Below are 72,089 nucleotides of genomic sequence, written 5' to 3'. Positions count from 1 at the left end.
CGCAGAACTGCGGGTGCGCGGCGGGGTTGTGTTGCAGCAGGTTTGGATTCTGCGGCAACGGCGAAGATTTCTGTGGGACTGGATGCAGAGAAGGGCCGTGCAATATTCCCCCACTTACTCCTAGTGTGAACGACGTGGTTGTGGCGGATTTTGTGACGGAGGAATTTTTCAACGGCATTATTAACCAGGCGGACGCCGGTTGCGCCGGCCGGGGATTCTACAGCAGAGCTACTTTCCTTGAAGCCCTCCGATCGTTTGACCGATTTGGAAGAATTGGATCCGTTGACGATTCCAAAAGAGAAATCGCTGCCTTCTTTGGCCATGTCACTCACGAGACTGGACGTAAGCATTTAATTCTTTCCTTCCTCTCTTAAATTTATTTGCTCTCATTTAGTCTCTGAATTTTAAAACATATCTAATGAAATACAATTAAATGGTTAAGATTCATTGGATAACTATTTGATTTTATATTTTTAATTTATGAAAATTAAGCATATCAACATTCTTTCTAACTATTTAATTTTTAATTTCTGAAAGTTTTAAAAAAACCAAATCAAGTTTTATTATTATTTTTTTTAAAAAAAATTGTGTCTGTTTTTGGAATTTCATTAAGTGAGTTTAGTTAAGAAAGATGAAACAGTAAGAAAACAAACATAATTTTTATTAAAAACTTAAAATTAAGAATTAAATAGTTATCAACTGCAATCTAAATTATTATAACTTTAATTCATTATTATAACTTTAATTCATAAACTTTGAAATGTGTATATTTAATCACTTTAAATTTTTAAAAGTTAACTTTCAATTTTGTACCTATTAAGTACTTTACTATTCAATTTTTTAAAAAAAAAACTAATTGATCTATTAGATATAGATTAAACTTATCTCAAATGAAATCCTAAACTTTCAAATTCCGTGAATATTAAAAAATTAAAAAACTTAAATACTAAAATGACACTTTTGAAAAGTTAAACAACCAAATAAACACAAATTCCAAGAAATTCCAAGGTTTATAGACTCTATTAATTGTAATGTAACCCAATCAAATTCTATACCTACATTAAGATTTTAATTCAGTATTTATGAATTTACATATTAGAGAATATTAGAGAAGCAAAAAGATTGTAACTTAGAATTGTATTGTACAACAGATTTGTGCTTCATAGAAGAAATAGATGGAGCAACAAAGGACTATTGCGACGAAGAAAACACTCAATATCCATGCAACCCAAGCAAAGGGTATTTCGGGAGAGGGCCAATCCAACTTTCTTGGAACTTCAACTATGGCCCGGCCGGGGAAAACATTGGCTTCGACGGCCTAAACAACCCTGAAATCGTGGCCACCGACCCGGTGGTGTCGTTCAAGACGGCGCTGTGGTACTGGATGAACTTTGTGAGGCCGGTCATTAACCAGGGCTTCGGCGCCACCATTCGAGCCATCAATGGCGCCCTCGAATGTGATGGTGCTAACAATGCCACCGTTCAACGACGAGTCCAGTTCTATACTCAGTATTGTGATCAACTCGGCGTTGCTCCGGGAAATAATTTGACTTGTTAGATTTTCTTCATTTTAATTTCACTTTCCTTGTCTGTTTTCTTGTCTTCTTTTTTAAGCTTTCGACCAATAAAATTTCCCATCATCCATACATATAATTCATATCTGTTTTCTCTTTTTGTAATTTCTTCCGCATATATATGAACAAGTTATTACTTCATTTACTTATGCCTCCTTTTGTTAGAATACTTCATATATATATATGTGAGAGAGACGAAATTGACAATTAAGGAATACAGAGTTTATAGAGTATACTTCTCTAAACTCTAGAGTCATAATTGTAAATAATCATAAATAAATAAATATGCTAAATACAAATTCAACGAGACCCCTTATTGAGTTGTTCAAAGCGCCCATTAACAGATTCAAGGCATTCTATATATATATATATATATATCGAATCTTCGATCTCAACCGGAATACATGTTAACTGGTTTCTCTCGTCACATGAATAGTTTTTAGTTGAGCCTAGACCTAGAGAAGATGTGCATTGATGTAGTAAGGTGACCAACATACTCTGATGCCTAACTCAACAAAGACAAATGTTGAATAGGGTTGCAACTCCAATTCCTTGCATACTACTACAGGTAATAGAGTATACTTATTTATATGACCCTTCGTATTGTCATTTGCTTGGGTTTGTATACTCATATCAATATCGGAGATGGATAGTGTTGAGGTAGGCCATTGAGATGTAAGGCCCAAGCCCATTTAACAAGAGGTTGGTAGCTAATTTGTTTAGATTATCAGGTTGATTCTTCTGATTTATTGATTGTCAAATATTGTGTTTGTATTCCGTTCCAGATATCTCGATGGATTTCCCTTGTGTGCGTGAGTTTGTTGTGAGAGTTTTCTCCCTTGGCCTTACATATATATATATGGTTGTTTGAGGTTCATAAATATATATAAAATCAAAGGGTTTCTCTCGCATTTTTCCCCTAATGAGTTTATCAATTTATTTCAACCTTTGAGAGATATGTCGAGGTAATCGAGGACAACTCGCTTGAAAATTATTAGCCTTCGTGTAAAGAGTTTGATTCAGTACATTTGACCATATCTCACCCGCCTACTTTCATAAATACAAGTAGAGATGTCCATAGGACGGGGACCCACCCCCCTAAACCATTTCCTGTTTCCGCGAATTTCTCTATGGAGAATGGGGCGGGGATTGGGTTTATCGCGGGAAAAATTCCCCCCTTTGTTTGTTTGTTTTTTTTTTTTTTTTAAATTTTATTTTAATCAAATATATACTTTTCCAATGTAATTTTAATTGAAACAAAACATTTCTTAGTGCAAATTTCAATAGAATATTATTAATTTTTCTATTAAAAACATCAATCCATAATCTATCAATTATTCTCATTAAAATTCAACTTAAACTTAAATAATAAAAACATCCATCCATAATTTTAAAGAAAAGTTACAACATGACAAAGCCAAACGTGTCGTAATTTTTTCTGAACAAAATGTTTTTTTTTTAAGATACAACAACATGACAATAACATAGTCGAACCAAGTTGCCATCAACGAATTTCATAAAATTTCATCCAACTTTGTAAGGGATTTCCTGGAAAAAAATACAAATATTGTACATATTAATATAAATTAATATTAAAATAATAATAATAATAATACACGAATTTATAACTTACATGTGGATCTCGATCCTCAAGAACATTTTCTAAAACTTTAGCAACATCAAAACTTCCAATAAATTTTCAATTTTCATGAATTATATTCAGAAGTAACAGATAATGATCCAACTCTGATTTGACATTTTCAATATCATTTTCAACATTATTAACAAACTCTTCAAACTTGAGATATCGATCTTTCCTATTAACAAGAGAAGTTGAACTACTACTATAGAAGTTGAACTACTACTCCCATCCCGCCTTGAAGTCGAAGATCTACTGATCTACTAATTGTAGATATAGAACGTTGAGGAAAATAAAATTAGATCAATCTCATCTTAAATCTAGGATCTAATAATGTAGCTATTGTCAATACACCATGAATCACAATCAAATATTTTTCAAGCTTAGCAATCATTTTTTATGCCATTACTTGTATCTCCTCAACATCAAAATTAAGCCACTTAGAAAATTACAACCTAATTTCACAAATTTCTTCAAAAAAGACATTGGGGGTTGGATAACTTGACCCATAAAACAACTCAATCATCAAGTAAAATGGTTATAATCTATCACACGTTTCTTTTGCAAAATTTTAATCAATATCTGAAGGAAGACAATGATTTACGTTGTTTTAGACGAGGAAAAACATCTTTGTATCCCAAAGTAGTTTTGAGCATCACAAATGTTGAATTCCATCTTGTAACACAAAAGACTTAGTTTTTTAGTGCATGAAATTTGTAATTGACGAACTCCTTCAAATTTTTCCTTCCTTTTTGCAGAAAGAGTCCAGAAATGAATAGTACCTCTAATTTATGGTGTCATTTATTTTTGTCTTTTATAATGATTCCATACTATTGAGTCAACCTATTACTTTTTAGTACATTCTCATTATCATCAGTATCTAATGTAATAGGTGTAGGTTGATTATTACCACTTAAAACACTGTTTATTGAGGTTGATTCACTCATGTTTATAGATATAGGAGTTGAACCACGTTGTTCTAATCAATCAAAGATAGTTCTTGCCAAATTGAGCCTAAATCAATTGAGTAGATATCATCATATCAATTATCTTTCTTTTAATCCTTCAAATCTTTGGTTAATTATAATGAAACTAAAAATACAAAATAAGCCACGGTTATCAATGCCATTAAAAATAATTGATGGTTTCTCGGTTCATTAATCACCAGCATGGTTCTTTTCACAAAAAAAAAAAAAAAAAAGAAGGAAAAAAAAAAAGAAAAAAAAAAGCCTAGCATGGTGTATAACCATTTTTAAAACAAGGTATAATTATTTATCAGAAGACAGAGAGTAGATATAGGATAATTGTGATTTGTAGTTATTTTGACTGATAAAAAGAAAAAAAAAACTACCAATTTTTTATAATAAAAATATCGAGAAATAGATTAAGAACAAAGAATAAAAAATATGAAAATTTGTGCAAATCAATATGTAATTTATTACAATTACACTACTAAAGTTTAAACTGATCAATCACCATTAAACTATGGAGTTTATTATCATTACAATCTTCTTCGTTCCATGTTCTGTTTTTTACTTTACTTCACTAATGCTAAAAAAAAATTGAAAAGTAAACTAATTAAGACAGCAATTAAATTTTTAGAGGAAAGTCTTCAACTATTTACATATTGTAAATGGACAAGTTTGACATTAATATTGATGATATTAATCGAAATCAATAATTAAAATATTGATGACGATATCAAAATTTTAATTCTATAGATATATCGACACTTATACTAATAAAGAAGATCGTTTTTTGGATAATATGTGGAATATGAGAATTGAATTTATGATATCGAGATTGATAATACAAATATTATGTCATAAAACTAATGGTAACAAAAATATAAAACTTGTTACAAAATTGATAAATAGAGAATCCAAAAAACATAAAATAATAGAAAATTGACACATAAATTTTCATTGTTCATTAATAATGTGTGAGCTACGTCTACCGTGTAAAAAGAAAACAATTTTATATAGTACTAATTATATTATAGAGATTGATGCCTCTAAAAAATTTAGAAAGTTTATAATAGCACACTTTTATTAACAAGTTAATAGGCAGGCTGGCTACTCCTTCACGAGGAGACTTAAATATCTATCATCCCATTGTAGAGCTTGGAATCTTTAAGTCTTCAAGAAAGAGCAAAGCCAAGTCACTCAACTCTCTAAATCCATATCTGAAATCAAAGCATTGGAAAAAGACAAAACTTTGTCCACAGCAGATATTCACAACTATCCCAAAGTTGAGTTTCAGAATATATCTCATATGAAGTACAAACATTGATATGGATACACGATATAGATACGATTGGATATGATGATTAGTCAATTTCTAAATAGTTAGAATATGAATACGTCTAAGAATACATCATTTTAAATATATATATATATATATATTTTCTTCATTTATATAAATTTAACATAGAAAGATACAGATAGCTTGGAGATTTGTCAATTTCTTGATATTACCTAACTACTGTTAAAACATAAAATTGAAGGAAATGGAAATTTCAAACGAGATTGAAACTAACTGGTGGAAAGAAGAGTTTTGAGTTGAGACGTGGTCGACGGTGGGTTGAGGTGTGGTCGATGGCGGTTTGAGATGTGGTTGATGGCGAGCTAAGGCGTGGTCGATGGCAGACTCGATAACTAAAAGAGAAAGGTTTAGACTTTAGGGTTGAGAAGTCAGAAGAGATAGAGACGAAGTAGGAGGAAAGAAGGCTATCTAATTTATTCAATTGAGGGAATGATTTTAATTTAGGACTTTTGTTTTTATTTTTCTGATTATTTTGAGTTATTTTGTAATTATTTTTTCTTTGGTCTAAATGTGATTGTAATTATAATATTAATGTAATTAAGTGGGCTATTGAGCTATAGGCTTCAAATTTAGCTTAATGTGTCAATTTTTTATTTTGTCGTCCCTTCGTCAATTTTTTATTTGTTGTCCCCTTCATGTATCTAGAAGGGGATACACGTGTCTGAAATTATAAAAAAAATTCAGGTACTTCAATTCACATATCTGACACGCATCTGTCATGTATCTGAACGTATTAGTATCAGATAATCTGATATTGATTCTCTGCTTCCTCGAAGTATTTGTACTTCATAGTATATCTCTGAAAGAAGCCAAAAAAAAAAAATAAAATAAAAAATAAAGGCAACTCAGCAAATTTAAGTAGTAAGGGGATGAGAACTCGGCTTTCTTTCATAAGGTATGTTTGGCTCGTCGGCGTTTTAATTTCATAACAGAAATTCAAAACAACCAAAAACTTTCATGATATATATAAATACAAACTCCTTTGATAATGGTTGGTTGATCTATAACTTAAACTAGTGTAGAATTTCTGAAGAACATGCCTTAAATCTTATTGATCTCTTTACGGATTTGGAAGTTTTCAACTGCATCAAAGCGTTGCGGCACAATAAAACTCCTGGGCCTGACAAATTCACAATAGAACTTTTTAAAAAAATTTGGAACATATTCAACCCCGATATTATGAACCTATTCCAAGATTTTTTCCAAAACAACATTGTAAACAAAGCATTAAATGCTACTTATATTGCATTGATTCCCAAAAGTATCAGGCTAAAACCTATCAGTCTAACTCTAAGCATCTATAAAATCCTTGCAAATGTCATATCAGAGAGGCTCAAAATTGTGCTTCCTTTAACCATAGAAAATAGCCAATCTGCTTTTGTTTTTGGCAGATAGATCACAGACCCCATCCTGATTGTAAATGAGGTTGCTGATTATTGGAGGTGCGCAGCAGGTTAAAGGGATTTATCATTAAGCTTTGTTAATAAAAGGAGGTGAAATCAACTTCAAAGTTCGTTGAAACAGTTATACACAGAACAGATCTATAAATACATTTGTAGTCTTTACTTGTGCATGGTAATATACATTGAAAAACAAAAGAAGATAGTAAGACACTCATCTGTAATCATAAAAACTCTCTCCAGCTCTAAATAATCAGCTTCTCTCAATGAATGTAGGCTTTTTTGGGCCGAACCACGTAAAACCTTGGTGTCCTTGCTTCTTCTCTTCCTCTATTCCATCTTCTTGCTCAGGTTCTTCATCTTCATCACCATTCTTGAAACATTTTGGCAACATTTCTTCATCTTTCTTTTTCTCTCTTGTTTTTCATCTAAAAGAAAGAATATCAATTTTGTTAGTCATTCAAAGCAATTAATTTTCAGTGAGTGCTAGTAACGAAATCAGATCGTCGACGTGTAAGGTCAAGATTTTCTTTCACGCGGATTGTGCTTTTAGCACAAGGTTTTAGCCTTCAGCTGCTTTCTCAAAGCAACGAGTGATTTTTTTCCTCTTCAGGCCTTAATTTCTTTTGCAAAGCCCAAAAACATTTTGTTGTTATTAGTGTTTCAAAAGCCCAACAAAACAACAAGTGGTATCAGACTTCAAGATTAGTCAAGAACTAAAAGAAAGTAAATCTTGGAGCTTTTCGTAATCAAAGAAAAAGAAATGGCAGTAGCATGATATGATATTGAAAAAATTGATGGGAAAGGAGATTTTGGCTTGTAGAAAGCCAAGATTAAAGCGATTTTGGGGCAACAAAGGGCTCACAAAGCTCTTGAAGATCCAACTAAGCTATCTATCACAGCAACAGAAGAAGAGAGGGAGAATATGGAGATAATTGCTCATAGTACTCTTGTTCTAAATCTGTCAGACAGTGTATTAAGACAGGTAATTGACCAAGAAACAACATTCAAGATGTGGACTAAATTGAATGAGTTGTATGAGACAAAGAACTTGCCGAACAAACTTTTCTTGAGGGAAAGGTTTTTCACCTTCAAGATGAGCTCCTCAAAGTCTTTGACAGAAAATCTAGACGACTTCAAGAGGATTACAACTGAATTTAAGACTCAAAGTGAAGAGATTGGAGTCGATAATGAAGCTTTTGTGCTTCTTAACTCTCTTCCAGATTCCTATAAGGATGTTAAGACTGCCCTAAAGTATGGTAGAGACTCCTTATCAACTGATATAATAATTTCAGCCCTTAAAATCAGAGAGATGGAACTCCTAACCAGCAAAGAAGATAAACCCAGTGCTGAGGGTTTATTTGTTAAAGGGAAGTCTAAATAGAGCAACAAGGAAAAGGGGAAGCACAATTCGATAGAAGAAGGTAAAGAAAAAAACCAAGGTTAGATGCAAATATTGTAAGAAGTTGAGGCATCTAATCAAGGACTATAGAACCTTAAAATGGAAAAATGAACAGAAGAATAAGAAATCACAATCACAGCCTCAACAGAAAAACCAGCAAAGTCAGTCAGGAGAAGCCTTAGTTGGTGAGGACTCTTATTTCTATTCAGATGCCCTAGCTACATCAAATCAAAAGGTAGATGAAGGATCAGATAAGAACCTAGATTGGGTTCTAGACTCAGGGTGTTATTTCCATATGATACCCCACAAGGACTGATTTAACACATACAAAGATCTGGATGGAGGCTTCTAGTATACATAGGTAATAATAACTCATGTCCAGTGATTGGTATTGGTTCTGTGTCACTCCAGCTTGAAGATGGGCCAGTCAAATTACTAAGAAATGTTAGACATGTGCCTAAGTGAAGAGAAACTTGATTTCACTAGGCATGCTTGATACAATCGGCTGTGAATATAGAGGAAAGGAAGGCTACTATGAAGTTTTGAAGAATAGTAAGCCTATTTTCAGAGGGATCAAAATAAATGGGGTCTATGTTGTTCAAGGAGTTAAAAAATTGCATTCAGCCTTAGTTGTGACTACTAAAGAGCCTATTGAAGGAGATCTTTGGCATAAAAGGCTTTCTCACATTAGTGCAAAAGTCCTACAAGCTCTTGCCAATCAAGGAATTCTACCTAAAGGAATTCATCAAAGGCTATCTTTTTGTGAGCATTGTGTGATAGGCAAAGCTACAAGGTAGAGTTTTTTCAAGGCTCAGCATACAACCAAGGCCATCCTTGATTATGTGTATTCGGACCTATGGGGCCCATCACCTTTCCAATCTTTGAGTGGACCAAGGTATTTTTCAACCTTTGTAGATGATTACTCTATAAAATGTTGGATATTTTCCCTTAAACTAAGGATTTGGTGTTTGATAAATTCAAATAATGGAAGACTATGGTTGAAAAACTGTCTAACAGCCAGATAAAGTGCCTTAGGACTGATAATGGGCTTGAGTTCTGTACGGAAGAGTTTAATATTTTTTGTAGACAGCAGGGGATTATTAGACACAAGACTGTCAGGTATACACCTCAGCAAAATGGGGTGGCAGAGAGATTGAATAGAACAATCATGGAAAGAGTGAGAAGTCTCTTATCAGATGCTATTCTTCCTGAGAAGTTTTGGGCTGAGGCAGCATCATACAGTCTATACTCTTAATAGATGCCCTCATGCCTCTCTTGATTTACTAAATCCAGAAGAAAGTTGGACCAAACATCTTCATAATCTAAACAATCTAAGGGTGTTTGGTTGCACATGATTTGTACATCAGAACAAGGGGAAGTTGGCTGCCCGAGCAGTGAAATGTATGTTTTTGGGTTTCATTGAAGGTGTGAAGGGATTCAGAATGTGGCATCCTACAGAAAAAAAGGTATATTACAAGTAGAGATGTCATTTTCAGGGAGACTGAAATGTTCATGCAAAAACCTACTCCAACTGTTACAACACCTCAAGGAAAGCATGATACAATTGAGATGGAGCAGGTTCTAAACCCTACTACTGATCCCTCAAGCTCAGAATCACATTTTGATCAACTATCTCATCATGAAGAAGATGTTATTTCTGATCCAAAGCAAGAGGAACCAGACCTAAGGGGTTATAGCCTAGCAAGAGATAGGCAAAGAAGAACTATAGTGCCCCCTTCAAGATATGATGACTATATCAATTTAGCTTTAAATGCTTCAGACCTAAATAATGAAATTGAACCCTTTACTTTTGAAGAAGCAGTAAGTTGTCCTAAAGCTAAATTGTGGATAGAGGCAATGAATGAGAAAGTTGAATCACTTATTAAGAATGACACTTGGGAGTTGGCTTTGTTGCCTAAAGGGTGCAAACCAATTGCATCCAAATGGGTTTATAAATACAAGGAAGGATTCCCTAATAGTCAAGGATCTAGATATAAAGCTAGGTTAGTTGTAAAGGGATTTACTCAAAGACCAGGTATTGACTACAATGAGATATTTTCCCCTGTGGTCAAGCAAACTTCTATCAGACTCTTACTGTCCATTGCGGCTCAACATGATCTAGAGCTGGAGAAACTTGATGTAAAAGCAACTTTCCTACATGGTTTCTTAGATGAAGTCATTTATATGAGCCAACCTAAAGGGTATGAAGTCAGAGGGAAAGAAGTTTATTTCTATCTACTTAAAAGGTCAATTTATGGCCTTAAACAGTCTCCTAGGTGTTGGAATAGAAGATTCAATGATTTTGTACAGAAGAATGGTTTTACTAAGAGTTCCTATGATAGCCGTGTTTATATAAACACTAACACCTATACACATCCTATCTATCTACTTCTCTATGTGGATGATATGTTACTATCAAGAACAACTATGCAAGACTTAAATCAAGTAAAAGATCTGCTGAAATCAGAATTTGAAATGAAAGACATGGGTAATGCAAACAGAACTTTGGGCATCCACATAATTAGAAATAGAAAATCATGCAAACTCAGCATTCATCAATCACAATAATGTCTATAGTTACTCAAGAAGTATCACATGATAGAAGCTAAATCAGTTTGTACTTCTATGGCAAATCATTTCAAACTTTCAGCAGAGAATTCAACAAAAGAATTAGACATTGAACATTTGAAGATAATGTCAACTATTCCTTATTTCCAAGTTGTGGGAAGTTTAATGTACCTAATGATTTCTACAAGGCCAGATATTGCTTATGTTACAAGTCTGGTAAGTAGGTACATGGCTAATCTGGGTAAGAGGCATTGGGAGGCAACTAAATGGATAATGAGGTATCTTAAAGGCACTTCAAGTGCTAGACTACTGTATCAGCAATTATCAGACAAAGAACCAGAATTAATGGGGTATGTTGACTTTGACTATGCGATGCGTTAAAATAATGATGTAGAATGTGATGGTGGAATATGCGTTGTGCATGCAAGTTTTCTCAGCGAGATCCAAGTATAAATCCTACTAAGTTGCCTGGTAAGTCCAGTGTCGAATCACAGGGACTAAGGAAATAGAATGCAATGGTAATTTTTTATTACTTTGCGGTAACAAAAAAATCAATGCGTGGGGTGTGTTTTTTACAGTATAAAGTTTATGTGGCGGAGTTGAGAAAAGAGTTAATGATACGAAAGATGCGATGAGTATGCGGGGGAACGGGTTGAGAAGAGATTTAGCTAATACTTCCTAAGATTGCATTCATGCTACATACATACAACAGCAAGTCATCTCTCAATACAAATGCTATGGCTTCTAGTTTTAGAACGCATGCGATGTATGTGATGATGTTTATAGGACTTACATCTAAGCCTCTATTCTTGTCTATGTGATGATGAATGGCACACACATACATAAGGCGACCGCATACTACCATAACCTATCTCTAGGGTGCATGCGATGCATGTTGGCAAACAGAGCTTATCTTTAAGTCTCTATCTCTTGCTTACATAGATCGAATCTTGCTTTCTCAAGTCTAGATTCTAACCTAGCTCTCTCAAGTCTTAGGTTCTTTCTTTAGACTCTCTCTCAAGTAGCTCTAAAGGGGTGATGGACGCAACATAAGACAAGATGATCGCATGCAATGAAGATCCTCGGTCATATTAGCTAAGTACTTCGCAACCCATTCGAAAGTTTAGTTACTCATCGATGCTTGATTTTATGATGTGGAGATGTGGATGATATGCGATGGTGAAAGTTCTTTGAGCACTCAAGTTTCCTCCGCGGAATCCAAGTGTAAACCCCACTAAGTTTCTTGGTAAGTCCAGGGTCGAATTCAGGGACTTAGGAAAACAAATTGCAATAGTAATTTTTATGAAAACTTTGCGGTAACCAGTAACTCAATTAATTGTTGGTTTGTTGTTGATTGCGTTAATGAAAAATAAACAAATGTGGCGGATTTGAGGAAAGTCAGTTGTGTGATAGATGCACTGAGTATGCGGATGAACGGGTTGAGAAGGTCTTTAGCTAGCGTTACTTGGGAATCGTCAGACTATGCGATCATGCTACAATCATGCACAGCAAGTCATTTTCCAATGCAAATGCGATGCTCCTAAGTCTAGGACGCATGTGTTGAATGCAAAAGTGTCCATAGAGCTTATTCCTAAGTCTCTACTCTTTTCCTATGCGATGATGCAACATGCATAAAGGCAAGGTGACCGCATACAATCATATCCTATCTCTAGGATGCATGCGATGCGTTAATAACAAATAGTGCTTATTCCTAAGCTCCTATCTCTTGATTATGCGTTCTAATCTGACTCTTCCAAGCCTAGATTCTAACCTAACCTTCCCAAGCCTAGATTCTGTCCTTAGACTACCCTCCTGAGTATCTCTAATGGACGAAGGAAGCATACATAATACAAGATAATCGTAGAATAAAGATTCCCTAGTTGTGCTAGCTAAATGCTTCTCAACCCATTCAACTGATTTAGCTACTCATGCGTAAATAACAGAGAGTGAACAGATGTAGAGAAGTATATTCCATTTCGATAAATGATTTGGGAACAAAATAACAATGGAAGTTAAAGGTAGAGAGCCTGGTAGCAATTTCTTGCTGATCGAGGCTTTTACACTGTAAATCTCTATTTGGTTCCAAAGATGTTCCTGATTCTGCAGGCGTCGACCCTCTCTCCATGCTTGAAGCTTCCGACGCTCTCCCAAGCTTACCAAAACAATCTGTCGGCACAACCTTATTCTCTCACATCCGCCTTAAGGTAAAAGAAAATCTAAGAGCATGGCTAAACTATGAACAGAACAGTGAACTCGTAAAATAGTTGAACTGGTGGAACCCCTTTTCTGAAGGATACCTTTGGTATTTATAGAGCTTACAGGGTGAAAGGCGGCTTCTCTTTCATGATTGTACAGATGGGACGACTTTAATTCCTGACTGATGCGCTGAATATTTGTCACCGAAAAGCTGAATGTACTTGTTATCGTTAGCGACTATCAACTTAATTCGGATTTGACTGTCATCAGCTTTTTGTCCCATCATGATTAATTATGCCTTTCACCCAGATGCGCCCACCAAGTTGCGCTGACCAGGTTGTGGCAATCCTTCTTGGGCAAATGTTTGTGAACACAATCACAGCAAGGCCTTGCGGCAATGTTGCGCTCAACTAGTGATTTCCTCTAATCGCAATTTCCGCCTTGCGTCAACGCATATTCTATATAAAAATACAAGAATCAACTGTTTCTATGCGATGAACGCATGCAACCGCAATATAAGAGACTTAATGCTTTTTTAATGCAATTTAACATATTTTATCAACGCAAGCAAGCATTGTTTAAGAACTTAGCCTATGATAACGTGCATTTCTGCCCGTTATCACTCATGTGTATTGTAAAGAGAGTGAACAGATGTAGAAATGTAAGTTCCATTCTATATATGAAATCAAAATACAGAATGACAATATGAAAGAAAGATAAAGAGCCTGGTAGCAATTTCTTGCTTCCCAAGGCTTTTACACTATTCTTCTTTACTCTGCTCAAAAGATATTCTTGCTCTCGTAAGAGTCAGCCCTCTCTCTGTTTTCCACGCTCCCTGACACTCTCTCAAGCTGACCAGGATGATCTTCCGGCGTCTTTTACCTTATCTCGCTTCCGCCTTCTAAGTATAAGGAACTAAGAACAAAGGCTAACTATCTTCTATATGGCTCAGCTGGAATGAGAAATCGAACTGGGCGAACTTCTTCAACGAAGGTGGCCTTCGGTATTTATAGATCTTCAGGGTGAAGAGCTTTTTCTCTCAAATGATTGCACTGATGGGATGTCATTAATTCTCTGTCTGATGCGCCAAATAATTGTCATCGAAAAGTTGAGTGTACTTGTTACAGTGTCGTTAACGGCTTGTCAACTTAATTCGAATCGACCGTCATCAGCTTTCTGTCCCATCGTGATTTATTAAGCTTTCACCTTGATGTGCCGGCTCTATGCGCCCATCTTCTTGAGTAGATTTTCGCGAACGAAAATGATCGCATAGCTTTGCGATCGCAATCTCTTAATGCGCTCGGACGTTAATTTCTTTGGATCGCAATTTCGCCTTGCGCCAAAGTATTTTCTGCACAAAATACATAAGTTAACTATTTTTAATGCGATGGATACATGCGATCGCAATGTTATAAACTTAATGCTTTTGGACACAATTTTATATCTTTCTACCATCACAATCCTTCATTGTTTATAAATTTGCGCTATAATAACGTGCATTTCTGTCCGTTATCACACCCCCAAATTTAAAACAATACTTGTCCTCAAGCATTGACTAAAGATTTTCTTTAGAAAGTCGACCGCCTTCTACTTTCCTAGATTTCTCAAGGTTTCCTTATTCAAATCCTATGTACCAAAATCTCCTTAATTCTTATTCGGGTCTCTTCCTAAAATATTTCTAAAATTTAGGGACCACAAGTTTAATCTTAAAAAGAATTTACTTGTTCCCAGGGCATCGCATGATTTATTTCATAAAAAAAAATTTTCAACTAGGGAATTTTCAAATGATTTTTATCCTTGCGTATATATATATATATATATATATATATATATTCCCCCTCTATGATCTTGCGCTGATTCGAGTGATCCAACTACGAGCAAGGCACTCTTACTCAATTTAAACTCATGCCTATTTGGCAACGGAGTTGCGGTCATTTTATTTATGCGTTGATCACGATTCCTACCTTCGTTTTGGCTTGCCCTCACGTGTGTCATGCGTACATCCAACTACGAGTAGGATCTGATTGCAACATTATTTTTTTTGTAGAGCCTAAAAATATCAAGGTTGAAAATGAATACCGCACCCCCAAATTTAAACTCAACAATGTCCTCATTGCTGAAAGATTGAAAGGAGTCATGCAATGCTCTTAGGAAGTTTCGTAAAAAGTCAGTTTGAAAGAAAGTTGGCAGACTACTAACTTCTAGAAATATTTTATGAGATGACCGTCCTAAAATTAAGTTGACTCTAGTATATATGGAAAAAAATAAAGGCATGCGTTTCATCATTGAAATCATAATTGGCAAAGAGAAATAATGCGGTGACTTACTAAATTAATCAATGTGTACTGGTTGCGCCGACTAAAGAGGATGCGATGATAAAATTATCAAAGTTAAAATGATATGCAATAGAGCAAATTTTGGAATAAACAAAGTCAAGCAGAGATACAACCCCCAAATTTGCTCTGTCGCCCGCATTGTGTGTGATCGCATCCTTTTTTGCGGCGAACTGCTATCTTCAATTGCAGTGGCAGAATAAGCTGGTTGCATCTTTTGTGTAGCTCCTTCGCAATCATTCACCACGTTCGTTGCAAAGAAAACATCAAGATGGTCAAATAAAAGACAGAGTTAGCAAAATCGTTACCGTAATTGTTCACCATGATGCAGTGCCATTTTTTTTTGGTAGATGCAAAAAGACAAATATACGATAACAGATAAAAGAAAGGTAATGAAAGTTCATGAATCATTGATAGGAAAAAGCATATTCCAAAAGAATTGCGTCCCTGATGAGTTTAGGCTGCATAGTAACGCAAGGACTGCTTATTTCAATCTGGCCTTTCTACGTCCAAGGCGGCTTTCTCTTTTTTTCTCAGTCTTCTGGGATCTTGATTGCCTTAATCCGGAGCTTTTTCCCATTGATGTTCATTACGATTTCTCCCTTGTGTACATCAATTTGAGCATGACCGGTCGAGAGGAATGGTCGTTCCAATATGATGGGCCTATCTTCATCCGCTTTATAGTCCAAAATGATGAAGTCTGCTGGTAAGGTGAATTTGTCAATTGAGACTGCGTCATCTTTCAACTCTCCCTCGGGATGTATTCGGGATCTGTCTGCAAGTAGGAGAGTCTCCATCATGGGCGTTAGTTTGCCCATATTCAATCGTTTGAAGATTGATAGAGACATTAAATTTATACTCGCCTCAAGATCGCATAGTGCTTGATCAATGTAGACCCCTCCAATTGAGCATGGTATCGTGAAGCTTCCTGGGTCGCACATTTTTGGTGGGATCATAGTATTTTGCATTACTGCCACTGTAGCGATCTTACTTTCATCATTCTGTTTCTTTTTCAATCCTTGCGGGCATGGCGGTAGCTGTACTTCTTTTTCGTTCTCTAGAGGCTTGAAGGCGGACGCAACTTCTGGGTTCATCTTCTCGGGCTCTTCTGAATCATATTTCAACGGGTTTTTGGTTGTCATCGCATTTTCTCTGGTGGGCTCTTCCCCTTCTTCCGCCGTTGTTTATTCGCTTAGCAAGGAGACTGGTAGGCATTGTTCCTTTCCTGTACTTCTAGAGCTGCGAGGGAGCTCAGTTGAGCTCGGCAACGCTTCTTGCGGTCTATTTTTTAGTTCGCCCACAATCTGTCCTATCTGAAAGATTTCAGATGGACGTTGCTTGATTTTGAAGCACTGATTCATTCTTCTCAATATACTACTTCAGCAAGCTCTCTAAAGATGAAGATTGCGGTGTCTGCGAACTGCTGGCTTGATATTGCGTTTGACTGTTTGTTCGCGGGAAAAATCCTGGTGGTTCCTTTTGCGCCATCGGTTGATAACTTTGTTATTGATTTTTCCACACGAAATTGGGGTGGTTTCTCCACCCAGGGTTGTATGTATCGGAGTAAGGGTTATTCTTTATAAAGCATATTGACTGTGGATTCCTTGGGTATTCTTCAATCGGATGTGCTTCTCCACAGGTGACACAACTCATGGTCATTTGAGCAATTGCGTTGACCTGCCTCTTTTGTGTTCCTGTGCTATTGATTGTGATGTCTTGTATCAAACTCATCATCGCATTCATTTAGGTTTGTAGGGATGCGATGGCCTCATTATTTGCGTCACTATTTTTCATCCTCAATCTTTGATCGCTTGCTCTTCAGTCTTCATGATTTTTAGAAATGTGATCAAGTATATTCTTAGCCTATTGTAAGTTTTATCAAGCAGACCACCAGCTGCTACCATGTTGACAGCTGTCTGCGATGCAAAGTTCAGTCCGTGGTAGAAAATCTCCATCTGTAAGCAATCTGGTAAGCCGTTATGCGGGCAATCTCTTACCAGCCTTTTAAACCTCGCCCAGGCGTCACTGAGCGATTCGTCAATTTCCTGTTCAAAATTCATAATTAAATTCCTCCTTCTTGCGTTCTCTGTTGGAGGGAAGTATTTCTTCATGAACTTTTCCACTACTTGTTCCCACGATGTTATCTCTTCTTATTCGAGAGAATACGCCCATTTCCTTGCTTGATCGTGTAAGGAAAATGGGAACAACGTTAGTCGAACCTCCTCAGCGGAGATATTTGGGAACACAAAAGTGTTGCAAATTTCAATAAAACTCTAGAGATGGGCGTGCAGATCCTCGCCACACCTTCTATCAAACTATCTGGCCGTTTGAATCATCTGCAACATAACCGGTTTCATTTCAAACCTCGATCCATCCAAAGCTGGCCTCATGATTCCTGGGGAGAAATCATATAGGTTGGGCGACGCATAGTCCCGAATGGGTCTATTGCGGTCGTTCGCCAGGAGGATGGGGTTGGCCATTATATTATTTATGTTTGCGGCCCTCTCTTTCGGTTGTTCCGCCATTCTTGGGGTTCTGTCTTGTTGTTGTTGGCGGTTGTTTCTCAATCTTCGTCGGAACGTTCTTTCAATCTCTGGGTCGTAATTCGCCAGATATTAAAAGCTACAAAGAAAATAAAAAAAAGATTACCGTTAGCACAATCTATTGCCATAGTCCCTGGCAACGACGCCAAAAACTTGATGCATTGTGTTAATGCGATGAAATAATGATGTAGAATGTGATAGTGGAATATGTGTTGTGCATGCAATTTTTCTCATTGAGATTCAAGTATAAATCCTACTGAGTTTCCTGGTAAGCCTAGGGTCGAACACAGGGACAAAGGAAACAGAATGCGATGGTAATTTTCGATTACTTTGCGGTAAATAAATCAATGCATTGGTGGGTTGAGAAGGGATTTAGCTAACACTTCCTAAGATTGCGTTCATGTTATGCGATCATGCTAGATACATACAAAACAAGTCATCCCTCAATGCAAATGCTATGGTTTCTAGTTTTAGAACGCATGCGATATATGCGATGATGTCTATAGGACTTACATCTAAGCCTCTATTCTTGTTTATGCAATGATGAATGGCACACACATACACAAGGCGACCGCATACTACCATGACCTATCTCTAGGGTGCATGCGATGCATGTTGGCAAACAGAGCTTATCTCTAAGTCTCTATCTCTTGCTTACGTAGATCTAATCTTGCTTTCTCAAGTCTAAATTCTAACCTAGCTCTCTCAAGTCTTAGGTTCTTTCTTTAGACTCTCTCTCGAGTAGCTCTAAAGGGGTGATGGACAAAACATAAGACAGGATGATCGCATGTAATGAAGATCCTAGGTCATGTTAACTAAGTACTTCTCAACCCATTCGAAAGTTTAGTTACTCATGCATATTGAAAAGAGAGTGAACAGATGTAGAAATGCAAGTTCCATTCTATATATGAAATCAAAATACAGAATGACAATGTGAAAGAAAGATAAAGAGCCTGGTAGCAATTTCTTGCTTCAAGGCTTGTACACTGTTCTTTTCTACTCCGCTCAAAAGATATTCTTGCTCTTGTAAAAGTCGGCCCTCTCTCTATTTTCCACGCTCCCTAGCACTCTCTCGAGCTGACCAGGACGATCTTCCGGTGTCTTTTTCCTTCTCTCGCTTTTGCCTTCTAAGTATAAGGAACTAAGAACAAAGGCTAACTATCTTCTATATGGCTCAGCTGGAATGAAAAACCGAACTGGGCAAACTTCTTCAACGAAGGTGGCCTTCGATATTTATAGATCTTCAGGGTGAAGAGCTTTTTCTCTCAAATGATTACACTGATGGGATGCCATTAATTCTCTATCTAATGCGCCGAATAATTGTCACCGAAAAGTTGAGTGTACTTGCTACAGTGTCGTTAACGGCTCGTCAACTTAATTCGGAATCGACCGTCATCAGCTTTCTGTCCCATCGTGATTTATTAAGCTTTCACCTTGATGCACCGGCTCTATGCGGCCACCTTCTTGAGTAGATTTTCGCGAATGCAAATGATTGCTTAGCCTTGCGGTTGCAATCTCTTAATGCGCTCGCACGACAATTTCTTTGGATCGCAATTCTGCCTTGCGCCAACGCATTTTCTGCACAAAATACATAAGTTAACTGTTTTTAATGAGATAGACACATGCGATTGCAATGTTATAAACTTAATGCTTTTGGACGCAATTTTATATCTTTTTACCATCGCAATCCTTCATTGTTTTATAACTTTGCGCTGTAATAACATTCATTTCTGCCCGTTATCACTATGCTAGAGACTTAGATTAAATGCGATCCCTATCAAGTTATATCTTCCTATATGAAAGGTGTGTTCTAAGTTGGAAGGCTATATTACAGTCAGTAGTAGCCCTCTCCACTACTGAAGCTGAATTTATAGCTCTTTCGAAGTAATAAAGGAGGGACTATGGCTAAAAGGGCTCCTACGTGATTTTGGAATTAAGCAAGATACAGTAAATATTTTTTGTGATAATCAGAGTACTAACATTTATCTAAGCATCCTCAATATCATAATAGAACGAAATACATTGATGTAAAATTTCATTTCATACGAGAACAGATTGAAAATAAATAGATCGAAGTGTTAAAAGTACATACCTCAGAGAATGCTTCCGATATGTTAACCAAGACTGTCACTCAGATTAAACTTCAAAAATGCCTCGATATTATAGGATTTGAGCTGAGAAACAAGGGTTGAAGAAGAAGAAGAGGGTTAGCAAAGGGAAGCTGAAGAAACTACTTGAAGTTAAATTTCAAGGTGGAGATTGTTAATAAAGGAGGTGAAATCAACTTCAAAGTTCGTTGAAATAGTTATACACAGAACAGATCTATAAATACATTTGTAGTCTTTACTTGTGTATGGTAATATACATTGAAAAACAAAAGAAGATAGTAAGACACTCATCTGTAATCATAAAAACTCTCTCCAGCTCTAAATAATCAGCTTCTCTTCGTGGATGTAGGCTTTTTTGGGCCGAACCACGTAAAACCTTGGTGTCCTTGCTTCTTCTCTTCCTCTATTCCATCTTCTTACTCAGGTTCTTCATCTTCATCACCATTCTTGAAACATTTCGGTAGCATTTCTTCATCTTTCTTTTTCTTTCTCATTTTTCATTTGAAAGAAAGAATATCAATTTTGTTAGTCATTCAAAGCAATTAATTTTCAGTGAGTGCTAGTAACGAAATCAAATTGTCAACGTGTAAGGTCAAGATTTTCTTTCACGTGGATTGTGCTTTTAGCACAAGGTTTTAGCCTTCACCTGGTTTCTTAAAGCAGCAAGTGGGTTTTTCCTCTTTGGGCCTTAATTTCTTTTGCAAAGCTAAAAAACATTTTGTTGTTATTAGTGTTTCAAAAGCCAAACAAAGCAACAAGCTTGATATCAAGAAGCTTTTGATAAGCTAAACTAGAACTTTTTACTGTCGATCCTCTAACACATAGGCTTTCCCCAAAAATGGATTATGTGGATCTATGCTTACATCTCGTCCGTTATTTTATTCCATTATGCTGAATGGAAAACCAAAAGGATTTATTCAAGTCACCAGGGGCATTCAACAAGGAGATCCTCTCTCCCTCTTTCTTTTTTGTGCTTGCTATGGATTATCTATCTAGCCTTATTGATGATGCATAACTACAATGTCTTATCTAGGGGTTCACCATCATACATCGAGATATTCATTGTAGATATGGCATACTTGAGGATATTATCAAAGCCTTTGAACAAGCCTCGAGATTGAAAATTAACTTCGAAAAGTCCTCTATCTCTAGTATTAATGGTGATTAAGATTTTATAAATGATGTTGTCTTTATTTAGAATTATTTCTACACCCCTTTTCCCATTAATTACCTTGGTATTCTTTGAGAGGTAACCCCAAATCCAATATTTTTTGGCAGCCCATTGTTGAAAAAATCGAAAAGAAGTGTGATTTGTGGAAATATTCATATATTTCAAAGGATGGAAGACTCACATTGATATAGGTTGTCCTCGGTAATCTTTCCACATATTTGTTGTCTACATTTAGAGCTCTGATATCTGTTTGCAAATTTATTGAGAAACTTATGCGTGATTTCCTATAGGAAGGTTCCAATAGAGATGGAGGTTCCCACCTTGTTAGATGAGATGTGGTTACTTTTCCAAAGACAAATAGTGGCCTTGGCATTAACAAAATCAAAATCTTTAATAAGGCTATCTTATGTAAAAGGCTTTAGAGATACTATAATGAGCAAGACAACCTCCAGAGACAACTCATTTGTGCAAAATATGAGCTTGATATCCATGGATCTATCCCTTCTATTTGTAAGTTCACAAGCTCAAAGACTCCTTGGTTTCAGATTTCTAAATACAAGAGGTTGATAAATGATAATACTTGCTGAAAAATTCCGAGATTTGTTTTGCTAAGTTGGAAGATAACCTTTATGTGCTAAGGTTGTTAAGAACAAAACCCTCATAAATACTAAACTGTTTAAAACTACGGTAACTCAAAATAAAATATAGAAAGTTTCTCCTAAAGAAAATGTCCATCTTTTATATCTAAGGTTGACACATAAATCTCAACAGTTGAGAGATTAGTTAAGAAGGGACTTCTAAGTGAGTTAGAAAAAAATTCTCTACCAGTATGTGAGTCATGACTTAAAGGCAAAATGACTAAGAGATCTTTTACTTAGTAACTTCAATGTCAGGGGCTTGAACATTGAGGCTTCATCCTCTCACTGGCCCAAGAGGTGTTAGTTTATAGTTGGACTATAAATTGTTTGTTCATTAGAGGAATCATTAGTACTTAGGAGGTAGAGGTAACTATAGGGGTAAAACGGTAATGCTCTCTAATGTTTGCTCAGTTGTACTTAGAATTGTTTTCTTCTTCAACAACTCTTGTTGAAGTTCAGTAGTGTCTTTGATGTGTTCATTCAATACAATCATAGTCTATGATTTATGTTCATTAATGTGGTCTTCCTAAAAAAAAGTTGCATTTGTCGATACAAATACCTCATCCTCTTTTGGATCGAAAAATAGATCACCTCTCGTTTCCTTGAAATAGCCTATAAATAGGCATAATTTTGAACGCAGGAAATGATTCACTTGTATGTCACCACATACATGCTTAAGTTACATAATGACAAACATGGATTTTAGTTGTCTGTAATAGATGGTTAAAGTTGAACGCAGGAAATGATCCACTTGTCTATAGTAGATGGTTAAGGTTGGGTACCTTATCCTAGTGACACTATGAATACAGCTCATTTTGTAGATATTACAATTGTCGTAAAGTGCTATAAATGACATGATCCTGATCATTCACGTGGAGGCATGTGAGCGGGGTTGTTCCATACAAAGAGTTTGTATAAGATTGGATCACGAAATTGTTGAGGTTGATGCCTTAAATCTCGTGGGTCCTATAGTTTGTAATTGTAATGTACAAACGATTGATTTATTTAATAAAATATAAGATATTTTATTCGACATCTAGTAGTAGTAACCCACAAGACCAATAAACTAATATACAAGGTTATCTTATAAACTAATATCTAAGGTTATCTTCTATAATTTAAACATGTATGTAGAGACATACAGGTGGATCATGTTTAAGTGATAACCTAAATGGTCTGTAGTAGATGGATAAGGCTGGATATCTTATCCTGGTGTCACTACGAATACGATCTGTTTTGTAGATGTTACAATTATGTTAAAGTGCTACAAATGATCTGATCTGATCATTTATGTAGAGACATATGAGTGGGGGTGTTCTATATAAAAAGATTTGTATAAGACTAGACTATGAAATGAATAGTCTTTTTATATGACGCCGTTAATAGTAAAGACTTGCATTTCACCAAGATGACCATAGGTGACATGACCTGAATCCTGAGTAAGTTGTGAACTCTTGCCTATGAAGGTGGTCCTTTAATTTGTATGGGTGAAAGTGGCCAGATTGCTGACTCAATAAGCCTACCATTTTGAGGAAGCACAAACCCTTTTTTGGTATCACAATTGGACATCAAATGGTCCTCTATTTTAAACTTATCCTAGGTTCTTTACTCTTACTGAAGATAGTCTTTCATCGTTCAAAAGGCTTGGGATGACTCCCAAGAGGTCTAGAAGCTACAACCTCGCAGAAATCTCTTGAATCGAGAAATTGAAGCATGGAATCATGCATCAAATTTGTGGCTTCGGCCAAACCCTACCGCTGATATTGACTTAATAATCTAGAATCTCTCTGCTGGTGGCCAATTTTCTATGAAATCTCTCAAGCAACATCTTTATATTTGAACAACTTCCTCATATTCACCAAAATCTAGATTTAAGCTAAAAAATACTCTCCTAGGGAGGTCACTCTCAGGGTGACACGAAGTACTGCTTAAATCTGGATTGTGAACTCTTAGAGACGTGAAAGCTAAAAATAACGTATCGTATATGTTATTAATCTCCCACTGAAGTTTTCTAATAACTCTATCATATAGAAGTTATTAAATTGCCACTGAAGTGTTTTATTTTGGGTAGATTTATAGGTTCTTTTCGGCTAATAAAACAACCCTAAGTCTATGTGGTTTATCCAAGTATAACTCTTATAATTGTATTTTAACCTACGATGTCTAGGTGATAAACCATTTTATTACCTTACATCACTCACGTATGCTCATAAAACCGATTATCAATGCTCAATAATTTGGCCATAATCCCCAGGTAGGAGGTGTTTCGTAACCCGTCAACTTAAGTACCCCCAGTCTTAGACAGGATTATATACCGGTTGATTTTGTAACCTTAGTTTTATAAGTTTTAACAATTAAAACAGGTGGTCAACCTACATGAGCATGCAGCTGTTGTTTATGGATTTTAAATGTCTAACCCAATTTTATAACAACTTATAAACTTTAGACATGCTAAACATCCACAACATATATGAGGCATTCAACATTTAATATAACATTTATATTAAATACAAGAAACCCTAACATGCATACTATATATTATAACAATTATAACATACTTTCAATGCATGTTACATGCTTCCTATGGTGGGATTTTAAATCTAAATTGCATACTATATGCACATACAAGATTTATTTAATTATAACATACATCAAATGCATAAATAATTAAACACAGACTTGTATGGTTTTAGTTTCGGCAAAAACAAGTAAACAGAAGCCTAACTATTACAAAACAGTTTTCGAACCGCTCCGGACCCTTGAACCGTTACAAAATGAACTTAAGTAGCTTGAACCGGACCCGAACTGTTTGAACCAGACCAACCAAGTCTGAACCGAACCAGCCAAGAACCATTCGAAGTTGAGCCGGACTAGACCACAAGAGAACCGGTCGAACCGGCAGTCCTTGAACATGTTCAACATCTCGTTAAGTCTCATCATTTAGCAATGATGACCATCGTCTAACATTTTGCCAAATCGTTTAGTAAATACTTGATCGTTCAGCACGCGAAAAGGTAAATGAACGTTTAATGCCATCACATAGCATTCAACGCATCGCCCAGCTGCCGCACGAAGGTATGCGATCGCGTAGTGCTATCGCATAGCAACTCAACACATCGCTTAGCTACCGCATAGAGGTAAAATTGATCGTGTAGTGCTATTGCATAGCAACTCAACGCATTGCTTAACTACCTCATAGAGGTAAACGATCGTGTAATGCTATCGCATAGCAACTCAACGCATCGTTTAGCTCCTGATCAAAGATAAACGATCGTGGTAAGCGATTGCTCATGGCTATCATATAGCTCTTCATCTCATCGCTTAGTTCTACCGCATAGAACCAAACGATCACTTAACACCATCGTCTAGCGCTGCATGTCATCATTCAGTATCCGCCATGTAGCTAAACGATCGCTTAGCTCCATCATATAGAACATAATCATGTCGTTTAACATTGTAGGTAAGCGATTTGTTTAGTTCCATCACATAGAAACTTCAACGCATCGCTTAGCACTTCGTCTACACGATCGTTTAGCTTTGCATCTAAACGATCACTCAGTGCTATCGTGTAGCACTTCATCGCTTCGCTTAGCACGCATCGTTGCTAAACGATCGCATAGTACCATTGTATAGTAATTTCAACGTATCGTTTAGTTCCCACGCCAAAGCTAAACGATCGCTTAATACTATCGTATAGCAAATTAAACGCATCGTTTAGCTCCCGCAGGTACACGATCATCTAGTATTCAACATCACAACGACCAGCGCCCATTACTATACGATCGTCTAGCTTTTCTTCACATCGTGTAGCGTTTTGAGCTAGACGATCGTTTAGCAACTGGAACCACAATGACGATAAGAACAAAGGCTGATTTTCTGAAACTGCAACTCGGCCTCTTCGCTTATTTCTTCGATTTACAGCTTAATTTCAACTCTAATGACTCCAAGTAAATTACAGACTCTTGGGATCACATTAAAGCTCATCAAGCAAGAGCCAATTACAAATTTCAATGAGAAATTAAAGAGAATTAAATAGCCAAATCTCATAAAACCATATCAGTGCATCAGTTTCATATTTCTCATATAAAACACCCACCAAACCAAAATTAAACAGAATTGAATGCTTATTTGATGCTTTGATATCAATTGTAGGATTGTATCAATTACAGTGGAAGGACAAGGATCATCTAAGCATTCAAATTCACTAATTTTGGCATAAGATAAAGCATGCTTCTGTAGAAAAATGGGTTTCAAGACATACCTCTTGTAGAACTTCTTCAAAGCTCCATCTCCATCTGCTATCTTCTCCATATCTTGTTGTAGACCATCTCAAGATCTTTCTCACTATTCTCTTGGTACTCTAGATTGAGTTGTTGGACTCAAAACAAGCTTGAATCAAGGTATGAAGGAGAAAAGCTCATTGCAACAACCTTGTTGAAGAACCATTCTTCAAACCAAATTTTCTCTCAAAATTCTGTAGATTGCATGCCCAATTTTCACTCCAATCTTCTTATTATATTGCAAATCAACATGCAAAGAGAAGAGCTACATGAGTTGCAGCTCATGCTTGGAGAAGACAAGGAAAATGATTGCTTCAAGTGTGAGCTACTTCAAAGATGGATAATGGGAAAAATGGTCTTTCCATTTAAGTGTTTTAGTTTTTCAATTTTTCAATTTTATTTAAAAATAAAAATTTGATTTTAAAAATGAAAAATTTAATTAATTTCATAAATTAATTATTAAATAAAACTTAATTAATTTAATATCAAATATTAAATTAATTTTAACATATATCCATTATTATTTATTTAAATCATATTTAAATATATAAATTTTTCTATTCCGTTTAATTCTAAAATTAAACATAATTATATCTCATATAATTATTAAATCCCTTAATTCTAATTTGAACGTTTCAAATTAACTTATCACGCTATTCTAGAGCTAGTCTGTTACGAGCTAGTAGGGGGACCTCGTGGACCTACAGATCATGGGCTCCAATGATCCGAGATTAATTGGTTAAACTCATTAGACCAAATTAATCCTGATTCGTTAACTAATGGGTCACTTCACTAAAGCCCATAGTTGCACTCCCCTCACTGAAGATATATTATGTCCACATGATTTAACCATAAATAGCAAGTCGACCCTTCATAGGTTGTTCGTAATAACGGCTGGGTTAAATATCTGTTTTACCCCCGAGATTACGTCTTATTCCTTGAGTCCCTACTGAACCTCTAATGAACAACTGGTTTGTGATCTAATCACCGAACCAAACTCTCTCAGCCCAGTGAGAGGGTGGGGCCCCTTGTTCAAGACCTGGATTTAGTATTTGAGAGAACAACCTTTCTCCTACCCCTAAATCGGGTAGGCGTGAACTCCGTCTTGCACCCTATATCCTCAACTATCTAACTGGTCTTATCCCTAAAATGGGAGTCTTATTGAGCCAGCGTTGTTGAGCCAATCCTCAACTATGCAAATCTAAGGGCAATCCCGAATAAACAGGAGTTCATAGTTGGCTTAGGATTAAGATCGAGTTACCTAGGTCATCTAGGTGAAATAGTCAGTCTTAAATAGTAAACAGCGTTATAAAGTAAGAGTGACTTATTTCTTGGTCCCGATCTTATGCAAACTCATTGCATAGTATGCCCCCACTCCTCATGTCATAACATGTATGAATTAGGATCACATCGTATGTAGCACTTTACAACTCTTTTTAACAATTACAGAGTAGGCCGCATCCAATGGTGTTACCAGAATAAGGTACCTAACCTCATTCATGTACCATAGATCATTTTGACTATTTACTCGAACCCGATCCTCTCTTATTCTCTACATAAAGTTCAAGTACTCATACAATAGCCATGGGTCTTAGTTTATTGGATTTAGAATTTCATACAGTTTATGAGATTAACAACAAGTATATTGATTATAGAAAATGTTTATCATTTTACAAACTGCGAGTTTTTAGGACATAAAACCTAACAAAACCTATGATGTCTAGTTGATAAAGCATTTTTATTACCTCACATCGCTCACGAATACTCATAAAACTGATTACCAACGCTCAATTATTCAGCCATAATCCCCAGGTAAGAGGTGTTCCATAATCCGTCAACTTAAGTACCCCCAGCCTTCGACAGGATTATATACCGATTGAGTTTGTAACCCTAGTTTTACAAGTTTAACGACCTATTTTAACTATTAAAATAAGTGGTTAACCTAAGTGAGTATGCAACTGTTCTTCATTATGGATTTTAAATGTCTAACCCAATTTTATAACAGCTTACAAAATTTTAGACATGCTAAACATCCACAACAAACAACAAAGGCATTCAATATCTAATATAACTATTATATTAAATAAAAGAAACCCTAACATGCATACTATATATTATAACATACTTTTTATGCATATAACATGCTTCCTACGGTGGGAATTTAAATCTACATGGCCTACTGTATGCACATACAAAATTTATTTAATTATAACATACATCACATGCATAAATAATTAAACTAACTGATATAGTTTTAGTTTTGGCAAAAACAAGCAAACAAAAACCTAATTATTACAAAACAGCTTCTGAACTGCTCGAACCGCTCCAAAACGAACTCAAGTAGCTTGAACCGGACCCGAATCATTTGAACCGAACCAGCCAAAAACCATTTGAGGCTAAACCAGACTGGACCTTAAGAGAACCAGTCGAACCGGCAACCCTCACTCCATGCTCAAAATCTCGCTAAGGCACATTGTTTAGCATTGACGACCATCGTCGTGCGTTTGCCTGATCATTTAGTGTTTGCATGATCATGTAGTAGCAACGCATAGTGCCTGACCAAGGTATACGATCGTGTAGTGTCTGCCTTCTATCACATAGTGTCCTCGTCTAGTGTTGGACAACGCTACACGATAGCTTAGTGTCTAACATTATCGTGTAGCTCCATTGTCTAACACCAGACAATTACTACACGATCGCTTAGTTGCCGCATAGAAGTAAACAATCGTGTAGTGCTATCGCATAGCTTTTTAACGCATCGCTTAACTACTGCATAGAGGTAAACGATCGTGTATTGCTATCGCATAGCTCTTCAACGCATCGTTTAGTTCCCACCCGAAGCTATATGATCATGTAGTGCCATCGTATAGTAATACAATGCATCGTTTAGCTCCCGTAGGTACATGATCGTCTAGCGCACAATACTTCAACGCTCAACACCCAAAGCTACACGATCGTCTAGCTTTTCTTCACATCATCTAACGCCTGAAGCTAAACGATCGTCTAGCATTAAACCTCAACAACAATATGAACAGAGGCTGATAAACTGGAATCTGCAACGCGGCCTCTTCACTTGTTTCTTCGATTTACAGGTTAATTTCAACTCTAATGACTCCAAATACAGACTCTTGGGAACACATATAAACTCATCAAATAAGAGCCAATTACAAATTTAATTGAGAAGTAAAAGAGAAATTAAAAGCCAAAACTCAGAAAACCATATCAGCGCAGTAGTTTCATATTTCTCATATAAAACACCCACCAAACCAAAATTAAATTGAATTGAATGTTTATATGATGCTTTGATATCAGTTGTTGGAACATACCATCCAGCGCAGAAGTGACCAGGATTCATAAGCACTCTAATTCATTAATTTTGGCAGAAATGAAAGCATGCTATAGCAAAAATAAATGGGTTTCATGACATACCTTTGTAGAACTTTCTAAAGAAGTTCTGAGCCAAGTCAAGACTCTTCTAAAGAAAGAGTTTGACATGAAGAACCTAGGGGAATCAAGAAAAATCCAAGGAGTTTAAATAAATAGGGACAGAAAACATGATAGACTTTATATAAGTTAGTCTGACTATTGTGACAAAGTGCTATAGAGGTTTAAAATGAGTAATGCCAAGCCAGTCATCACCCCTGTTGCACCTCATTTTATGTTGGAACATACCATCGTGCAGTAGAAGTGACTAGGATCTATAAGCACTCTAATTCATTAATTTTGGTAGAAATGAAAGCATGCTATAGTAGAAATAAATGGGTTTCATGACATACCTTTGTAGAACTTCCTCAAAGCTTGAATTCCAGCTGCAAATCTTCTCCGAATCTTGATGTAGACCACCCTATGCGATGTATATGCGAAACAGTCGATAGGAATCATTTCTAAGTCTCTACTCTTGCCTATGCGATGATGAATGATGCACACATAAAATAAGATGACCGCATACCATGATTCCTATTTCTAGGGTGCATGCGATGTGTAAATAGCAATAGAACTTATGCCTAAGTGTCTACTTCTTGCTTATGGATTTCTAATTCGACTCTCTCAAGCCTAGATTCTAATCTGACTCTCTCAAGCCTAGATTCTATCTTTAGACTACTCTCTCAAGTATGTACAAAGGGTGAATGACGCATACATAAGACAAGATGATCGCATAAAATGTAAATCTTAAGTCATCTAGCTAAGTACTTCTCAACCCATTCAAAAATTTAGCTACTCATGTGTGGTATGGAGAGATTGAACACATATTGAAATGAAGTCTCCATTTTCTACAAATAAAGTATTGAATACAAAATAACAAATGGATTTGAGAGATACGAAGCCTGGTAAGCAATGTCTTGCTTCCCGTGGCCTTTTACACTACTCTTTATCACTTCAACTCTGTTTTAGTTATGTATTCTTGCTCTCGCAAGTGTTGGCCTTCTCTCCTTTGTGTTGCTTTCCGGCAGTCTCTCGATCTGTGTGGAAGCGATTTCCTTGGATTTTTTCTTGTCTTCTTGCTCTCTCCGTCCTCTATGTATATGTATGAGTATGTGCGTGTGTGGATCGACTAACTAACCCCCTTTCTCTTTGGTGGCCTTCGGTATTTATAGATTTCAAGGTGAAGCAGCTTTTCTTACAAATGATTGCAATGATAGGTGGCATTCATTCCCCTATTCTGTTGCGCCGTTTAATAGTCACCGAAAGTTGAATGTACTTGCTATAAGGTAGCTTTTAACAGCTTGTCAACTAAATTATGAATCGATCGTTATCAGCTTTCCGTCCTATCATGATTTATTATGTTGTCGCCTTGATGCGAGGTCTTTATGTGGTCACCTTTTTAAGAGACTTCTCACAATTGCATGACTTGCGATCGCAACTTCAAGCACACTGACGCATTGTGCTTTTGGATCACAATTTCATATGCGCCATCGCATTGTACCTGCACAAAATAAGAAAATTAACTACTTTTATGCGATGAGCACTCGCGATCGCAATTCCTTTCACTTTGGTGCTTTCGGACATGATATTGCCTATTTTACCATCGCATTCTCTCATTGTTTTACTGATTTGAGCTGTAACGACTTGTATTCCTACCAGTTATCAGGCATTTTAGGGGACAACGTACAGCGGCAAAAGTTTTGCAATGTGGGTATTACTGGCCCACTCTGTTTAAGGACGCACGAGAATATTTCATGAAATGCGATAAGTGCCAACACACTGGAAGCATTTCAGAAAAAAAAACATGTGATGCCAATGAACATCATATTGGAGGTGGAACTATTCGACATCTGGGGTATAGATTTCATGGGACCATTTCCATCATCAAATGGTCATAAATATATTCTATTGGTTGTCGACTATCTTTCCAAATGGTTCGAAGTAGTTTCATGTGTTGCAAACGATGCGGCAACAGTCTCTAAGTTCTTACAGAGAAACATTTTCACTCGTTTTGGCATTCCACGTGCCATAATAAGTGACGAAGGGACCCACTTTGTGAATCATATTGTTAACAAGCTGTTGACCGCATATCACCCCCAAACAAATGGACAAGCAGAGGTTTCTTATAGGGAAATAAGGTAAATCTTAGAGAAGGTGGTGAATCCCTCATGGAAGGATTGGGCCCTGAATCTTGACGATGCCTTGTGGGCATATAAGACTGCTTATAAGACACCATTAGGCATGTCACCGTATGCGTTGGTGTTTAGAAAGGCTTGTCATCAGCCGTTGGAACTAGAGTATAAGGCAATGTGGGCAGTTAAGAAGCTTAACTTTGATCTCAAGGTTGCAGGGGAAGAGAGTAAACTTCAGCTACTAGAGTTAAGACGAATGGAGATTACAGGCATATGAGAATTCCAAAATTTACGAAGAACGCACGATGCGATGGCATGATAAGCGTCTTTGTGAGAAAAATCTCTAGGCAGGTCAGAAGGTATTATTGGTCAATTCTAGGCTGCATCTCTTTCCAGGAAAATTGAAATCGCATTGGTCCGAACCTTTTATAATTAAGGAAGTATTCCTGCATGGAGCAGTAGAATTGACAAATGAAGATGAGACCAACACATTTAAGGTAAATGGACAAAGAGTAAAGATGTATCATGGAGGAGATTTCTAACACGAGAAAATTTCTGTTGACTTGAGGAAGTCAGAATAAAGAAGAAACTCTTAGTCCCTGCGACGATAAGCAATACACATTCATCAAAGATGAAGTATATTCTTTTTTAGTATCCTTTTTTTTCTTTCAAGAATCTATCTTAATTTTTCCATGGTTACTACTCTTTATAATTACCAACTCTTTCTTTCATACTTTTTATCTTCTTGATATCCATCACACTGATTGTAGTAAACGATTACGATGGAGCAATGCGATAACCTCAAAAAATGCGACGGATTCAATCAGCCCATCGCAATCAAAGAATCAACCCACCACAGGAAATGATACGATCAAAATGATGCGGGCGAAAAATTAAATTTGGGGTTTATGTCCTTCCTTGCCTCATCTTATTTCAATTTTTGCACTTTTCAAATTTCAATTTAAAAGTGCTAAATTCTACTATCGCATCCTCTTTTGTTTGACTCAAACCTGAATTTTTTATTGCTTTATTTGGTCGCCGCATTCACCCCCTGCCCATTATGACTTCAATGATGAAATTTATGCTTATTTTCTTACCGCATGTACTAGAGTTAAATTAATTTCAGGACAATCAATTCACGAAACATTTCTAAAATTTAGTGGTCTACCATCTTTCCTTCAAAACTATTTTTTACGAAATTTTTTGAGTCCATTGCATGAATTCTTTCGTCTTTCAGCAACGAGGACATTGTTGCGTGTTAATTTGGGGGTAGTAATATTATTTTCAACCATGTCATTTTTAGAAACTTCATTTCGATTTTTTTTAAAAAAAGAAAATTATATAACGTTGAGATCGGATCCTGCTCGTAGTTAGATGTCTGAATGACACCCGTGGGAGCAAGCCAAAACGAAGGTGAGAATCGTGATCAACGCAGAAACCTAGTGATCGCAACTTCGCTACAAATAAAGAGATGGGCATGAGTTTTGACTGAAAAGAGCGTCTTGCTCGTTGTTGGATGTCCGCATGACACCTGTAGGGGCAAGCCAAAACGAAGGTTGGGCACTCGGATCAACACAAGATCACAAAACGAATATCTGAATCGTACGAGGGTCAAAATCACTTGAACACCCCCAGTTTGATAAAGTTTGAAATAAATCATGCGATGACCATGAAATGAGTAAAGATTCTTTTGAAGAATAAGCTCGCGGTCCCTAAAGATTAGAAATATTTTAGGAAGAGATTAGGATAGAAATTAAGAAGGCATTGATTCAACAATTTGAATAAAGCTCCTTGAGAAGCCTAGGCAAGGTGAAGGCGATTGAAAATTTTAAGAAATCTTTAGTTTTTGTAGGTCAAGCATTGTTTTAAATTTGGGGGTGTGATAACTGGTAGAAATACAAGTTATTACAGCTCAAATTATTAAAAACATGGGAGAAAGCGATGGTAAAATAGGCAATATTATGTTTGAAAGCGCCAAACTAAAAGGATTCAACAACGGGCCTTTTGAGCTTTTCCAGGCCTCTCGCCATAAAAATTGCGTTAGGCCCACTGCGGCCTAACCTATAAATAGAAACCCTTCCCCGTCTGTGAGTTTTTTACCTAATTTGCACTCTGAAAAACCCTAGAGCCAGCATACGAAGCCTTCTTCTTCCCAAAACCCTAGCGAATTTTTCAGTCTTCCCTATCATACTATCCATGGCAGACCAAGCTTCTAAATCTTCTGCTTCACCCCCAACCCTAGCTTACTATCCATGGCTGACCTGCGAGAGCAGAAGTAAAGATGCCATTCTAATCTGTCGAGAGAAGGTTAGAAGAATGTGTTAACTAAAGCGAGTAGTACTTTCAGAGATGGAAGCAGCCTTGCATTCATTACATTCATCCCCGTTTCACCACAGAGATGTGGGAACATGGCCAATCACCGAGAGGTGTACGCCAAGAGAAAAGTGGAATTGTACTTATATCTTTAACGCAATTAAGAAACTTGTGATATTTGTATTAATTGTCTTTTCTGTTTCTGCTTCATACATAAGACTTATCATCGCATTACACGATCTTTGCATAATCTTCACAGCCAACCTTGACCTTAGTATCTTGAATCATGAAACCTGTATCCTGTATCGTCTTAGCTTAGATTTACTTCAACGCAATTTACGTTATTATCACATTTTTACCGTTTTACTTTATTTTATCGCATGTTTAATTTCTTGTACACAAATTCTTTTATAAGTTGAAAAGCTCCTAATTGCATGTACCACAAGCATAACACAATAACCTTAAACAGTCCCTGTGTTCAACATCGAATCACATCGAGAAACTTGCCGTGAAATTATACTTGGTTTCAATGCAAGGAAACTTGTGACAACGCATAGCATACTACAAGAACATTCGTTAATAATGCATATCTAGGAGTAGTATCATCATATATCGCTATGCGTATGCCTAAGATAGAAATATTCATCAAATTTGTGTTTACAAGTTTATGGCGTCGTTGTCGGGGATTGATTAACGGTTTATTGTTTGAGTGTGTTTGTGGTATTTGTAGGACAGATCTCATTGTACTGGCTATTCAATGCGGAGAGCAGCTTGACGGTTTATGAGTACTGGTGTTGAACTGGTAGAGGAAATGATAACTGGCAGCTTTTCATTCTGCCCTAAAATAGCGTACTTTAGATGGGTTGGTAGGGTCTTCAATTCAAGTGTTGGTGGCTCCACTAGGGAAGGTTGCATTATTTTTCTTTCTTTTGTTGACTCTACTTCTTGCTTTACGATCATTTCTTCTTCCTTGTTTGTTTTTGTTATGATCACATTACTGGCAACAACGAATGCGCTGGCATCCTCTTCTCATTCTCTTCATCAAACGTTTCTTCTTTAATTGAATTCTGGTCATCATCAGAGTCATGTAGGTCTTCTTCATCCGGAAACTTCATGGTACGAATTGTATTAACCTTGAGCTTCTGTCCGTTGATACTCAAAGTGATTTCCCCTTTATGCACATCAATTTGAGCACGACCTGTTGATAGAAAAGGTCGCCCCAAAATGATGGGCACATCTTTGTCGGCCTCATAGTCTAAAATGATGAAGTCAGCTGGTAGGATAAATTTGTTGATGGTTATCAGCACATCCTTCACCTTTCCCTCTAGATGAACCAAAGATCTGTCAGCCAGTTGAAGAGTCACTGTTGTGGGCATAAGTTGCCCCACATTCAATTGTCTAAAGATTGATAGAGGCATCAAATTTATGTTGGCTTACAGGTCACATAGGGCTTGCCCGATGTACAGTCCTCTTATAGAGCAAAGAATGGTAAAGCTCCCAAGATCGCTCATCTTCGATGGAATTATTGATTTGGAACTTTGCATTAACGCCACCGTGGCAAATTTCCCAACTCCCCTCTTCTTAGTTACCATATCCTTCAGAAACTTAGCATAGGTAGGCATTTTCTCAATCGTTCACTGAAAGGAATGTTAACATATAATTGCTTTAGCATAGATAAGAAGCGTTGGTACTGTATCGCTTCGTTCTTTTTCTTCCTTAGTCTTTGTGGGAAAATGGGTAACTGAACTTTCACGGTTCCCGTTTCAGTTGGCTTTGAGGTCGATGCAACCTCCAGTTCTACTGCATCTTTTTCTTTTTCTTCTTCATGCGTCACCGCAATCTCAGGTTCAGCCACAATGGAAGTTGTTCTACTAATCTTTTTCTTTTCTCCCTCCACAGTCTTCCCGTTGCGCAATGTCACAACCTGACATTGCTTCTTACCTAATCCCCTCAGGTTGTGTGAAAGTTCGGTTGAACTTGGCAAAGCCCTTGCGATCTACTCTTCCGCTCACTCGCAATCTGGCCCATCTGTAATTCGAGATTGCGGATGGACGTAGCCTGACTTTGAAGCATGGTTTCGTTTTTCTCTATGTATTGCTTCAATAGGCTTTCCAAAGAAGAGGATTGTGGTGGTTGTTGTGAGCTACTTGCTTGATTTCTCGGTTGACCATTGTTGCGAAGGAAGAATCCTTGTGGCCCTTCTTTCTGTGTCACAAGTTGGAAATTTGATTGTTGATTCTTCCAAACAAAATTGGGGTGGATCCTCCACTCGGGGTTGTAGGTATTCGAAAAAGGGTTATTCTTTACAAAGTAGACAGATTGTGGATTTTGTGGGCAATCTTCCATCATATGCCCATCACTGAAAGTCGCATACCTTGCGGTGTTTTGACTGATTGCATTAATTTGCCCAGTTTCCGGTGTTGGGCTGCTGATCGCAATTCCTTGGATTAAATTCATCATTGCGGTCATCTGGTTTTGTAATGAAGCAATAACACCATTATTTGCGTTACTGTCTCTAAGTCTCAATCTTTGGTCACTCTCTCTCCAATCTTAATGGTTCTTAGAGATGCGATCCAGGATATTCTTCGCCTCATCATATGTTTTATCAAGAAGACCACCAGCGCCTGCCGCATTTTTAGCGGTCTGCGAAGCGAGATTCAAACCATGATAGAAAATCTCCATTTGAAGGCAGTCTGGCAACCCATTATGTGGACAGTTCCAAACAAACCTCTTAAACCTCACCCAAGCATCGCTAAGCGATTCGTCCATGTCTTGTTCAAAATTTGTAATCAGTTTCCTTCGTCTGGCATTCTCCGTAGGTGGAAAATACTTCTTCATAAATTTCTCCACTACCTGTTCCCAAGAAATGATCTCTCCCGGTTCGAGAGAATACACCCATTTTCTAGCCTGATCACAGAGAGAAAATGGGAACAACGTTAGTCGAACTTCCTCGGCAGAGATGTTCGGGAACACAAAAATATTATAGATTTCAATAAAGCTTCGGAGGTGGGCGTGCGAGTCCTCGCCATGCCTTCCTCCAAATTGACATGCAGTTTGGATCATCTGCAGCATCACCGATTTTATTTCAAATCTGCTTCTGTCGAGGGCAGGCCTCATGATTTTTGAAGAGAAATCATAGAGGTTTGGCGATGCATAGTCTCTAATAGGTCTATTGCGATCATTTGCCAACATAATTGGATTCGCCATGACATTGTTGTCATTTGGTGCTCCATTTCCAAGCTGCTCCGCCATCTCTTCTTTGTCTGATTGTGGTTGTTGTTGACGGTCTCTCAATCTCTTTCTAAACGTTCTCTCAATCTCCAGGTTGTAATTCACCAGAGATTGAGAGTCTGCAAAGAAATCAAAAAAATTACTGTTAGCAAACTATTTTGTCGAAGTCCCTGGCAACGGCGCCAAAAACTTGATGCTTGATTTTATGAAGTGGAAATGTGGATGCAATACGTTGAGGAAATTTCGTTGTGCACTCATGTTTCCACAGTGGAATCCAAGTATAAATTCCTCTGAGTTTCCTGATAAGTCTCGGGTTGAACACAGGGACTTGTGAAAACAGATTGCATTGGTAATTTTTATGAAAACCTTACGGTAACCGTATCAATAAATAAATTGTTGGGTTTGTTATTTATGTTGATGAAAAATAAATAACAAATACGGCAGAGTTTGAAAAGAGTTGGTAAATGGGAGATGCGATGAATATGCGGCGGGTTGAGAACGGTTTTGGCTAACACTTCCTAGAATGTGTTCATGCTTTGCGATCATTCAACATACATACAATAGTAAATCATCTCTCGAGGCGAATGCTACGACTTCTAATACTAGAACGCATGTGATATATGCAATAAGTCTATAAGACCTACACATAAGCCTCTATTCTTATTTATGCAATGACAGGATAGCACTCACACAAATAAGGCAACCACATAATATCATTCCTATCTCTAGGATGCATGCGATAAAAGTTGACAAACAAAGCTTATCTCTAAGTCCCTATCTCTTGTTTATGAAAGTCTAATCTTACTCTTTCGAGTCCAGATTCTAACCTAGCTCTCTCGAGTCATTAGTTTCTTTCTTTAAACTCTCTCTCAAGTAACTCTAAAGGGTATTTTTCACAGCATAAAACAAGACAATCGCAAGCAATGAACTTTCTAGGTCATGTTAGCTTAGTTTTTCTCATTCCATTCGACTAGTTTAGCTACTCATACATATTAAGAGAGTGAACTGATGTAGAAATAGAACTTCCATTGTATAAATATGAAGATGAAGTACAAAATAACAATGCAAGTATAAAATAAAGAGCCTGGTAGCAATCTCTTGCTACCAAGCGTTTACAATGTTTTTCTACTCGTGCTCAAAAGATAATCTCGCTTTCGCGAGAGTCGGCCCGCTCTCTGTTTCTATGCCCCAAGGTTCTCTCTCGAGTTGCCCTGAGCGATCTCCGGCACCACCACTCTTCTCTTGCTCCGCCTTAAAATAAAAAGGAAAAGTATGGACAGAGGCGTGAACTTGGGGAACAAGCGATTGTAAAATCGGTGAACACCTTTTCTAAAGAATGCCCTTGGTATTTATAGAGCATCCATGGTGAAAGGTGGCTTCTCTCTCATGGTTGTACAGATGGGACGACTTTAATTCCTGACTGATGTGCCAAATAATTGTCACCAAAAAGCTGAATGTACTTGTGATCGTTATCAGTTGTCAACTTAATTCGGATTCGATTGTCATCAGCTTTCTGTCCCATCGCAATTAATTAGCCTTTCACCCAGATGCGCCCACCATGTTGCACTGACCAAGTTGCAGTGATCCTTCTCGAGCGAATATTTGCGAGCACAATCATCGCAAAGCCTTGCGGTGAAGTTGCGCTCAACCAGTGATTTCTTATGATCGCAATTCTTTGCAATGCGTCAACGCATATTGTGCATAAAAATAAAAAATCAACTGTTCTAATGCGTTGAACGCATACGACCACAATATTAAGAAACTGATGCTTAATGAACGCAAATTAAGAAATTTCATCAATGCAATCCAACATTTATTAAGAACTTAGCACTATGATAACGAGCATTTCTGCCCGTTATCAGATGTCTAGTCAACCGGCTCAAGAGTTGAGACTGCATTGACGTAGTGGGAGGGTTATGAACCCACCGGATCGCTACATGGGTTTGACTGAAGCCTATAACGTCATTACGAATGATGGGGTCGAGGATCCATTGTCTTTTAAGAAAGCAATGGAGGATGTTGACAAAATGAATGGGTTAAGGCCATGAACCAGGAAATGGAGTCTATGTACTTCAATAACGTCTGGGAGCTTGTTGATCCACCTGATGGGGTAAGACCTATTGGGTGGTTGTGGATCTATAAGCAAAAGGAAGGTGTAAATGAAAAGGTGGGTTCCTTTAAGGCTAGACTCATGGAAAAGGGTTATACACAGGTTGAGGGAGTTGACTATAAGGAAACTTTCTCACCTGTTGTCATGCTAAAGTCTATCAGGATCCTCCTGTCCATAGAAACATTTTATGATTATGAAATATGGCAAATGGACGTCAAGACTATCTTTCTAAATGGTAATCTTCAGGAAACCATCTACAACCAGAGGGGTTCATAGTTCCAGATCAAGAGCAAATAGTTTGCAAGCTTAATAGGTCCATTTATGAGCTGAAACAAGCATCTAGATCATGGAACATCAGATTTGACACTGCTGTCAAGTCGTTTGGCTTTGACCAAAACATTGATGAGCCTTGTGTTTACAAGAAGATCATCAACAACTCAGTAGCTTTCCTGGTACTATATGTGGATGATATCCTACTCATTGGGAATGATGTTGGGTATCTAACTGACATTAAAAGTTGGCTAGCTGCCCAGTTCCTCATGAAAGATTTGGGTGAGGCACAGTATGTTCTGGGGATCCATATTATTCGGGATCGCAAGAACAAATAGTTAGCCTTGTCTCAGACATCGTACATTGATCAAATGTTGATCAGGTACAGGATGCAGGATTTCAAGAGGGGTTTATTACCCTTCAGGAATGGAATTATTTTGTCTAAGGATCAATGTACTAAGACACCTCAAGAAGTTGAGGAGATGAGATGGATTCCCTATACTTCTGTTGTAGGAAGCTTAATGTATGCAATGTTGTGTATTAGACCCGACATTTGCTATGCAGTAGGGATTGTCAGTCGGTATCAGACCAATCCAAGATTTGATCACTGGACGGCGATCAAGACGATTCTTAAGTATCTTCGGAGAACGAGGTACTACATGCTTGTATATGGAGACAAGTATTTGATGCTTATAGGATACAACGTTGTTAATCCTTTTACAAAGGCCCTCACGGCTAATGTATTCGGGGGTAACCTGGAGAGTTTGGGTCTGCTGAACATGCAGCATCTTGTCTAGGGCAAGTAGAAGATGATACTGGGGTATGCCCTAGCTTATTGTATATTGTACATTTTTATATTGTATTGTACATTAGTCTTCTGAGTCATTAGGACAAGTGGGAGATTGTTAAAATTGGTGTCCTAATTCTCCCAGAGTCTTGTTGTTTTGTAAAGATACACATTGTTCAATGAATAAAATAAGTGTTATTTAATTATGGCATTTACTCATATCCAATAAACAAATATCCTTGGTTATCTTATGTGAACTTAAGCATGTATATGTGATATACAAGTGGATCATGCCTTAAGTGATAACCTAAATATATCTGTAGTATAAGAATTAAGGTGGGATACTTGATCCTAGTGACATTACGGATGTGGCCCGCTTTGTAGAGGTTTGCAAGTGTTGTAAACTACTACAGATGGTAGATCCTAACCATTCGTGTGGAGACGTGGAGCGGGGGTGTCCTATACAAACAGTTTGTATAAGATTTAGACCACGAGATGAATAGACTCTGTATATAATGCCGTTGATACGAGAGACTTTCATCTCACCTAAACGACCATAGGTGACACGACCTCAATCCTGAGTGTTTTGGGAACTCCTGCCTTTGAGGGCGGTCTTTATATTAGTATGGGTAAGAGTGGCCAGATTGCCAACTCAACATGCCTAACTTTTTGGGGACTTGTCTAATATGGGAGCTAGGAACTCAATTTATAATATGGAATTCACTTCTTTCCTGAAGCAGGGATAAGTAGAGAGATTGCTCCCTTAAGGGTTGATTCCGGGGCTTGAACATAGTGGCCACAACTTCTCTTTGGAAGAGAAGACTCAGTCATAGTAAGATTATGACTTATGTTCATTAGAGGGATCAGTGGTACTTAAGGAGATAGATGTAACTACAGAAGCATAACGGTTATTGGCCCAAGTATACTTACGAGCGATCTGTTAAGGGTTGTCGCACTGCTTGGTTAAGATAGATACATAATATATCTATGGTAAGGAGAGTTCAGTTGTCGGTCTTTAGTGGAGTGCCTGGTAGTTAACGGATGGTGGATCCCATGACTAAAGAGTTTAGTCAGTTATTCACGTACTATTGAAGATTCGAGCTACAGGTCCATGAGGTCCCCTTGGTAGCTCAATGGATTCAATTAAGAATCAGTTCTTGGTGTTGATTTGAAATGTTCAAATTGACAAGAGGTATTTTGATTATATATGATATAATCGGTATGATGTATGAGATACATGTAGTGGAGGACTGATGGAAATGAGATTTACATTAAGTACCATGGAATACAAAAAGAACTATGGTTTATATGTTTCATGTGATGAAATAATAAAACTATAGGTTATAAATATAGTATGATAAGTTGGTTATCATTTATGTTTATAATAATATTAATTATTGGATAATTAATTCTTTTTCTTTTAAATAACCAAAGTAGTGGGTGGGGGTATTGAATCATGGTAACCGTGAGTTTAAAAGGAAAATGATTTTCCTTTTTTCAAAAGTTTGAAATTTTTTGAGTTTTCTCTCCGCACAAAAGAAACTCACAAAGTCGTCAAGTAAATTCGGATTTAATAAATAACGGTTGGGCGAGCTAAACGATCATGCAGAGTAGAGCTAAAAGATCGTTCAGTATTTACTAAACGATCACATAGTTTTGCTAGACGATCGCTGGCCCAAGGTAAACAATCGTGTAGTGTCTGTAGGTGACAGATCGAGCTAAACGATCGCATAGCTTTTGCTAGATGATCACTTAGCTTTATCTAAACGATTGGGCAGCGACCTATACGATAGGTCTCCGCCATCTCCCACTTGCCCAGTCGTGTATGCGATCATTGTTTCCTCCGTTCATCTGCCTCATACCAAGTTCGAACAGAGCCCATCCTCTGGATTCTCACACCGAGAATACCAAGGTTTCCTTGTTTTTCTAGAGGCTATTCGTGGTGTTGTGGAGGTCGTTCACTGTTGCGGAGGAGTTTGTGACTGACGAGATCGTTGAGGACGAGTGCAAAGTGTTCATGCTGTGTTCATTGTAGTGTTGTGGTCGTGTAGATTGGGCATTCAAGGTTTCTGTTGTTCGAGCGTTTGTGTGCAACAAAGCATGGAGACGCTTCTGCCATTATGTGTAGCGTTTGTTCTCTTTATGCATTTGTTGTTCATGCTATAATTTCTGCATTTGAATTGTATAATCGTTTGTTTAAAGTCGACTGTAAATGTATTGTTCATTTATGATTGTAATTTGGAATAGTCTTGTTCCGCTGCTCATGGAAATCTCGCTTCCGATTTCCTGCACCTTTGTCTAAGGAATGTTCTGCTTATACTGATTAAGCAGACGGAAACGTAACACCTCTACCTGGGAACAGACCTAGAAGGTGAATTGGGCAAATATTTATAAGCATGCAATAAGTGATTATTTTCATTAAAAGAGTTTAATGAAACACATATTGTTAAATAATTCAATATAAGCGTTATATTGAACAAATTTAACAAGAACTTAGTTAAAATAATTTAGCTATTTTTTTCTAAGTTTATAAACCCAAAAGGTAAAAGGCTTAGTGGGAAGAAAAATATTTATATGATATGTCGTTTGTCCATCCACATTCTCGTGAACAGTTCATAGGGTGAGGTTCATGCTCAGCCTCGTGGTGCCCTGGGTGTAACCTCCCTTAGGAAGGTATTTGCATGGGTCAATATCAAGGTAAATGGACAAAGTGTTAACAGTAAGTGGGAGAAGGACATGTGACAACATATCCTGCGGTCTCCTTCATTATTTTGTAATGTTTCCTTCATGCTCGACCTCATGGTGCTCTGGGTGCACCCTCACTTAGAAAGGTATTTTCATGGGGGAAAGGCATTACAAATTCCAGAAATGGATAAGACCACTATAACCAATTGCACCAATTATGTTCTTCCCTGAGTCAGACTGGTTGAAGCGAGGTTTTAAGATTGAAAATGAAGGATTACACTTACAGTATAGCATTAAGGTAGTTAATAATTTATTGACGAAATGAATGGTAATTAAATATTATATGAATAAAGAGTTATTCTAGGATAATATTTGATTGAGACTATCTCACTTCAGTGATAGGAATAACTGTACAACCTAAGGTGACATTTATTCCAAATCACTGAATGTATCATTGCAAAATTCAATGATGTAGGGGTTCATTAATTTTTTTCTGAATTTATTGTGTCACACCCCCTCCTAAATTACTGATGCGTTATTTTATGGTTTCGAATTGTGGATGAATTGCATTGATGAAAATGCGTTGAGCACTCAAGTTTTCTCAATGGAATCCAAGTGTAAACCCCACTGAGTTCCTGGTAAGTCCGGTCAAACTCAGGGACTTGTGAAAACAGGTTGCAATGGTAATTTTTATTTAAACTTTGCGGAAACCAAATAAATCAATAATTGTTGAGGTTGTTGTTTGCGATGATAAAAAAATAACAAATGTGGCGGATTTGAGAAAAGTAAGTTGTGTGATGGATGCACTGAGTATGCAGATGAACGGGTTGAGAAGGTCTTTAGCTAGTGTTCGTTGCTTTCGTGATTCGAGCTAGGAGTGTATTGTATAAAATAATTTGGAAAAATAAGTTCTAAGTATGAATAATGCGTTGATGTATTCGTAACGCGTTAGTGTATTCGTAATGCATTGGTGCGTTAGAGATGTGCAACAGAACACATGACACTCCTCTATTGACGTTTAAGTTTTCCTAAATCAGATCCAAGTATAAATCCAATTTAGGTTCCTGGTAAGTCCAGCGTCGAACTCAGGGATTCAGATTAAGTTAACACAGACCTTACATTATAACTATTGTAGGGATATCCTAAATGTATGGAGAAATGTGTTATTTACACTAAGGTGTTGTGTGTATGCAAGAAGATACAAAAGGGTTGAGTAGAGAATAATGGGTCGTGTGGAAATGGATTTTAATGCAAGTGGTATGCGTCGATCTAAGTTGGATGTACACGAACTAGAATGTGATGAATGAGATGATTTTTTTATCTTTGTTTATGCATTAGACTCTATTCGACACTTCTCAATGCGAATAACATACAAAACCTATCTCTAGGATGTATGTGTCAAACACAGGATGCAATAAAACAACAGTGAATCTATCTCTAGATGTGCTAGGCGTTCTAACTTGACGCTGGCTTAGTTATTCTCTCAAATAGTCTAAGCTAAAGATGCTTTTACCAATTTTAGTTGGCTTAAGCATTTGAAATGGAATTTTGCATGAAGTATAGATGCATCCAACATAAACAAGAAATAAACAATGGCAAAGTATGATAGATCAAATATGTGAATTTATAAAGAAACAGATTGTCTTTACAAAATCAATACTTAATCAAATGAAAGGATGAAAGCGATAAATGAGATGAAATGAAATAAGTCAAGCCGCAGAGTACAATCTCTTGTCCTCTTGGGCTCAATTCTAGTTGTGTACAATCACTTGTATAAGAATTGGACGAAGTGTCTCTCTCAAGCTCGGCTTCCTCTGCTCCTTGATCGACGGTGATGGTGGTTCTCTTCCCTTCTGCTCTTCTCGACACCACGGCACAGCTTTAAAGATCTAAATTTAAGACTAAGCTAATACTGAGACTAATATTGAGAGTGAGAACTTGGAATTTTCTGAACTTTTAACTCTTGAGGGATTTCTTCTATTTATAAGCGTTGGTCTTCTCCAGCTTGATGATAGGCAGCATTAAAATCCATACTCTGGTCAGCCGCCTGACACTCAGATGCTTTTCAGACACCGCCCGTTGTAGGTGCTCATGCTTGCAAGTGGTGATTTGACACAAACAGTCAAAATAAATGAATCTTCCTTGCATTGAATCCCTCCGACGCATAGCCCATGCGTTAGACTTTTCCTGCGACACTTCTTACTCCTGCGTTAGCCTCTTGTTGAAATCCTGCAATATAATGCATTAGTGTCGCAGTACTTTAGTAATAAACATTATTTTGCATGAGTTTGCTAATGTTTGAGTAATTCCATGCGTTTCTTTTAAAAATGATGAGATTTTATCATTAAAAATCCTAATTTTTCCAACTTAAGAGCCACAATAACTTGTATTTCTACAAGTTATTAGCTAGTGTTACTTGGGAATGCGTCAAACTATGCGATCAAGCTATAACCATGTATAGCAAGTTATTTTCCAATGCAAAGGCAATGCTACTAAGTCTAGGACGCATGTGTTGAATGCAAAAGTGTCCATAGAGCTTATTCCTAAGTCTCTACTCTTTTCCTATGCGATGATGCAAGATGCATGAAGGCAAGGTGATCGCATACAATCATATCCTATCTCTAGGATGCATGCGATGCGTCAATAGAAAACAGTGCTTATTCCTAAGCTCCTATCTCTTGATTATGCGTTCTAATCTGACTCTCTCAAGCCTAGATTCTGACCTGACCTTCCCAAGCCTAGATTCTGTCCTTAGACTACCCTCTCAAGTATCTCTAATGGATGAATGAAGCATACATAATACAAGATAATCGTGTAGAATGAAGATCCCTAGTTAAGTTAGCTAAGTGCTTCTCAACCCATTCAACAGATATAACTACTCATGCGTAAATAACAGAGAATGAACAGATATAGAGAAGTAAATTCCATTTTTATAAATGAGTCTGAATACAAAATAACAATGGAAGTTAAAGGTAGAGAGTCTGGTAGCAATCCCTTGCTGCCCAAGGCTTTTACACTGGCAATCTATATTCGGTTCAAAAGATATTTCTGCTTCCGCAAGAGTTGGCCCTTTTTTTTATCTTGAAGCTTTCAGCGGTCTCACAAGCTTACCGGAACGATCTGTCGGCATAATCTCCTTCTCTTGCATTTTCCTTAAGATAAAAGAAAATCTAAACTATGAACAAAACTTGTGAACTCGTGATATGGTGAATTTATGAACTGGTGGAACCCCTTTCCTGAAGGATGCCTCTGTTTTTATAGAGCTTCGAGGTGAAGGCGGCTTCTCTCTCATGATTGCACAGATGGGATGGCTTTAATTCCCTGACTGATGCATCGAATATTTGTCACCGAAAAGCTGAATGTACTTGTTATCGTTAGCAGCTGTCAACTTAATTCGGATTCGACTATCATCGGCTTTCTGTGCCAACGGGATAAATTATGCCTTTCACCCAGATGCGCCACCAAGTTGTGCCGACCAGGTTGCAGCAATCCTTCTTGAGCAAATGTTTGTGAACACAATCACCGCAAAGCCTTGCGGTAATGCTACGCTCAACCAATGATTTCCTATGATCACAATTTCTGCCTTGCGTCAATGCATATTCTGCATAAAAATACAAAAATCAATTGTTCCTATGCAATGAATGCATGCGACTGCAATATTATGAATTTTATGCTTTTTAGACGCAATCTAACATATTTTATCCATGCAAGCCAGCATTGTTTAAGAACTTAGTACTATGATAACGTGCATTTCTGCCTGTTATTACACCCCCAAATTTAACAATGCTTGTCCTCAAGCATAAGCTAAAGATTTCCTTTAGCAAGTCGATCGCAATGTTCTTTTCCTAGATTTCTCAAGGATACTTCGTTCAAATCCTATATACCAAAGTTTCCTTAAGTCTTATTCAAGTCTCCTCTTAAAATGATTCTAAGATCTAGGGACCGCAAGCTTATCCTTAAAATGGACTTTACTAAATTTCGGGACATCACATGATTTATTTCAAAAATAAAACTTTTCCAATGGGGTGTCAAATGATTTTATCCTTGCATATTTCTTGACATTCTTTTTTTTTTCTGACCTTGTGTTGATCTAAGTGCCTTGCTTTCGTTTTGGCTTGCACCCATGTGTGTCATGCGGACATCCAACTACGAACAATGCGCTCTTTCTCAGACTAAACTCATACCTATTTGACAACGGAGTTGCGGTCATTTATTTATGCGTTGATTCTGACGACTTACTTTCGTTTTGGCTTGCACCCACGTGTGTCATGCGGACATCCAACTACAGGTAAGTGCCCTTCTCAACTTAACTCTTGTCAACATAGGTTTTCCCATTGCGTTGACAGTGGAGTTGTTATTTTCCTCTTTTTTTTTTTTGTTTTTGGAATTGCAAGGTCGAAAATAAATAAATCACCCCCAAATTTAAAATGCGGCAATGTCCTCATTGCCAAAAGATTGAAATAATTCATGCGATATTCTTAGAATGCTTCATAAAGAGAGTTTGAAAGAAAGCTAGCAAACCCCTAACTTCTAGAAATATTTCATGATGTGACTATCTTAAAGTTAAGTTGACTCTAGTATATATGAAAGAAATAGAAGCATGTTTTTCATCATTGAAATCATAATTGGCAAAGAGACAGCATGAGGTATCTACTAAAGTTATCCATGTCAAATGATTGCGGTAATCAAAGAGGATGCAGTGATAAAACTTTGCGATGCGATAGTGCAAAATTTGAAATAAAGTGAAGGAAGAATACAACCCCCAAATTTACGTTGTCGCCCGCATTGTATATTGATGCATACTTCTTTGCGGCGATCTATCTTCTTTGGATTGCGGTGATGAAATAAGATAAGTTGCTTCTTCGTGTAATATCTCCGCAATCCAGTGCCTTAATCATTGCAAAAAAAAACAGAGAGAGGGTCAAATAATTTTAAACAAAACAACATTCTTGTACCGCAAATTTTTTTTTTTTTTAGAATAAGAAAATTGCAGATAGCACAAAGTAATTGCAATAATAGATAATAATGAGTATGATGAAAGTTCATGAAGTATTCATGCAGCAAAAAGGATATTCAAAAGAGTTTCATCCCTGATGATGTTGAATCATATAATAACTCAGGGACCGCTTATTCCAAGCTGGGTTGTTTATGTCCACGGTGGCTTTTCCCTCTTTTCTTTGTCCTCTGGGATCTTTACTGCTTTAATCCGAAGTTTTTCCCCATGAATGTTCATTACAATCTCCCCTTTGCGCACATCAATTTGAACGCGACCGGTCAAAAGGAATGGTCGTTCCAATATGATGGGCGCATCTTCATCCGCTTTATAATCCAAAATGAGGAAGTCTGCCGGCAAGATGAATTTATCAATGGAGATTGCGGCATTTTTTAGATCCCCTTCAAGATGTATTCGAGATCTATCCGCGAGTAGGAGAGCTTCTTTTGTGGGCGTGAGTGTGCCAATACTTAATCGTTGGAAGATTGATAGTGGCAATATGTTTATGTTTGCCTCAAGATTACATATTGCTTGGCCACTGTAGACCCCTCCGATAAAGCATGGCAACGTAAAGATACCTGGGTCACCCATTTTCGGTGGGATCATAACATTTTGCGTTGTGGTCACTATTGCGATCTTTTCTTCCTCATTTTGTTCCTCTTTCAATCTTTGCGGAGCTCTGGTGGTTGGACTTCTTCTGTCTCAAGATCTGGAGGTCTGAGGGTGGACGCAACTTCGGGGTTCATTTTCTCGGGCTTTTCTAAATTATAGGTCAACAAATCTTCGGTTGTCACTGCATTTAAGTTGGTCGCATTGGGCTTCTCCCCTTCTTCCGCAGTCATTTTGTCGCTTAGAAAGAAGACTGCTAAGCACTGTTCCTTCCCTTTACCCCCAGCATTGCGAGGAAGCTCAGTTGAGCTCGGCAACGCCCCTTGCAGTCTATTTTTCAACTTGTCCGCGATTTGTCCCATCTGAATTTCGAAATTCTGAATAGATATTGCTTGATTCTAAAGCACTGATTCGTTTTTCTCAATGTACTGCTTCAACAAGCTCTCTAAAGACAAAGATTGCAGTGATTGTGAACAACTAGCATGATTGCTTATCTGACCGTCATTTTGTGGGAAAAATCTGGGTGGCCTTCCTTTTTGCACCACAGGTTGGAAGCTTTGTTGTTGATTTTCATGCGAAATTTGGATGGTTTCTCCACCCAGGGTTGTATCTATCAGAGAATGGATTATTTCTCATGAAGCATACTGACTGTGGATTCTCGGGGCATTTTTCCATCGAGTGAGCATCTCCGCAAATGATACAACTTTCCGTCGTTTGAGCGATTGCGTTAACCTGCCCTTTCTTCGCTCCCGTGTTATTAATTGCGATGCCTTGAATTAAACTCATCATCGCAGTCATCTGGCTCTGCAGGGATGCGATGGCCTGTTGTTTGCGTCATTATCTTTAATTCTTAATCTTTGATCGTTTTCCCGCCAATCCTCGTGATTTTTGGAAATACAATCAAGTATACTCTTTGCCTCCTCATATGTTTTGTCGAGTAGACCACCAGCGGCTACCGCATTGGCAGTGGTCTACGAAGAGGGACTCAATCCCTGATAAAAAAAATCTCCATTTACAGGAAAGCTGGTAAGCCATTATGTGGACAGTCTCTTCCCAACCGCTTGAACCTCGCCCAGGCATCCCTGAGGGATTCATCATCTTCTTGTTCAAAATTTGTTATAAATTTCCTTCTTCTAATATTCTCGGTTGGTAGGAAATACTTTTTCATACACTTTTCCACCACCTGTTCCCAAAAAGTTATCTCCCCCGGTCCGAGAGAATATGCCCATTTTCTTGCTTGATCACACAAGGAGAATGGGAACAGAGTGAATCGAATTTCCTCGGTTGAGTTATTCGAGAACACAAAAGTGTTGCAGATTTCTATGAAGCTCCGGAGGTGGGCATGCGGGTCTTCGCCACGCCTTCCTCCAAACTGCCCCGTAGCCTGGATCATCTGCAACATTACCGGCTTCATTTCAAACCTCGATCCATCTAACGTCGGCCTCATGATTCCTGGAGAGAAATCATAGAGGTTAGGCGACGCATAGTCCCGGATGGGTTTATTGCGATCATTCGCCAAAAGGATGGGGCTGACCATTATATTATTCGTGTTTCTGGCCCTTGCGTCCAGTTGTTCAGCCATTCTTGGTGTTCTCTCCTGTTGCTGGCAGTTGTCTCTTAGTCTGCATTAAAATGTAATTTGTCAGAGATTGAGAATCTGCAAAGAAATTAGAAAAATTATCGTTAGCACACTATTTTGCCGAAGTCCCCGGCAACAGCGCCAAAAACTTGATGCGTTATTTTATGGTTTGGAATTAAGGATGAATTGCATTGATGAAAATGCATTGAGCACTCAAGTTTTCTCAGTGGAATCCAAGTGTAAACCCTACTGAGTTCCTGGTAAGTCCAGGGTCAAACTCAGGGACTTGTGAAAACAGGTTGCGATGGTAATTTTTGTGAAAACTTTGCGGTAACCAAATAAATCAATAGTTGTTAAGGTTGTTGTTTGTGATGATAAAAAAAATAACAAATGCGGCGGATTTGAGAAAAGTCAGGTGTGTGATAGATGCACTGAGTATGCGGATGAACGGGTTGAGAAGGTCTTTAGCTAGCGTGACTTGGGAATGCATCAAACTATGCGATCATGCTACAACCATGCACAGCAAGTCATTTTCCAATGAAAATGTGATACTCCTTAGTCCAGGACGCATGTGTTGAATGCAAAAGTGTTCGTAGAGCTTATTCCTAAGTCTCTACTCTTTTCCTATGCAATGACGCAAGATGCATAAAGGCAAGGTGACCGCATACAATCATATCCTATCTCTAGGATGCATGCGATGCATTAATAGCAAGCAGTGCTTATTCCTAAGCTTCTATCTCTTGATTATGCATTCTAATTTGATTCTCTCGAGCCTAGATTCTGACCTGACCTTCCCAAGCCTAGAACCTGTCCTTAGACTACCCTTCCAAATATCTCTAATGGACAAATGAAGCATACATAATACAAGATAGTCGTGTAGAATGAAGATCCCCAGTTAAGCTAGCTAAGTGCTTCTCAACCCATTCAACAGATTTAGCTACTCATGCGTAAATAACAGAGAGTGAACAGATATAGAGAAGTAAATTCCATTTTATAAATGAGTCTGAATACAAAATAACAATGGAAGTTAAAGGTAAAGAGCCTGGTAGAAATCCCTTGCTGCCCAAGGCTTTTATACTGGTAATCTCTATTCGGTTCAAAAGATATTCCTGCTTCCACAGAAGTCGGCCCTCTCTCTAATCTTGAAGCTTTCAGCGCTCTCCTAAGCTTACTGGAATGATCTGTCGGCACAATCTCCTTCTTTCGCATTCGCCTTAAGATAAAAGAAAATCTAAATTATGAACAAAACTTGTGAACTCATGTGATGGTGAATTTTTGAACTGGTGGAACCCCTTTTCTGAAGGATGTCTCTGGTTTTTATAGAGCTTTGGGGTGAAGGCGGCTTCTCTCTCTTGATTGCACAGATGGGATGGCTTTAATCCCCTGACTGATGTGCCGAATATTTGTCACCAAAAAGCTAAATGTACTTGTTAGCACTAGTGGCTGTCAACTTAATTCGAATTCGACTGTCATCAACTTTCTGTCCCATCGTGATTAATTATGCCTTTCACCCAAATGCGCCCACCAAGTTGCGCCGACCAGGTTGCAGCAATCATTTTTGAGCAAATGTTTGCGAACACAATCACCACAAAGCCTTGTGGTAATGCTGCGCTCAACCAATGATTTCCTATGATCGCAATTTCCGCCTTGGGTAACCACATATTCTGTATAAAAATACAAAAATCAACTGTTCCTATACGATAAATGCATGCGACAGTAATATTATGAATTTGATGCTCTTTGGATGCAATCTAACATATTTTATGAACGCAAGCCACCATTGTTTAAGAACTTAGCACTATGTTAACGTGCATTTCTGCTCGTTATCAATTACCCTCCTAACCTAGAAGAGAGACGGCAATAGTCACCAACACTTTAGTGGCATGCACTACCTAACTAGCTTCCTCAACCTACTTAAGAAACTTTTGATCCCATATATAACATACAATAAACTTAAGAAAACTTTAAAAACAACCTCAAAACACCAGGTCCAACACATAACATAAATATATCATAATAAAAGTTGCAGAGTCTAGTGGGTCAAAACTTTGATCTCTAATCCCCAATATGAACAACACATATGTATAGACATAGACATGATAGACACTTAGAAAGTCACTGTAATCTTTAGCTAGTCTTGAATCCTTGAGTGGCAGAGTAGCAAGGTAGCTAACCTCTAGGGAGATGACTAGTACCTGGGAAAAAGGAAAACATTTGCAAAAATGAGCTACTAGCCCAGTGAGTGTCTAATAAAACTTTAATCATCATGCTTAAAACTGAAAAACTGCTAAGCAAACTCATACTTAAAACTTTTAAACATAGAATCTTTGGAATCAGTAAAACATCATAGCTTCATAAAATCTTGTTAAGAGAGAACCCTTTTTCTCAATCCCTCAACCTTTATCCTTAGTTGGTGTGGAGTAATCTCAACACAGCTAACGTTAACTTAACCTACATACACGTCGTAATGACTAAGTAATGTCATACCTTAGGTACTATGGCCCAAATACCTTTTCAATCTCACTGTCCTTTAGTATCGAGTTCATCATGAACATCATAAAATCTTACTCACTAAAACATGTATACATAAAAACATAGTAACATGAAACATATGCTTTAACATCCTTATCATAAAATCATGAACTTCTAATGCATGCTTGTAACATAAAGTATATAAATACTTGAAATGTTTTTATAACTTCTTTAAACTAAGTCATGTGTTAATAGGCACTTTAAAATCAGTTTGCTTGGAAAAATTCTTCATAAATAAAGCTAGCATGAGTCTAAACTTTTAAAGTAAAACATGAGTTTACTAAAACATTAGAAAAACACTTAGTTTTATCACTCACAGCCTTGGGCATCCTTCCTAAGGTTGATAAGTCTTCTCTATTGGCGTTAACCCTATGGAAATGATAAACATATTTGGTCAATGCTATTAGTCTCCTCGTGAGACTAACTCACATAACAGGCTTCACATTCAAATTAGATCGTCATTCTTCAGCTCAACACATACCTTCCTTATGCGTTCAACACTTAATTCTTTGAATGTTAACAATGAACCATGAAACTAACTAGCACATCCCATGCACCAGCGCAAAGCCTATACGCTGATTCAGCCACTCATCATCGCAATACCTCAACACCAGCACGTGCTCTATCACCCACAATGTAAACCTTGCACCTACGCCTCACATGCATACTAGCACAACGTCTCGCATCAATCTTCCCTTGTGCACACCTACAGCTTGTCGATTGAGCTGCTTGCTTGCTCAACGATTACAATTGTTTGTGTTGGGATTGGTGTCCTAATTTTTCTAGAGTCTCGTTGTTTTGTAAAGATACGTATTGTTTAATGAATAAAATAAGTGTTATTTAATTCTGACATTTACTCATATCCAATAAACAAAGCTCCTTGGTTATCTATGTGAACTTAAGCATGTACATGTGGTATATAACTGAACTATGCCTTAAGTGATAACCTAAATAGGTCTGTAGTATAAGGATTAAGGTGGGATACTTGATCCTGATGACACTATGGATACGACCCGCTTTACAGAGGTTTGCAAGTGTTGTAAACTACTACAGATGGTAGATCCTGACCATTCATGTGAAGACGTGAAGCGGGGGTGTTCTATACAAAGAGTTTGTATGGGACCTAGACCACGAGATGACTAGACTCTGTATATAACGCCGTTGATACTAGAGACTTACATCTCACCTAAACGATCATAGGTGACACGACCTTAATCCTGAGTGTTTTAGGAACTCCTGCCTTTGAGGGTGGTCCTTTGATTAGTATAAGTGAGAGTGGCTAGATTACCAACTCAATATGCCTACCTTTTTGGAGACTTGTCTGATGTGGGAGCTGGGAAGTCAATCCACAATATGGAATTCACTTCTTTCCCGAAGCAAGGATAAGTAGAGAGATTGCTCCCTTAAGGACTGATTCCGGGGCTTGAACAAGTGGCCACAGCTTCTCTTTGGAAGAGGTCTCAGTCATAGTATGACTATGACTTATGTTCATTAGAGGGATCAGTAGTACTTAAGGAGACAGATGTAACTACAGGGGCATATCAGTTATTGGCCCAGTTGTACTTACTAGCGATCTGTGAAGGTTGTCACACTGCTGATTGGTTAAGATGGACATATAATATATCTGTGGTAAGGAGAGTACAACTGTCGGTCTTTAGTGGAGTGCCTGACAGTTAACGGATGGTGGATCCCATGACTAAAGAGTTTAGTCAGTTATTCACGTACCGTTGGAACTTCGAGCTACAGGTCCATGAGGTCCCCTTGGTAGCTCAATGGATTCAATTAAGGACCAGTTCCTGGTGTTGATTTGAAATGTTTAAATTGACAAGAGGTATTTTAATTATATATGATATAATCGGTTTAATGTATGAGATACATCTAGTAGAGGATTGATGTAAATAAGATTTACATTAAATACCATGGAATAGAAAAAGAACTATGGTTTATGTTTCATAAGATGAAATATTAAAACTATAGGTTATAAATATAGTATAAGTTGGTTATTATTTATATTTATAATAATATTAATTATTGGATAATTAATTTTTTTCTTTTAAATAACCAAAATAGTGGGTGGTTATTGAATCATGGTAACCGTGAGTTTAAAAAGAAAATGGTTTTCCTATTTGGAAAAGAGTTTTTCTAAAAACAGTTTGAAAAAGTTTTGAGTTTTCTCTCTGCACAAAAGAAACTTAAGAAGTCGTCAAGTAAATTCGTATTTACTAAATGACGACTGGGCGAGCTAAACGATTGTGCAGAGTAGAGCTAAACGATCGTGCAGTGTTTACTAAACGATTGCATAGTTTTGCTAGACGATCGCTGGCCCAAGATAAACGATCGTGTAGTGTCTATAGTCAACAAATCGAGCTAAACGATAGACTAAACGACCGCATAACTTCTGCTAGACGATCGCTTAGTTTTATCTAAAAGATTGGGCATCGACCTATATGATAGGTCTCCGCCATATCCCACTTGCCCAGTCGTGTACCAGATCGGTGTTTCCTCCATTCGTCTGCCTCATACCAAGTCCAAACAGAGCCCACCCTCTGGATTCTCACACCGAGAATACCAAGGTCGCCTTGTTGGTGGTGTCAAACTCAACTTGACACTGTCAAGGTTCACTGGAGGTCGTTCGTAGTGTTGTGGAGGCTATTTGTGTTGCGGAGGAGTTTGTGACCGAGCAGATCATTGAGGACGAGTGCGAAGAGTTCGTGCTTTATTAGTGCTGTGTTGTGGTCGTGTAGATCAAGCGTTCGAGATTGCTATTATTCCAGCGGCCGTGCGTATCGGAGTGTGGAAACGCTTCTGCATTTGTTCGTACAGTTTTTCCCTCTATACATTTGAGATTTTCATGCTGTAATTTCTGTATTATTTGTATAACCACTTGTTTGAAGTCGATTGTAAATATATATTCATTCATGATTGTAATTTGGAATAGTCTGGTTCCGCTACTCATGGAAATATCGCTTTCAACTTCCTTCAGTTTGCTTATTCAAACCAAAAACTCCAAATTCATTTTTGAGCTCCAATAACTTATTTCCCAGACCTTTTCTTGGAAACTTACTTACCTTAAAATTTGAACTTCAAATTCCTCGTGATCTGGTCGAAATTCTTCGATCTCCACTTTTGACCTAGATTCATCCAAGAACCTGACCTTCTTAAAGAATCCTTCAGATTTCAATTTGACTCTCTAAGAATTTCTTCTCACAGCCCAGTGCCATCAACTACACTCATCAATCGTTCAAATGGCTCTAGAATCACCTCTTTTGCACATGTAGGCTGCTCAAACCAACCCTTTGAATTGATGTCTTCTATTATACTGTGAACTACATGCCCCCTTTTAAACCTTAGGTTGCCATCTCACTAACTAAGTGGGCTTAGTTCTCCTAACTTTGACAGTTGGCTCACTTAAGTCGGTGATTAAGCTGAGAACGCCTTTTAAACCAACGTATAGTTCCTCAATTCATCGCAAGGCACACACTCGACATTCCCAACTAATTGGTCAGTGCATATCTCAGTGCATCTTGTGCCCATCGCTTTGTCCCCTGGTTATCATATAGCTTCCTCGCACGTAGCCCTTCGCCTAGCTAACGCACATCATCGCATGCGCTTGCTGTTGCCACAACACCTAAGGCAACCTTGTGCATGCCACGCATGTCTAAGCTTTCTAACCTCACATAAGGCTTGGCCATCGCATAGCTCACGCCCAATGGATGGCGTCCTCTCTCTTGGCCAACACTTCGGCGCCCTAATCCTTGCCTCAATGCCCAACTAGCACTCATCATAACCTCAATATGCTTTGGTTGTCGCATACCTCAACAAGACCTTCAATGTAGGGTTTCTATACTTAGCCAAATTTTCTTCGTTTAACCATGTATATCTATACTTTAGCATCCGAGAGCCTAAATATTCCATACTTAGAATATTTTTCTTCTTCTTCTATCTTTCTCGAGCTTCTTCCCTACAACATAATATTAACTCATTCTTAATCTTAATCAACATACTAATTAACATGCTTAAGTAAGGAAAATAAGGTTCGGGGTTTACAAGTTGGATTAAAATGAAAATGAATTTTTGCACAAGTGTCTATTATAAGTAATTTGTTTTTGTATCAGCATGCCTAGCTCAATCGTTATTTTTCTTGGCATCGAAAAATTAACTGGAGAAAATTATATAACTTGGAAAAATATGATGAACACGGTTTTGATAGTGAGTAACCTCATACTTTTTCTCACAGAGGAATGTCTTCCATCCCCTAGGCACAACACATCACGAAGTGTTCGTGATGACTATAAGAAGTGGAATAAGGCCAATGATAAGGGAAAGGTCTATATTTTGGCAAGCTTATCTGAAGTCCTGGCTAAAAAGCATGAGACCATGATCACTGCACGCCAGATATGGAATCACTACATGACATGTTTGGAGAACCTTCCTCACAAGCCATGTATGATGCTCTTAAGTTCATCTTCAGTGCGCAGATGGCTGAAGAATCGTCTGTTAGGGAACATGTTCTTAACATGATGAATCATTTCAATACCTCTGAGATGAATGAAAGTCTCATAAATGAGCCCAATTAGGTGAACTTTATCGTGCAATCACTGTCAAAAACTTTCTGCAATTCTATAGCAATTGTGTTATGAACAAAATTGACTACAACCTCACCACCCTCTTTAATGAGCTATAGATTTTGAATCTTTAATGAAAGCCGAAAGAAATAATGGGGAGGCAAATGTTGTCTTCTCCAACAAGAAAAATTCCATCAGAGATTCGACCTCAGAAACTAAGTTTGTGCCTTCCTCTTCATCTGGTGTGAAGAAGTGGAAAAAGAAGAAGGGATGAAAGGGGAATAAAACCACCACTACTACTGCTACCTAAAAGGACAAGAAGGTCAAAGTTGCAAAAGGAACTAATTATCATTGCAACCAAGATGGATATTGGAAAAGGAATTGCCCAAAATATTTGGTTGAGAAAAAGAAGGAAAAATAAGGTAAATATGATTTAATGGTTTTGGAAACGTGTTTGGTGGAAAATGATAACTATTTGGATACTTGATTAAGAAGCCACTGACCACGTTTGCACTTCTTTGCAGGAAACTAGTTCCTGCAAACAGCAAGCAGCGAGAGAGATGAATCTACGGTTTAGAATAGGAGAGGTTGTCTCAGTTGTTGCAGTTGGGAGTTTGAAGTTGTTTTTTGAATCAAAGTTTATGTTGTTAGACAATGCTCACTATGTTCCTAATTTTAAAAAAAAACTTGATTTCAGTTTCATGTTTGTTAGAACACTCTTTTAATGTATCTTTTATTCGAGATAAAGCATTTGTCTCAAAAAATGGTATTGCTATTTGTTTTTCCACAAACGAAAGTAACTTATATGTACTAAGGCCAGTAGTATCTAAAATGCTCCACAATATAGAAATGTTCAACACTGCAACTACTAAAACTAATAAAAGAAAAATTTATCAAAAAGATAATGTTCATCTTTGGCATCTAAGACTAGGTCACATTAATCTTAATAGGATTGAGAGGTTGGTTAAGAGTGGGCTTCTAAATGAGTTAGAAGAAAATTCTTTACTTGTATGTGAATCTTGTCTGGAGGGGAAAATGACAAAACAACCTTTTACTGGAAAATGTTATAGAGCCAAAGAACCCTTGGAGTTTATACATTCAGACCTTTGTGGTATGATAAGTATAAAAGTTAGATGAGGGTTTGAATATTTTGTCACTTTTACAGACGATTATTCAAGATATGGGGATGTTTACCTAATGCAACATAAGTCTTAACACATTTGAAAAGTTCAAGGAGTATAAGCTTGAAATTGAAAATTTTGTTAGGTGAAAAGATTAAAATACTTCGATCAGATCGAGGTGGAGTACATGGATATTGAATTTCAGAGCTATATGATACAACATGGAATCACATCTTAACTCTCAGCACCTAGTACAACTCAACAGAAAGGTGTATCATAAAGGAGAAATAGAACCCTATTAGACGTGGTTCATTCTATGATGACTTATGCTTCTCTACTTATCTCATTCTGGGGTTATGCAGTGGAGATTGCAACTTACCTTTTAAACCAAGTTCCATCAAAGAGTATTACTGGAATACCCTTTGAATTATTGAGAGGTCGTAAAAGTAGTTTACGACATCGTAGGATTGGGGATGTCCAACACATGTGCTTGTGATAAATCCAAAGAAATTGGAACCATGTTCAAGATTATGCTTATTTATAGGTTATTCTAAAAAAAACAAGAGGTGGTCTGTTCTTCGATCCAAAAGAAAACAAAGTATTTGTATCAAAAAATGCTACTTTCTTAGAAGAAAACCACACTAGAAAACATACGCCAATGAGCCAAATCGTATTCAATGAAATTTCTAGAGAAATTACTGAAACTTCAATAAGAGTTGTTGAAGAGGCGAGCACTTCAACAAGAGTTGTTGATGTTGATTCATCTAGTCAAACACATCATTCTCAAATGTTGAGAAAGCCTCAATGTAATGGGAGGATTGTAACCCAACCTACTCGCTTTTTGGATTTAACAGAAACTCAAACTGTCATATTAGATGATAAAGTTGAGGATCCATCGTCTTACAAGATGGAAATGGTTGATGTTGACAAAGATGAATGGATCTAAGCCATAGATCAGGAAATGGAGTCTATGCACTCCAATTCTGTCTGAAAACTTGTAGATCAACCTGATGAAGTTAAACCCATAGGTTGCAAATGGATCTACAAGAGAAAACTAGGTGTAGATGGAAAGGCACAAACATTTAAGGCTAGACTAGTAGCAAAGGGTTATACCCAGGTTGAGGGAGTGGACTATGAAGAAACTTTCTCACCTGTTGCTATGATTAAGTATATCTGGATTCTCTTATCTATTGCCACATATTATGACTATGAGATATGACAAATGGATGTCAATATTGCTCTTTTGAATGGTAATCTTGACGAAACCATCTATATGACCCAACTAAAGGGATTCATTGAATAAGGTCAAGAGCAAAAGGTTTGCAAGTTTAATCGGTCAATTTATAGATTAAAACAAGCATCTCGATCTTGGAATATAAGGTTTGATGTTGCAGTCAAATCTTATGGCTTGATCAAAATGTTGATGAGCCTTGTGTTTACAAGAAGATCATCAACAATTCAACACCTTTTCTTGTGTTGTATGTGGGTGATATCCTACTCAATGGGAATGATGTATGTTACCTGACTACCATTAAAGAATGGCTAACTGCTCAATTCCAAATGAAATATTTGATTGAAGCACAATTTGTTCTAGGGATCCAAATTATAAAGGATCGAAAGAACAAATAACTAGCATTGTCAACAAATAACTAGCCTTGTCTTAGGCATCCTATATTGACAAAGTGTTTGTTAGATATTCGATGCAAAATTTCAAGAAGGGTTTGTTACCTTTCAAGCATGGAATTATCTTGTCTAAGGAACAATGTCCTAAGAAACCTCAAGAGGTTGAGGAGATGAGATAAATTCCCTATGCATCTGCAATGGGTAGCCTTTACGTATGTCATGTTATGTACTAGACTCGACATCTGCCATGCAGTGGAAGTAGTCAGTAGATATCAATCCAATCCAGGATTTGATCACTGGACAGCAGTTAAAGCTATTCTCAAGTATCTTAGGAGAACTAGAAACTATATGCTTATGTATGAGGCTAAGAATTTGATCCTTACAGGATACACTAACTCTGATTTTCAGTCTGAAAAGGATTCAAGGAAATTCATATTAGGATCAGTGTTCACTCTGAATGGAGGAGCTATAGTATGGTGCAACATTAAGCAAGGTTGTATTGTGGATTCTACCATGGAGGTTAAATATGTAGCTGCTTGTGAAGCTGCTAAAGAAGCCATTTGGCTCAGAAAATTTCTCACACATTTGGAAGTTGTTCCAAATATGTACTTGCCCATCACATTTTATTGTGATAACAGTGGTGTTGTGGCAAACTCCAAGGAGCCTTGTAGCCACAAACGTGGAAAGCATATAGAGTGCACGTATCATCATATAAAAGAGATTGTGCAACAAGGAGATATAATCGTCACAAAGATTGCCTCAAAGCACAATATTGTTGATCAATTTACAAAGGCTCTCATGGCTAAAGTTTTTTATGGTCACTTGGAGGGTCTGGGTCTACAAGATATGAGTCATCTAAGCTAGGACAAGTGGGAGATTTTATTGGGTATATTCGATGCTCTAGTTTATTGTATTGTTTATTGATACTTTACATTACATTGTATATTGATACTTTACTTTCCCACACGTATGTTGTTGTATTTTGATACATTCCAATAGCTTTGGACAACTAGGAGATTGTTGGGATTGATGTCTTAAATCTAGTGTATCTCGTGGTTTGTAGTTTTGGCTTAAATTATTTATCTAATAAAATCATAGGTGTTTTAGACATTTAGATAGCATTAATTTAATCCAATAAACTAAGATCCAAGGTTATATGATGTTCCTTGAACAGTATGTGATTGACATACAGGTGGTTCATGTTCAAGTAATAACCTAAAAGGTCTACAGAAATGGATGAAAGTTGGGTGCCTTATCCTGGTAACACTGCAGATACGTCCCACTTTGTAATTGTTACATGAGATGTAAGTGTTATAAACAATATGAGTCATATTGTTCATATAAAGACATGTAAGTGAAGATATCCTGTATAAAGGAGTTTATACATAGACCGGACCACGAAATGATTAGTTTCATTTTATAACACCATTACTTGAAGAAACTAATACTTCACTAGGATGACTATAGGAAACTTGACCTTAATCCTGAGTGAGTTGTGAACTCCTGTTTATGACGACAGTCCTTTGATCTGTATGGGTGAGAGTGGCCATGATAGTCAACAAAATAAGTCTACTATTTTGAGGATTTGTCTGATTAGGGAGCTGGGAACACAGTTACACAAGATGGAATTCTCTCATTTTGTTCATTTGATCCGTTATACTTTTGATTTGATTCATTTTTAATTCATGAAATTCACGTAGTTAATCCCACACATGCATACAGATCATAATATAGGACTTGAATTAGAAATAAGTTTAAATACTTTCTACTTTCAGCTTTAGTTCATTTTGATCTTTGTGTGCTTTCAACCTCGATTCATTTTAATTCATTAAATGTTAAAAGGTGACATTACAAACAGATCCATAATCGATGAACATTTTGAAACCTAAGAAATCAAAACACTTTTTGAAGTATTTGAAAAATCATTATAAACAGATCCATATTCTCGTTCATTTGGTACAACAAACCTAACTTCGATTTCTTTACTAATTGGATGCAGTTGGGAGAAAGGGAAATGAAATGGAGTGTAAGTAATTTAAAATACCATGAAGAATTAATCAAAGAAGAAGTCAAGTTGAAGGTGCAAATATTGAATAAGCTTCAGCCATCTCTAGACAAACTCTCTTTTGCAAATACTGCCTATAGGGCAAACCCAAAACGACTTCATGCTTATCAGCTGGGAAACTTGATAGGCAGGTAATTAATTTAACACTAAAATTTCTCTAACTGTTTATTTTTTATGATAATTTGCAGAGTGAATATCTGACCTCTTAATTTGAAATTCAATCAAATGTCTACTAGTTCATTAATTTTGTAAACTAAAACCAATTCTCAAACTATATATAACTTTACAAATTCACAACCCAAATATTTGTAGACCATGTAAATTGTCAAATTACAATTTTGGTTTGCTATACTTTGAGATTTCTTTTGTTAAGTTTTTTTTCTACACTGAAATATCTAAATTTAGTCTATATATTTTTAACCAATCATAAAATTAGTTCGCATCATTAGCTTTAAATTAAAATTTTCATTTGAGAAAAGACGACACAATTAGGGCCACTTTGAGAGCCTGAAATTTAATTGGTATGTAATGGGTTGTAATCCAAGTCCACGTTTGTATTGAAGGCTTGCTCGATTTGTAATCCCCATTACATTTCATTATTACGATTTTCAACCAAACCCTCTTTCCATCATTTTCACAGTTCACGATCCCATTCCAATTCCCGTTTTATTTTAGAGTCCTTACTCCCAATACTTCATATTACATCTTAACCTCCCAAACATGCTCTTAAAGTACAAGAGACTAAATTTTTAAATATTTGTAAGTATATTTTAGGGTGTGTATAGTTTAACTTTTCAAGTGTTTCATTTTGTGTAAAAAAAAAAGTCATTTTGAAAAAAAAGTTGGAGTGTTTAGCAATCATTAAAAATAGCTAATTTTGAAATAAAATAAATTTATAAAATAAGTTAGTTTTAGGAAACACTTGAAATCAACTTTTATATTAATGATGTTTGAATGTTTAATGGTTAATCTCTCCCTAATTTGTATAATACATAAAATTATCAAAGCCTCTCTAGTTTTCTACCTCACTTCCACCATGGGTCGGCACTAGCTAGTACCGACCACTGCCGGCAACTTACTTTGGTGAAATATCTGGCAACCACCTCCAACGACCAACTCTAGTGATTACTACCACCAATTCTAGCAACCATGTCTAACGACCAACTCCCATGACTATTTTTTTTTTCTTGCATGTCTATTTTAAACTCTATAGAATTAATACTAATATTGTGAATTAGAATTAATACTAATTTATATTAATTTTATAACAGAAATTAAAGTTCCTAATGCAACATGGAAGCAAAAATATGGCCAATAAGAAGAAGTTATTGAGGGAGATCAATTCAAGCCAGAAGATGGAAATTGGAACAACAATTGATGAACTTGACGATCCAGTACAAATTAAAAATCATTCCTTTTTAAAAATTTTCATATTTTTTTAAAAAAAATAAGATGGGTTAATAGTATTAATAATTTTCTTGGTATCCAAATTACAGATTAAGAAGATGAATGAGCAGATTGAGAATTCCCATATGTATTTATATAGAACAGATTTTGAAGGGATTCATAAAGAAATGAAAAGGCTTGAAATGGTGAGAGAGAAGGCTGTGGCCAATGCTGCTGTGGGTGGAAGGCTATGGATTCTTTTGGAGCCAAAAAGGATATTCAACAAGTTAATGTAAATTATTGGGGAAAAAAAATTAACGAAAATATCAAAATATTTATAGAAATAGTAAAAAAATAAAATTGATAGAGATTGATAGACTTCTATTAATTTCTATCACTCATGAATATTGATATATTTCTATCAACCTCTATCAAAGAAATAAAAATTTTGCTATTTTGTGTAAATAGTTTTCCTTATTTTTTTTTATTTTTGAAAATCTCCCGAAAATGAATTTGATTTTTGTGAAAAAGAAATATTATTTTTGGGTTTAATATAGGGTTAATTATGGTGATTAATTGCAGGTTATGTATGAGGAATTAGATGAGCTGAGGTTAAAGCAAGTTGAAACTCGAAATGAAGCCATGTATAGGGAGAAAAAATTGGGGCATATAAAAACACACACCTTGTTTTTACAGAAACATTGGAGAGATATCAATAATAATGTGTGTAATAAGGTGGAATTTACCCTAAATTTGTTGAGTTTATTCCTTTTTAATTTTAACTTTATCAAATTACACCTTAAAGTTATGAGAAAAAAGTGGTTGTAATTAATTTTTAGCTTTTTTATTAGTTTTCGTTCAAAAAAATATTCAAAAGAGGTATATGGTCATTGAACAAAATGACATGTAATACTTGTTGTATGATGAATTTCAAATAAAAGTGACATTAGAGGTTTTTTTGGTTGAAAATTTTGAATTTTAGCAAAAGTTATATTCAATAGATAATTTGGGCATAAAGCAAAAAGTTTATTATATAGAAATGGGTGAGTTTAAGGAAAATTTTCACATAACTTTTTGATGAATTAGTAAAACTTGAACCAATAAAAAATTGAATATTTATAGTAAAAGTTGATATAATATGTCAAGTTTAAGATAGAAATGATTTTCTTTGTTTACAGAAAATATTTATTTTACAAACTCGAATCAACCAAGTTATTGGTGATAATCTTACCACTTTGAATAACTTTAATATTGAATACATATCGTTCTATGTTTTGAACCTAACTTATAAGTAAAGATAGATTAGTTAAACTAACCCAGCATACAAATAGTTAAAAAAAAAAGCTATATATATATATATGTGGAGGGATTTTCAATAATAAAAAAATAAGAAAACCATTTACACAAAATAGAAAAATTTTAATCTTCTTTTAATAGATAGTGATAGAAGTCTATCAGTGTCTATCAGTAATATAAATAACCACTGATAGACGTTAATAGAAGTCTATCAATGTTATCCGTATTTTTTTTATTCTTGTAAACAACCATAAAAGATAAAATTCCATGTTTTATCTAAATAATTTAAAAAATACGTATTTTATCTAATTTTTTAAAGAACAATATTTTTTCAATTAACTCATATATACATACGTACTTACATACATATAACCTAAAAGAATAATGGATAGCTACAGTTTGAGTTCATGAACATACCGTTTTTTTATTTGAGAATTTCTAACCATTAATTTTCTTAAGTTATATTTAGATTGGCATAATCATAGATTTATGGAGGGATTTGACAATATAAAATAAATTACATGTCAAACAAGAATATAATAACTTAACTAGTAATACAATCATGATAATGATACCTTCTATTGGTCGTCACTAAAGAAAGATCATTTAGGTAAAGAATATTCAAATTCTCATTTTCAAATATTTTCACGTGTCATATTAAATAAATATAACATATAGTTTGAACATACATTTTAGGCGTTCATTTTCATTTTCAATTTAGCTCTTATTGATTTAAAAATTTTCAATTTAGTTTCTTAGCCTTTTTGTAACCATTTTCAAATCAGTCCTTCAAATGTCAAATTAATTTAAAATTAACGATTTGAATGAATATATATGGATAATTTTCAAAAGAAATCTTAATTGACTTATGAAAGTTTAGAAGTTTAATTTATAAAATTATAAGTCTCACATAATGTTTAATCAATAAAATGTAATGGAGGGTACAACTTGATACACTTACAATAGTCCATAATTTACATTTATACAATTATTTATTTATGGTTTATATTGATACAATCCGAAAGTTTAGAGGTCTAAATGGATATTTTTTCTTACTTCTATATAGTTTCTACTTTAATATATACGTATATGTGTGTGTGTGTGTTTGATCCCTACATTTTGAGTCTAGATTCCATTTAGTTTTTAAATTTTAAAATGTTACCTACATTAAGTCCTTAACTTTTGAGTTTAGTTTCAATTTAATTTATAAGTCTCAAAATGTTTCAAATTTAGTCTTGCAATTTGAATTTTGTTTCAATCCAGTCCCTTAGATTTCAATATTTGAACTTTTAGCCTTAATTTTTCACTAAACATTCACTTTCTACCTTTAGTGTTAATGTCTATCCATTAATTTAAAAGAATTATAATTAATTATGTTTCACTATTTTTCATCACTATTAAAATTAAAATTGGAATTTCAAATCATAACTATTTTAAATCAATTAATAAATATTAACCTAAGGACTAAAAGTGAGTATTAATGGAAAAGTTGAAGTTTAAGTATAAACTTTGAAATCTAGAGGATCAAATTGAAACAAAACTTAATTCTCGAGAATAAGTTTCTAACATTTTAAAATTTAGTGATTAAATTAAAATCAAACCTAAAACGTAAATGAAAACTAAACTTAAAACCTAGAAACAAAATTGATATCATAATTAAATTATAGAAAATTGATAATAATCATGAACGTTTAAATGACTTTAAATTTTTATTTTGTTATTGTTGGAAGAAAAAGTAAAAGAGAGGTAGGTAATATAAGTGAAGGGGCATTTAATATTGAGGGTAAAAATGATATTTTACCTGTCAAAAAACAAGTTTTTAGAAAGCCATCAATCATATAAAAGTTTTTGTTTTTCGAATCATTTTGTACAATTTTAGACAAATAATTATCAAAAAAAAAAAAGTTAAAAGAGGAGGAAAAGAAAAGGGAATAACAATTTCAAATGAACTTCCAAAAATCAAGTGATCCAATAACAAAACCAAAGGGGGGGCGGGGGGACGAAATTACACGAAAGAGTGTTAAGAGTAAGATCAAAGGCAAAGAAACAGAGAGATGACTACAATTAAAGCTTGAATCAAGAACATTTCAGTGATCGAAGAGGACGAAAACAAGAGAGAGCCGAGGAGAAAGAGGAAGAAGAATAAGAAGCAGCTTGTTTACGATGGTAACAATGACGACGGCAGATTTTGGCTTCGGTTTCGTCTTCATAAATGGTTTGCAGAGTAATTTGAATTTGGGGTCTAGAAGCACGGTCAAAACGCAGCGGCGCAATCGCCGAAAATCGGGTTAGCGGCGGCGATGGTTGGGCGGAAGGAGTTAGGGTGTTGTTGTTACTATCAGCCATTTCTTGTGCGATGGGATATATGAGCCTGCAACTCATCCGGCTGTGCTACCGATGAGTTTTTGGCTAACTCTACTTTGGAGTTATATAGCCTTTTCTCTTTACCTCTAGTTATCTCATTTTTGTTTATAATACACTTTTGCTTTTATTTAACTTAATTTAACACTTAATTATATATTATGGGTATCGACTTAATTCATAAATATTAGCTAGTTTTAGTGGAATTCTTATTAAGATTGGAGGTGTCACATAAACATGGACGAATTGTGATTTTAATGTACTTATTTCCGCTTTAAGATCGGAGATTCGAATTCTCATATTTCATATTTGTTGAATTCAAAAAAACGAAAAAAAAAAAAAATGGTTTAATCATTCCTATATTTTTATGATTTTTAAAAAATAGTATGTTAACTTTTCAGTCTATAGTAAGAGATATTAAGAATATATTGAAGATATCAAATAAAAGCGTTCAATGTGGCCACGATTTTAGATGTAGGAGTGACAATTTGAATCTCAAACTTTTTTTTATTGAAGATACGATATCTTTAATGAGGGATTAATTAACACATAACAATTGATAAATCAAGAAGATTTTTAACCTTAAATTCACAATTTTATTGGGCTGAATTATAGTTTAACAATTTAAGTTGGCCTTGTAAAAGAACAAGATTTTCAGTTCACTCCATCTATATTAGAGGAATTTACTTTTTTAGTCCCAAGTTTCGAGAAATTAGTGTAATTTCACTTATGAATTTTTAAAATGTAAATTTTTAGCCTATGAACTTTTTAGAATAGGTAATTTCGATCTTTGAATTTTCAGAATATATTTTTTAGTCTCATAAAGTAGATCATTCATGTCAATTAAAACTCAAAATTAATAATTATATTAATTTATAAATTATAATCTTTCATAAATATATTAATTTATACGTTCATTCATATTTTGTTCCAAAACATTGTGTGAGAGTTATGATTTTGTTTCGATTAAATTCATAAATTGTCATAAGGGAATCAATTTGGATCCTTTATCAAAATTACTTTTGAAAATTATCAATACATCAATCATGTGTGTAGACTTTTTCAAATTTCAAATTAACAAAATTGGCAATTAAAATTTATGCATTGACAATTTATAAAGAAAAACCTAAGAGTCGAAATTGATTAATTTAATTAATAAAATTATGAGTCTCATGCACTGCGTATCAATGTAATGGAAAATATAAATTGATATAGTTATAAAAGTTTTGTGTTTAAATTGATACAATTATTAATTTGAAATTTTAGATATAAATTGACATTTTTCTTCTTTTTTTTTTTTAATTTAAGAATTGCAGTAGGAAAGACAAAACCATTTACCTTTAGGGTCGTATTTATTGAATTATCTCGTATTCATTAAGAATTATTTTTTGTTCAATAACTACGGTGTAAGAGATTGAACCATCAATGTTATGATGGAACCGGCACAAATAAATCTCCATCTAATACATTAACCACCCAAGGGGGAAATAAAATCTCAAAAGCCCCCAAAATGGAAGATTGATTCAAAACAAAAGATGTTTCAAAACTAGTCGCAACACAATTTTCATCCATGTGACAAGTAGGAATATTATAAATGTTCTGTTATTAGAAAAATATCAATCTATATCTCTAAACTTTAGAGAAATGAAAGGTGTAACTTGATTATAAATAAAAGGTATAATCCTAATGAAAGATATAAATTGATTGACTTATGAAACTCAAAAGTTTAATTGGCTCAAATTATAAGTTTCACACTATATGATAGAACAAAATATGAATAATGATGTAAAATCTACCTCAATAAATTTACGAAAGTTGAAGATTTAAATGTATTCATTATTAATTTAAGATTTTAATTAATATAGTTCCAAAAGTTTAAAATTATAAATTGAGATTTTGAAAATTTTCAAGGATAATTAAGAGAAATTGACATGAATAATAATATAGGTTAATTACATTTTGTGAAAAGAATAATATAGCTTAATTAAGATAAAAATAAAACAAATTTATGAAAACTCAGCTGTCTTGTTGTACGGGAAAGGAACCTTATGGCGGCCGGTTTTCTTTACCTTTGGCCATATTTGCCAATTTGGGAACCGCGTTATCAAATTTACGATGGCACGTTTCCCGAAATATCTCGAATTCTTTTTATTATTTCCCATCACCTATTCATTAACTAATAATAATAATCATAGTTTATTTTTAAAAAATAAAATAATAATAATAGTAATAATAATTATAAGGTTTAAAGGTTTTTTTGTCTCCAAACTTTAAATAATGTTCCAATTTGGTCCATAAACTTTTGAAAATGTCCATATTCCATGAATATTGTTTTATTTTGGTCTCTAAAGTCCATGCTATATAAAGATTTTGTTAACTCTTTAAAAAAATAGCAAGGTGATTTGTATTATTAGATGATTAGGCTACCAAATTAACTGCGTTAAAAAATCTAAAGTTTCGATTTTGAATAAGATGTCAAAAGGGGAGAATTTAAAGGATATTTTTAGTTCAAAATTTTGGTCGTATAGTATTTTGGCATGTTGGTTGTTGGTTGTTGACATTTTACTTCACATTCATCTTGCTCAATACATCTAAAGTCTAGTCATCCAAAAATACAAGCTCCCTCACATTTCTATTGAAGAATTAACATAATTTTAATAGTAGTGACTAAAATAAATACTTTTTAAAAGTTTGGGGACTAAAATGAATGTTTTTTTTTTTAAGTTTAGGGAATGAAATAGAAGAATCTTCAAAGTTCAGAGATTAAAATATAATTTAAACCTAATAATAAATAACATAAACGACAACCATAACATTACCTGCATTATTTGAGGGCTTAATATTTGACAATCTAAGTCAAAGAGAATGTCAAATCGAACATAGCTTAATTGACATCCAAATGAACTAGAAATCACGAGGTTTGTGGGTCGAATACCCTTACTTCCATTTGTACTAAAAAGGGTCTAAAAATACATAACTGAACCAGCATACAATATATACTAATAATCTAAAAATTTGTGATCCAAATTCTCCATCGGAACTTCGAGACTATTTCCATCTCCACAATAATTGTACAAAGAAAAAATATCATAGTAACATAAGTAAGAAACACGTCCTTATTAGGAGGCTTTTAAAATTTAATAATATAAGATCAAACAAGTGGCTATCAATACTAACGGAGAAGAAGTAACATACAATAGTATAATACAAAACTCTCCCTACTCCATTTTCATGTTAATTACCATTTAAAAAAAATGCTAAAAGATTTATAATATATTATATTTTAGTGAATTATATATTTTAGGTCTCTACCTTTCAAAAAGTGTCAAACTTAGTCCGGATGAATTAGCATTTTTTAAATATACTCTTTTAATGGGTCAATGTTAGAATTGGTTGACAACAAACTTACACAATAATACGACATTTAGAGATTGACCAAAATTTAATGGATAAATTGGGTGACTTGAGTATTTAATTTAATTTTTCAAACATTTAATTTTAAAAATAAGTTGGTACTCACATATGTCTATGCTATAGGTTAAATTTTCACTAACATATCTACATTTTCATGAACTGACATTTCTCTTATACCATAAAATAATCTATGAAATATAAAAGAAAAAAATCAAAAAAATTATTAATATGAATAATCTAAATAATAAGCATTTTAACTTGTTTTAAAAAACATTGAACGTTTATTTTTCCATTTAAATATTTTTATCAATATTTCAATTCACATCTACATTTTAAATCTTCGTATAAATGAAATGAATTTGAAAAAGAGCAAAACTTTAGTGCACAGGTTCTACACTTCCTCAATTTATGTCGTGTTTGAAAATGATTCTAAAATGGTTAAAATCAATCTTATCACAAAATCACTTGGGAACTCCTTCTAGTCATTCAACATCAAATACATTTAAACGTGGAAATTAAAACATTAAATTGGTTTTAAGTGATGAGAGATGTGTTTTACAATGATTTTGAACATGACGAAAGTGATTGTAATTACTATTTTAAAATCACTCTCAAACATGGTATTAGCGTGTTTTTTTAACTTGATATATATACTTTTTTGTCTTTATTTTGTTTTTCTTTTTAAATGTGACTTGGGATATGATATATGTAAGTTTGGAAAATTTTGTTCATATGTCTTGATGGCTTCTAATTTGAATGTTTAAATAAACTTTCCAAAATCTCTGCTATCATAACCATAAATCAAGTTTAAAAATTAACAAAACAACAATAATAATATAGAAAGAAGTGATTTGATTGAAGGGAGTCTATTAAATTAAGGTAAAAAACAAAACCATCAAAATTAAGAAACAAAATTATTTTTATTTAAATTAATAAAAATTTATTTTTAAAATTAAACCGAACACCATCTTAAATCATATTTGAATTATTTCATTCTAAGTTTAAAAAAAAAAAAAGAAAAGAAAAAAAAAAGAAAAAGAAAAAGAAAAAGTGGTAGAATTGTGCCACGTGAAAGGTCTACAAATACGAGGACAAGCTCTGATGCGGGAGGGGTCTCACTCTTTGAAAATATATAGACATATAAAAAGGGAAAAAAATCAAAATTTAAAAGATGATGGAAACAAAATAATAATGAAAAAGAAAAAAAAAAGTAAAATAATATGGGAGTGGATAAATGAGGAGATTGGATGGAAGAAAAAAAAAAAGAAGTAGAAGCATTAATTAGGATGGCATAGTTAATACGGCATGTGATGTTGATATTATAATATTTAGGGATAAATAAGTGGCGGATGTGTGGACAGACGGACGCTTTGGCGGCCACAGCGGTTGCTGTCGCCGAGGACTAAGGGCATACCCA

The 72,089-nt window shown here is 35.8% G+C and overlaps 1 protein-coding gene, 1 non-coding gene and 1 pseudogene across 2 annotated transcripts in view; all 3 read left to right on the top strand.

Annotated features, from left to right (window-relative positions):
* LOC120083272 (endochitinase EP3-like) overlaps positions 1-1,719 on the top strand; it is a 1,836-nt gene extending 117 nt beyond the window's left edge. Inside the window, exons 1-2 of the mRNA XM_039038946.2 lie at positions 1-342; positions 1,152-1,719. The exon at positions 1-342 is cut by the window's left edge and continues 117 nt beyond it. Coding sequence (XP_038894874.1) covers positions 1-342; positions 1,152-1,558 — 749 coding nt within the window. The 3' untranslated portion in view covers positions 1,559-1,719. The remainder of the gene's footprint in view (positions 343-1,151) is intronic.
* Positions 1,720-49,758: 48,039 nt separating this feature from the next.
* LOC120084333 (small nucleolar RNA R71) lies at positions 49,759-49,865 on the top strand. Its single transcript, XR_005483693.2, has one exon. It is a non-coding gene; the product is annotated as a small nucleolar RNA R71 (small nucleolar RNA).
* A 7,373-nt stretch (positions 49,866-57,238) lies between these two features.
* Positions 57,239-67,125, top strand: LOC150034755 (uncharacterized; annotated as a pseudogene).
* Positions 67,126-72,089: the final 4,964 nt, after the last annotated feature.

The sequence above is a fragment of the Benincasa hispida genome, chromosome 8 (assembly GCF_027475165.1).
Source record: "Benincasa hispida cultivar pf3 chromosome 8, pf3_genome.v1.1, whole genome shotgun sequence".
In the NCBI taxonomy this organism is placed as follows: Eukaryota; Viridiplantae; Streptophyta; class Magnoliopsida; order Cucurbitales; family Cucurbitaceae; genus Benincasa; species Benincasa hispida.
The sequence above is the reverse complement of the archived record's forward strand: the minus strand, read 5'-3'. Positions and strand labels throughout refer to the sequence as shown.